Genomic DNA, 63,372 nt, shown 5'->3' with positions numbered 1-63,372 from the left:
CAGTAATAACATATTCTCCAGTTACTGACGCTAAAAGCATGGAACAGAGAAAGAAGAAAACCAGAAATACGTGAGTAGTGTCTATCAAAGAGGAATAAGTGAGTTATACTAATCACAATCAGGCTCATTTTAAAACATTAACCATAGCTCATGCCAGTATTGTTACCCGGACTACTATAAAACCATTAAAGTCATATGTTATAACCTTAAAATGATGCATGGTTTGATGCAGGTTTTTTTTTTTTTTTTTTTTTGCCAATACCAAGTTACTATTGTAGTAAATTCTTTTTTTCTTTAATCTCATTTGATGCATGCAAACGAATGAGGTAAGATTCTCCATAGATAAGTGTGGCATCATTTCAAAAGTTTTCTGCTTGGTGTCATGTAGATTGCAGAACTTAGTTTTATTAGAAATATAAAAAGGAATATAAATATACTAGGATATAGTAGGAATATAAATATTGATCAACTTGTCTATAATGTCAGACAGACATTTCCCCTCTCTCTGCTTGTTCCTGAGTTAAATCACCCTTATAGTTCTTCACTCAGCTCTAAACATTCTTTAATAAAAATATAAACTCCTGACCAGCAGAAATCTAAGGTGACTGTCTTTGTGCTAGACATTTATTTTCCAGGCCAAATAAGGTATGATAGTCTCTCTCTCTCTCTCACTCACACACACACACACACACACACACACACACACACACACACACACACACACACACACACACACACACACACACCCTTTCTGACCCAAGACATATGAAGATAATATGACAATGATATCGAATGATACCAAGTACTTAAGCATACAGCAGCATTCACTTTAGACTAAAGCTACAGATCATTAATCTTTACACTAGTGTTTGTGAGAAGATGTCTTCAGAAAGAGAACGTTTGCTTGTGGGAACATTTTTAAGCTGCTGCGTAACGTACACACAAGCGCATGTGTTTGGGTCAGGGGCCGGGGGACAGGAAATAGCACTGAAATTGACCAGTCTGTGGAGGGTGACCCAGACACGGACACAGCTGCAGAGAGACAGTCAGTCCAATCACACTTTAACTCCAGGATAATAAAGACTTCTTACAGCATGCAAGGCTCGAACCTTGAACTTTCATCCCAACAGTGTTTGCTTTTAGATACTGTTTTATACTGCAGACTGATGACAGACAGTAGTGTGACATTACTTTACACGAATATGCTCATAGTTTATATACTGTACACCTTGCTGAAGCTCTAAGATGTGTAGAATTTGTAAAAGTAGGACAGATCATAAACTTGAGTTTTGCTTCAGTACTGAAGGGGAAGATAACAATCGCAGGGTAGTTAACACATTAGATACCATAAACTAACAATGAACAGCAATTTTTACAGCATTTTTGGTAACACCTTAAGGGCCCATTAGTTCATGCATTAACTAACAATGAGCAATACATGTATTATAGCATTTTTATTAATACAGCTGTTCACTGTTAGTTAGTTAGTCAAGTCAAGTCACCTTTATTTATACAGCACTTTTAACAATAAAGCAACTTTACAGTATTAAGTAGGAAAATAGTGTGTCAATAATGAAAAATGACAATAGTAAACACTCAATTTTCAGTTAAAGGCAGTTCATCATTTAGTTAGTTCAGTTAGTTATAACTGCTGATTTTAATAATGTATTAATAAATGTTGAAATGGACATCAACTAAGATTAATCAATGCTGTGAAGCATTTTTCAATGTTAGTTCACGTAAACTAATAACTAATGTTAAAAAATGGAACCGTATTGTAAAGCATTACTTTAGGTTAATGTTAATTCATACATTTACTATCGTGCTACATAACCATAAACACTGTTATGTAACATATTATATAAACATTTTTAAATGATGCTTGTTCATAATACACTGTCTAATGTTAATTTATGCAATGCAGAAGACACAAATGCATGTAGAAATGAATATTAAGAACATTGCTCTTTTGTTGTTTTTGATTGCTTCCATTGTCCTCATTTCTAAGTCGCTTTGGATAAAAGCATCTGCTAAATAACTAAATGTAAATGTAAATATTAACCTAGAATAATAATTAGTGTAAGCTTGTTGTTTTAATTGTTACTTATTTGCAATTACTTAAGTCAGGTTGACGATACAATGTCTTCAGGGTAAGTGAACGCTGTAAAGGATCTTTTGTTTTTTTATGTAAATGTCAATATAAGCTTCTTCAGAGCAGTATGAAATAAAAATCCAGTTTTTATATATATATACGTCTTGCAGATTCTCCATTAGGTTGTAAACTGAACTCTGTGAATCTAACTCTTAGCGGTGCTGGATATTCAGGCAGACCTGCAGCTGCTAAACACAATTTTACAGTCTGCAAGCAGGAGGGCAGATATCAAACCACTTAACTTGAGTCTAATTTATGAGGTGAAAAGTTTGCAGGGATTTATAATGGGACTTGCTGGTCTGGGATTTACTGCAGACTCGTTACATCATCTTCACACAGTCGCTGCTGTACTGCCTGAGCAAACCTATGCAACGACAGCAGAGTGTTTTTCCACTTTCTCCAATCAGTGTACTTTCCCTTTACCCTTTATCTGTCCCGTTATCACAGCAGAGCTCTGATTACTAATGATCCACTCTCCTAGCTGTGCAACTCTGATATGATAGTTCTCGCAGTGCATAGGTGTTATCACATTAGAGAAAGCCTGGGGTGGGGGGGGGGGATTGCTGCTTAGTGAGAGGAAAAATGATTGTTCAGGTTTCACTTCCTCCCATATATATATATATTAGGGGTGTCGCGATATACCTGTATTGATATACCGTGATATTATCGATATCGTGTTCATTTAGTGTCTAACGATATACAGCTATATTTAAAATAAACAGTTCTCTTATGATAACACCACATGTAAATACTCCAGCACCTGTACCTGGTTGAGCGCCCAGGTGGCAGTATTGTGTGTTAACGCTGACACTGTCACACAAGAAGAAGACGCAGTGCTCAGCTACTTAAGGAGAGTTCGTCAGAGTAAGTTGTCATTATTTTACTAGTCATAGAACGGGAAACGTTATATTAACCTGTTAACAGCAGTTTTCTGTGTTCATATATTTAAGTAAAGGGTGATTATTTTAATAAGTACCACGTTTTCTTTACTCATCTTATTTTTGTTTTTGCAATCATTACGGGCTGTGCGTAGTAACACTATTTCTTTGTTCAAATCTATTAACAGTTACACGATTAAAACTGATCTTGAAAAACTGAGCTACCGCATTTCTACACTAAACTCTGTAAAATGTTCAGTTGGTCGCAGTGCCATGCACTTAATGCCTCATCTGCGGTCATTCTTCAATAAGTTTCATTAGTTAACATTAGTTAATTACATTAGTTAACATAAATAGGTAACATAAGTAATAATGAACAATATTTCCACAGCATTAATTAATCTTAGTTCATGTTAATTTTCAGCATTTACTAATGCATTATTAAAATCACGAGTTGTGTTTGTCAACATTAATGCACTGTGAACTAACATGAACAATGAACTTTTATTAACATGAACAAAGATTAATAAATTGTGTAATAAATCTATTGTTCATTGTTCATTCATGTTAGTAAATACATTAATATTAACAAATGACATCTAATTGTAAAGTGTCACCATTAATATTTATTCATCATACTGTTGACAGTATTTTCTCTCTTGTTATTTAATCGGAGCTTCAAAGAAGACGGAGAAAGCCAGAGTCTTGTGCCCTGCATTTATCAATATATATATATGTAAAATTATGTTGTATTTGTATTTTCAGTCATATTTGTCTAGTTTATTTGTGACAGTGTAATGAGATCACGAGCCCTGATGTGTTTGACCTCAGATAAATCTAAAATGTGCTGGTGACAAATCAAACACCAAATGCTGTGAGATAATTACCTCACTGTACAATAACTGATAGTGCAGACAGAGAGAAAGAGAACTTAAACACCAGTCAAATATATTTGGCACACAATTCTACACTGATATAGTGACACGTTTCAAGAAGAATCATGAATCAATCTTTATTTGTATTTTGGTAATGATAGTTAAAGTGGGTAATGATAACAATAAGCACATTGTATTCAGTTCATAATTGCTTTCAGACAAAGGCCTGCTGATGACAAGTGTGTACAGTTCATTGCTTTAATGCTGTAGAAATAGCTCCACCTTGTGGCCATTTATATAAAAAAAAAGAAAAATCAGACATGTTGAATATATTTTCTTTCGCTAGATTGATTGTGAAATCAGTTTCTACTAACTCATCTGTTTAAACTAACTCAGTTATCTTTGCCTTTGGGATAAAAAAAAAAAAGAATGTTTAAAAATGACCTGAAAAGCTTTTATTGTTGTATTCTCTGTAAATCTCAAGGTTTACTTTTAGTGGTTTGCCAAAAAGAGTCATGCAATCATCAAGCTTCTCTAAAAATCACCTCACAAAGCCATGTTATAAATATAAAATGCATTACAGATGTCTATATATCTGTATGGCGACAGAGCCTTTGTGTTTGTATTGTGACCCAAAACAAAGAGCAGTGTGGTTTACAAAGGCTGTTTTTTTTTTTTTTTTTTATATATAATTCATTTGCCATTTATTTAGTTGCATAAAAGCAGTAACCTTGATTTGTGGTAATGGATTAGATTGAAATCAGTGATTGATATACTTGGTGTTTCAATTCTAGATGCTTTGGATAAAAGCATCTGCTAAAAGAATAAATGTAAATGTGTGAATATCAGGATGAGGACATGCATGATTTTAACATTGTTCTCTGAGAGTGCTTGTATATAGCGGGAGTCACAGAAATCCTCCTATTCACTGTCCTGTGAAAACAAAGGAAAGTTATTTTTATGTGTGTATTTTCAGTATATTGTAGGCATATAAAGAACAAGCAAGCTGATTTCACTCACCGTGACAAAACCAAGGAAGCTGATGGAGACATTTCCATAAATGTTAATTGTATTTACTTCTTCCAGAGGGATGCGGTGCTTGAACATGCAGTGCTGCTGGCCTTTTATACGTACCTAACCAAACCAAAGCCATATTTAAAGTATACAGTTTAACAAATATTAGCTTAGCATCTTATGGTCACATCACCATTTGGCAGCTGCAAAAAAGCCTTTGAAATCTGATAATATTATAAATATTTTGTATTCACTACATATGATAAGAAATCATCTGCAAAAAGCTCATCAAGAAACAGATTCTTTTTAGAGCACTGTTAGAGTCGTGTCTCAAAACACATACCTGATATCCTTCAGATTTGACGACAAAGAACATCTCAAAAGCTTCTCCCTTTTTAAAGGGGCTGTCAGAGACACTTTCCTCGGCTCCCCATTTCCCATTCTTTAAGCTGTTCATGACCACCTTCGAGCCCATTCGAGGGTTGAAGTGGAAAGCAATGTCATTCTTGTCAGTTGGCCCAGTCTTGAAATTTATTTCAAATCTACATGGAAGTAGAGGCAATATGTTAAATGATCAAAATCAAAATAATTGCTCATCTCACCGACCTCATGAAGAATCGAGAAGTGAAATAAAAGTACTACAACAGATCATGCATTATTTAATATTTAGTCCAAGGCTGGGTCTCTCTTGCATGTTTGGTCCAGTATTAGTATAATAATAATATTGTGATGCATTAAGATATATTGTACCGTTTACTGCAACATGTATCTTATCATGTGGTAGTTCCTAAGCCTAATTCAGTTCATATTGGAGGATTGGTTTCTTACACATGATCAACGGAATTAGGGGTGGGCAATATGACCAAAATCACAACACGAGTCATTTTCATTTTAATGATATATATCAAAATATAATATAGTTATTTTTGATCCCATAGAAATTTCATAATTCTTGTCGGCCAGTGTTGATATCACAAAAAACAAAAAACAAAAAACACACACTCACTGAAGACAAGTTAGTGATTAAATAAGAAGAAACTAATTACAAGTAATGTGACCAAAAACTACAGTATAACAAATAAATAAGAAATGCTACATACAATGTATAAAGTAATTAGATGTATAAAAACACTGCACATTCTTCACTGTGTAAATTACATATATATTTCTTCTTATTCAAGTTACAAAAGTGATTTAGTCAATAGCAGTGAGAGATCCTCTCTTCAACAACTTGTTTGATTAGCATAAATAAAATACATCATCACAATAATACTTAAGACAAATAAAGACAATACCTTAAAATATATACCCTAAGCTGTAAGAGCAATAGAGACAATAGATGAAAATCTCTACTGGTTGACACATTTCTACCGATTAATCGTGTCTACCGGTATATTACCCACCCCTAAACGGAATTGTAACTTACCTTCCAGCATTAGTAGGGATGACTCCCTGAATGTACAAGGCCATGCCTTTTCTCAGTCCTCCTGGAATTGGGGTCACATAAGGAAGAGTCTGTAAAAAGTACAAGAAATCAGGCATCAGTTCTAATCTTGAGGCAGGGTTTGGATTCTTTAAAATGGAAATTTGAAATACAGTGATGGTCAAAGTGCTCATCAGAGAGTTTTCATGCGCCACTTTCAATAAATGAATACTTCACCTAAGAATGACAGTTCTGTCATCATTTACTCATCTTCATGTCATTCCAAATCTGTATGACTTTCTTTGTTTTTGTGAAAAAAAAAAAATAAAAAAAAATAACAGAAGATATTCTAAAGAGCTGATATGGCTTTGGAATGACATGAGGGAGAGTAAGAGACAGAATTTTGGACCATCTCTTTAAATGTTTGCATTTTATTGTGCAGTAAGAAGTCACTGTAAAGTTTGTGTATAGTGCATGTGATGCAAATTTCATCACCAGAATAGTATGCGTGTACTGTATGTGCATCATCCGATTTCTGTAATCGTGCACATGCACATTGACTTGGTTTTGCACTAATCAGTTGTTCCATAAGGTGGCAACACCACCCCGGGCCATTGTTTCACAGTACAAAACTAAAGAGACGGAACCCCATCAAAATAGTGGAGATTGCAACAACAACACATGCCTGCATCGAAGTGCTTGTGTGAGGGGGTTATGAGAGAGCCACAAATTAAGCGTTAGCATTAGTTCTGGCAAGGTCACGTGAGTCAAGCTTGCATCAGCTGATTCTCACCTGATCACATCTACCTATAGGAATATGACACCTATCGGGGCATTCCTATATAAGCTCTATTCAGTATTATTCAGCCGCTTTTTCAGCTTGCTCAGGAGCAAATTACCCTCCTCCATCCCCAACTCCTCCTTTCGCCACAGTCAGGACTTGGCTTTCTGATATTCCTCGCTGAATCAGACTCCTTTATCTTGGATGATGTGTTACACTTAAATATCATTAAGTACATTAATGATATCTGCCTTGTTCTGTTCTGTTTACCCTAGGGGGGTTATTTTGCTGCTCTCCCTGCTCATTCATGACAGTCTGCATGGATGGGCAGGGAGTTTTGGTCCAGAACAGAACCATACCGCCAAACCAAACTTTATGCTAAGTATCTATCACTTTGACGATAGTGGTCCTGACAGAACTTTAGTTTAAAACAGTACAAAGACATTTTAATGGCTCATAACTTCTGGAGAAAAATACAGCAGACGCTGGACAAAGATGAAGCTTTCTAGAGCTCATGTGGTGACCGCCTGCCTATCAAATGAAGTATTATTTGAAAGGCTTCGCATTCAACTGTACGCCTATATTAGCGTACATATTTACAAAAATGAAGTATACTTTGGGCTTAATGGATCAGTCACTCACAGGATTTTGAATGGGCTGTAAAACCTCTGACTTTATGGTGGAAAGTTCCCCACGTGGGCTGCCCAGATATGCAGTTCTTGACCTGACTGCAGTAACAAATGAAGATTTGCTCCAGTTCTAATGAGGGAACAAGAGAGTATATTAAGAAAGGTCTTTATTTTCCATGCCATTTTCAACAGATTCTGACACAGTATCATTCTTGCTGCAATTTTGCCACATCCTCAAAAAATGTAACTTACTTCTATGAAGCCAAAAAGGTTCACAGCAATATCTCCATTTATATTTAACGTCGTCACTTTTTCCAGTGGTATACGGTGCTTGAATGTGTACAGCTCTTTACCGTTCACATAAACCTGATGAATTGAAGCAACACAATACACATGAGAACAAGGTCCTAGCTTCCTTTTAAGAGTGCGGTGAGTCTCGTTCTCAAAACACATACCTGATATCCTTCAGATTTGATGACAAAGAACATCTCAAAGGCTTCTCCCTTTTTAAAGGGGTTGTCAGAGACACTTTCTCCAGTTTCCCATTTTCCAGTACTGAAGCTGTTCATGGCCACATTTGAGCCCATTCGAGGGTTGAAGTGGAAAGCAGTGTCATGCTTGTCAGTTGGCCCAGTCTTGAAATTTATCCTAAACCTATATGGAAGTTGAGACATCATGATCTAGATTCTCTACATTATGAAGAAATGAGATTGGAGATAATAATAATAAAAAAAAAACCTACAAAAAAATCAGGTATTATTTAATATTTAGTGTAGGGCTGTGTATCTCTTTCATGTTTGGTGTAGTATCAAAACTATTATAATATTGTGATACATGGAGATATATTGAATCATGAATTTATTGCAATATGTATCTTATCATGTGGTGGTTGGTAGGGGTGTGATGTGACACTTAGCTCACAAGACGAGAAGGGACACGAGATTGGGTTCACGAGAACAAGATGAGATTTTTGCACAGTATTTTTTAAAGAAATCCTCTATGATGAAAGACATGACTGGAAAAATAGCATGCAGGTGCATTTTGAAATGTTTGAACTAATCATCTTGTAATGAATGTCATTCCAGTTCTACTTTCTGAGTATGAATTATTATATGCAGTAAGCACTGTAAAAGGTTTTGCCACAAACTGACTGGCTTCTCTCCTGTATAATTTCACATGAGTCTCTTCAGAGCTTAGAACTGTGATGAATTGTGAGGTTCTAGAACTTCTGATGTCCTAAATGAACTCAAATTGAACACAGAAATAAAAACAGTATAAGTGACAAAAATAAATACCACAGATTTTTCTTAGTCTTTTTAAGGGCAAACAAAAAGTGCAACCATAATCAAAGTACTATCTCAATATTCAAAGTGCAAATAGAGACCACTTTTTTCTTCAAGCATGATACCGAGCTAAGAGATGATAACTTCACAGCCCAGCATAAGATAGCTTTGTTATTGGGAGATATTGTATGTAGCCTAATTTACAAGATGAGGCATTTGTCAGACACTTGGGAAGTAATATAAACACAATGGGTGTCATATTCTATCCTAATTTCACCCTCACACTCATCGTCATGACGATATCGCGAGACAGCTTTTTACCTCAACGAGAAATCTGTCACATTTTAATATTGCAAGATCTTGTGGCACAAGATCTCGTCACACCCCTAGTGGTTGGCATCACTTAACCATATGTCAGTGCAAATCAGAGAATGTAGTCTATTCCTCTCTGAACTATAGTATTGAATTAATTGTATATTTGGTTGCATAAACACAACCAAAGGAATACTAGCTTACCGGTCAGCATTAGCAGGAACGGCTCCCTGTAAGTACAGGGCCATGCCTTCTCTTAGTCCTCCTGAAATTGGGCCCATATAAGGAATAGTCTGTAGTAAAGAAATAAAATTGGATTCAGTCCTATATGAATCAGAATGTTGTGGCAAGGGACAAACTCAATAAAATGTAAATTTTAAATACTTTGTTGTTTAAAGTGAGCATCGCAAATTGAAAGTATGTCAAAGAAATTGCTTTTGGTTAATACCATTGTATTAAGTTTATGTATATGTTTCATTAAGGGATAGTTCAACCAAATATAATAGTTTCATCATCTTATACTCATACTCATGTTATTTTGAAACTGTATGACTTTCTTTTGTGGAAAACAACAGAATATATACTAAAGAATGTTTGGGTTGTTTTTATCATTATATTGAAAGTCAAAGGGATCCAAAATAACACTGGACCCTATTGATATATTGTTTGGAAAGACAAAACAAAAATTATATTCCACAGATAAAAGATGACTTTGTAATAATATGCACAAGGATGTCTGTGCACAGAGACGCAGCGGCACAGTGCAACCTGAAAGTTTGTGTATGTTTGTCACTTGTATGGATTTGTTTAGACGCATGCAAAACAAAGCCCATCTATAGTCACGAAGAGCTTCTAAATTCCTGTCTGAACTATAGGATTAAATTAATTTTATATTTGGTTTCATAAACACAACCAAAGGAATACTAGCTTCGCAGGAACTCTTCCGGCTTCGCCACTGTTTGGACGTACAGTACTTGCTTACTGCTCTGCGCTTTGCTCCCTATTTCTGTACTTTTCTCTGATTTTTCTAAGACTTTAACTTCAGCAGATCAGCACAGTACTCAAACAACACATTTTTGGCACAAAGACTAAAACTAAAAACTCTTTGGGACTGGAATACAGTAATACAAAGAAAAAGAAGACTCTTTGCCTCCCACTGCAAGCAGCTTACATTCCGGAGACGGTAAAACACAGCTGCCCACATTCAAACAGAAGAGAAAGAAAATGCCTCCTGTTGAATCTACCTGCTGCATGAACTGCTGCATGAACTGCTGCAAACTTCTGCAAAGGATTGCGGTTCTTGAAACAAAGTTACTTGCTGGACTTCCAAAACAGGCAGAACACTCAGCAGACCATCATCATGGACCCCCTGAGCATACAGCCGGTGAGTCCAATGAATCTCAACTGTTTATACTAAGTGTAGAGGAACAAGCCGAAACTGATTGTCACACTAATCAATGGCATAAACAGGGAGTGAGACCCAAAGGCACACAAGACATCAGATTGTCATGAGTTCCTTGTATTGCTGCCGTAGCATCCTGTACCCCAGATTCGGCTATGACAAGGCTTGTGAATACTGGTATTCTACCACCCCTATACGTCTTGTGAACAGATTTGAAGCATTAATGAATGCGGGAGAGGAATCCCCAAATGGGATTAAACATGGATCGGATCAGCCAGCAGCTAACATCGCTACTAACAGGTGCTCAAGGTCGAGCAGACAGCGACATTCAGCTCAGAGTGCAGCCGAGCCCAGGACTCTGATAGTGGGCGACTCCATTATCAGAGACATCAGTAGCAGAAATACAACAACATGCTGGCTTCCTCAAGCAACCGTCTTTGATGTGAAGAAGGAACTTCTGAAAATTCTAATGGACCACTCCCAGCAAGGGGAACTAATATGTTTTCACGTTTGCTTGGGCTAAACACATGGCTACAAAGAATCTGCAGTTTAAAAGGAGTCAATTTCATTGAGAACTTCAATCTTTTCTGGGGCCATAGACAACTATTTAAACTGGATGGCCTCCACCGAAACAAACTTGGTGCAAGAGTGCTAAAGGACACTCTACTTCTCCCTCCATCATCCTTCAGTAGTGTGTGCCAAACTACTCAACCTGTATGGCACACACACCTGGACAGAGTAGAAGTGATGACAGGACTTCATATCAGCTTCAGAGTTATCATGTGGTTGACACATCCCACAAGGACACTGAAAACACCACGCAGCCACAACAAGCACTGCTCATGGACACCATCCCAGCTGAGCCCTACCCACAGAGCTCATCAAAGACAGACTGTGACATATCAAAACAGCTCCAAGACTCAGCACCCAAGGACGACTTTCTGGAAAACAGCCAGGGAAGCCAGGACTATATGTTTCAGCCACCAGAAACACCAGAGCCACAGCCCAGCTCACCAGACACATTATCCCTCTCTCCAGCCTTTTCACTTCGTAGCTTCTCACAGAAAATGGAGGAACTGGTTTATGCTGGGACCAAACTCTCCCACTCTTTTGCTGCAAGCCTCCAGATATCAACTAAAAAGTGGCGGGCCCCACAACCACCAAAGCCTGTGTGCCCAGCTCTCCCTCCTCTTCCTATGAGAGCTCTCCGACCACTGCCACAAACGCAAGGGCCCAAACCCTCCATCTGCTGTAGGTGAACCAAAAGCAACTGATAGCAGCTCTCAGTGATATGTGTCGGGTCCCTGCTATGATAGCAGCAACATTCACAAATGTTTACAGAACAAGCGGGAACCCAGTGTGCCTGTAGCTTTCTCTATTTCTGTTTTATCACGTGATAGAAAGTCTAAGGCCGCCTCAAGCCGTACGGCTGACCCATCTATTCTAAGTATGCATCAAACTAATATTGCTGTTGAGACAAAATGTAATGCCATCAAGTTAGCATTTTTAAGCATTCACTCACTAAAAAATAAATAATTTCTAATCAATGACTTCATAACCACAAACAACCTGGATTTTATGGCTAGAAGACAGCTGCAGTGCAATGGTCCTCAGTGAAACAGTCCCTCCTAACTTTACTTTCATGAGTGTCTGCAGGACTGTAAGGAGAGGTGGAGGTGTAGCTGCTCTACTTAAAGATGTCTATCAATGCAAGCAAATGTCATTTGGTCAGTAATTGCCTTTTGAATATCTGGGGATTGTGTTGAAAGGTGCTCCACACATTCTGTTTATCATTATTTACAGGCCTCCAAAATACTCTCCGGCCTTTGTTGAAGAGTTCACAGAAATGCTATCAATGATTTCCTCAGAGTTTGACTGTTTTGCTATTTCAAGGGATTTTAATATTCACATAGATAATGCAGAAAATAAAACTACAAAAGAAATTATAACTGTTTTAAACTCTTTTGACCTGATTCAGCATGTGCATGGACCCATACATAATCGTGGACATACTCTAGACTTACTCATCAGTAGGGGTCTAAACATTTCATCAATTGTTATTAAGGACATAGCACTATCTGATCACTTCTGTATTTTCTTTGATATATTGATCTCTGCTACGACTGAATCTAGATCTGTCTCTGTCAGAAAGAGATGCATTAATGAAAACACTAGTGTGCGGTTTATGGAGGCTATATCTCTAACACCAAGAATTTCTGCAGACTCTGTTGATCTTCTCCTTGATTCCTTTAACTCAAAAGTTAAAATGTTATTAATGACATTGCTCCTATGAAAGTCAGCAAAAAGACTAGCAGACAAAAATCACCTTGGAGAAAATCAACAGCAGTACAGAGCGTGAAAAGACAATGCAGAAAAGCTGAGTGGATGTGGCAAAAGACGAAACTTGAAATTCACTATAGCATCTATAAAGACAGCCTTAATGCTTTTAATGTGAAACTAGCCACAGCTAGACAGACTTTCTTCTCATACTTTATAAACGGTAACTTATACAACACTCACACTCTTTTTGCTACTGTTGAGAGACTGACAAACCCCCCAAGTCAGATTGCCAGTGAAATGCTCTCTGACAGCCAATGCAATGAGTTTGATTCCTTCTTTTCTGAGAAGATAAATAATATCACTGATGATTGATGATGATTAGCACATCATCATGTTATGTCAGACAGATTCAACCGCAATATCAAAAAGAAAATACTATGTCTGATTTTGAAGAAATTGATAGTAAAATTTTGGAAGAAATAGTACAGCACCTTAAATCGTCAACCTGCTATCTTGACACACTTCCCACATATTTTTTTTCAAAAGGGTGCTTAACTGTTTAAAAGCAGATCTCTTAGAAGTGGTGAACACCTCACTTCTTTCTGGGACTTTTCCAAACTCCCTGAAAACTGCAGTTGTTAAACCCCTTCTGAAAAAGAGCAATCTTGATAACACCATATTGAGCAACTATAGACCAATATCAAATCTTCCTTTTATAGGCAAGATTATGGAAAAGGTAGTCTTTAATCAGCTGAATAAATACTTCAACTCAAAATTTCAATCTGGTTTCCGACTGCATCACAGCACAGAGACAGCGCTCATTAAGATAATTAATGATATTCACTTAAATTCTGATTCTGGCAAAAATATGAGTGCTGGCATTACTAGATTTCAGTGCTGCGTTTGACACTGTCGATCATAACATACTACTAGAGAGACTGGAAAACTGGGTCGGGCTTTCTGGGATGGTAATCAATCGGATCAGGTCATTCTTAGAAGGGAGAGGTTATTATGTGAGTATAGGAAAGCATAAGTCTAAGTGGACGTCCATGACATGCGGACTCCCACAAGGCTTAATTCTTGCACCGCTCTTGTTTTTGCCTGTATATGCATCTGCTAATTCAAATAATGAGAAAGAACCAAAAGCCTTATCGCCAAATGACTACAGCCCCATTGACTCCCTCTGCCAATGCATTGATGAAATTAACAGTTGGATGTGCCAGAACTTTCTTCAGTTAAACAGGGAAAAAGTTATTGCATTTGGAAACAAAGATGAAGACCTCAAGGTGAATGCATACCTTGACTCTAGGGGTCTAACAACTAAAAATCAAGTCAGGAATCTTGGTGTGATTCTGGAGACAGAGCTTAGTTTCAGTAGTCATGTCAAAGCAGTAACTAAATCAGCATACTATCATATCATCACTTAGAGAAACTTGTTCATGCTTTTATCACCAGCATGGTGGAATATTGTAATGGTCTCCTCACCGGCCTTCCCAAGAAGACCATTAGACAGCTGCAGCTCATCCAGAACGCTGCTGCCAGAATTCTGACTAGAACCAGAAAATATGAGCATATCACACCAGTCCTCAGGTCCTTACACTGGCTTCCAGTTACATTTAGGATTGATTTTAAAGTACTTTTACTTGTTTATAAATCACTCAATGGCCTAGTATGGAAATACATTGCAGATATGCCCATTTAATATTAACGCTCAATAACATCCAGATCATTAGGATCGAGTCAGTTAGAAATGCCAAGGGTTCACACAAAACAAGGGAAGTCCACATTTAGTTATTATACCGCTTTAGTTTAAAAGAGTACAAAGATATTTTTATGGTTCATAACTTCTGGAGTAAAATACAGCAGACGCTGGACAAAGAAGCTTTCTAGGTTGGAGTATACTTTGAAAAGCTTCATGTTCAACTGTAGGCATATGTTAGCATACGCATATACAAAAATGAAGTACAGTATACTTTGGGCTTAATGGATCAGTCACTCACAAGATTTTGAATGGGCTGTAAAACCTCTGACTTTATGGTGGAAAGTTCCCCACGTGGGCTGCCCAGATATGCAGTTTTTGACCTGACTGCAGTAACAAATGAAGATTTGCTCCAGTTCTAATGAGGGAACAAGAGAATATATTTAGAAAGGTCTTTATTTTCCATGTCATTCTAAACAGATTCTGACACAGTATCATTCTTGCTGCAATTTTGCCACATCCTCAAAAAATGTAACTTACTTCTATGAAGCCAAAAAGGTTCACACCAACATCTCCATTTATATTTAACATCGTCACTTTTTCCAGTGGTATACGGTGCTTGAATGTGTACAGCTCTTTACCGTTCACATAAACCTGATGAATTGAAGAAACACAGCCCATGTGAGGACAAGCTCCTAGCTTCCTTTTAAGAGTGTGGTGAGTCTTGTTCTCAAAACACGTACCTGATATCCTTCAGATTTGATGACAAAGAACATCTCAAAGGCTTCTCCCTTTTTAAAGGGGTTGTCAGAGACACTTTCTCCAGTTTCCCATTTTCCAGTACTGAAGCTGTTCATGGCCACATTTGAGCCCATTCGAGGGTTGAAGTGGAAAGCAGTGTCATGCTTGTCAGTTGGCCCAGTCTTGAAATTTATCCTAAACCTATATGGAAGTTGAGACATCATGATCTAGATTCTCTACGTTATGAAGAAATGAGATTGGAGATAGTAGTCCACAAAAAAAAAAAAAAAAAAAAAAAAAAAAAAAAAAAATCCAACAAATCAGGTATTATTTAATATTTAGTGTAGGGCTGTGTATCTCTTTCATGTTTGGTGTAGTATCAAAACTATTATAATATTGTGATACATGGAGATATATTGAATCATGACTATTTATTGCAATATGTATCTTATCATGTGGTGGTTGGTAGGGGTGTGATGTGACACTTAGCTCACAAGACGTGATGGGACACGAGATTGGGTTCACGAGAACAAGATGAAATTTTTGCACAGTATTTTTTAAAGAAATCCTCTATGATGAAATACATGACTGGAAAAATAGCATGCAGGTAAATTTTTGAAATGTTTGAACTAATCATCTTGTAATGAATGCCATTCCAGTTCTACTTTCTGACTATGAATTATTATATGCAGTAAGCACTGTAAAAGGTTTTGCCACAAACTGACTGGCTTCTCTCCTGTATAATTTCACATGAGTCTCTTCAGAGCTTAGAACTGTGATAAATTGTGAGGTTCTAGAACTTCTGATCTCCTAAATGAACTCAAATTGAACACAGAAATAAAAACAGTATAAGTGACAAAAATAAATGCCACAGATTTTTCTTAGTCTTTTTAAGGGCAAACAAAAAGTGCAACCATAATCAAAGTACTGTCTCAATATTCAAAGTGCAAATAGAGACCACTTTTTTCTTCAAACATGATACAGAGCTAAGAGATGATAACTTCACAGCCCAGCATAAGATAGCTTTGTTATTGGGAGATATTGTATGTAGCCTAATTTACAAGATGAGGCATTTGTCAGACACTTGGGGAGTCCTCCACCATGGTCTTGTCAGTCATCTTGCCTTACTCTCGCCGTGATCAGTAAACTTCCTCCTGAACTGCTTATGCTGGATGAGCAGAGCAGATGCTTTCATTGAAGAATTGACTGTTATCCAACTAAATTAAATGGTTTTTATTTCTACATAAACGCTAAATGACAGTGAAGTAATGTAAACACAATGGGTGTCATACTCTATCCTAATTTTACTCTCACACTCATCGCGAGACAGCTTTTCACTTCAACGAAAAATCTGTCACATTTTAATATTGCAAAATCTTGTGGCACGAGATCTCGTCACACCCCTAGTGGTTGGCATCTTTTAACCATATGTCAGTGCAAATCAGAGAATGTAGTCTATTCCTCTCTGAACTATAGTATTGAATTAATTGTATATTTGGTTACATAAACACAACCAAAGGAATACTAGCTTACCGTTCAGCATTAGCAGGAACGGCTCCCTGTAAGTACACGGCCATGCCTTCTCTTAGTCCTCCTGAAATTGGGCCCATATAAGGAATAGTCTGTAGTACACAAAAAAATTGAATTCAGTCCTATATGAATCGGAATGTTGTCGCAAGGAACAAACTCAATAAAATGGAAGTTTGAAATACGTTGTTGTTTAAAGTGAGCACTGCAAATTGAAAGTATGTCAAAGAAATTGCTTTTGGTTAATACCATTTTATTACGTTTATGTAATATGTTTCATTAAGGGATAGTTCAATCAAATATAATAGTTTCATCATCTTACAATCATACTCATGTTATTCTGAAACTATGACTTTCTTTTGTGGAAAACAACAAAATATATACTAAAGAATGTTTTGTTTGTTTTTATCATTACATTGAAAGTCAAAGGGACTATTGATATATTGTTTGGAAAGACAAAACAAAATATTTTATTCCACAGATAAAAGATGACTTTGTAATAATATGCACAAGATGGTGGCGGGTAGAAAAGCAGTGCCACAGTGCAACCTGAAAGTTTGTATGGATTTGTTTAGACATATACAAAAAAAAAAGCCCATCTATAGTCATGAAGAGCATCTAAATATTACTTTAAGGTGCCAAATACCAATAACAGGCACCATTCATAATTCACATCAGACCCCCCTGGATTAAACAGACCCCCGGACTCTCAGTGGATGACCCTACCAAGTAGCATATGTCGGAGGGGGAGAAGAGAACGGAAACAAAAGAGGGGATGTCGAGCCGGTCACTTGGCTAGGGTAAAGAGGACCCCAAGCAGACTACCACTACTTTTTTTTAGCAAATGCTAGGTCCCTGGGCAATAAAATGGATGGATTGAGACTGAATTTATCAACGCGAATAACAACTGGTGCACAAATGCTACCAAACATAACAAAAACCTCTCACCACACGGGAATCCTGGGCAGTGCTTTCGAGCTAGCAGGCCGCTCCATTCACCATGTCAACAGGACTCAAGACTCTGGTAAGAGCCGTGGTGGCGTTTTGTGTATTTATATAAATAACAACTGGTGCACAAATGCTACCATACTTGATCAATACTGCTCACCAGATTTGGAGTTCCTAGCAGTTAAATGTAGACCATACTACCTGCCAAGAGAGTTTTCTGTTGTTATTGTGCTAGCTGTCTATATACCACCATGCACTAATGCTAAGCTAGCATTTAGCTACCTGCTTGCTGCCATAAACAAACAACAGAATGCTTATCCTGAAGGTGTTTTCATAGCTGCTGGGGACTTTAATCATGTTAACCTGAAGAGAGTGCTTCCTAAATTTGATCAGCATGTTTAATGTGCCACAAGAGCGGCCAATACTTTGGACTGTGTTTACTCTAATATCACCAAAGGATATAAAGCCTATCCTCTTTCTCATCTTGGACAGTCTGACCACCTACCGTATCACTCTTTCTTATCCCAGCATACAGCTTCATTTTTAAAAAACTGAAGTCCGTCACGAAAAGGGTGGTAAACTGGCCTGTGGCCTCTATGTTACAACTGCAGGACTGCTTTGAAAGAACTAACTGGTGCATTTTTTATGACCCAGATGTAGAAACTTTCACAAACACTGTCCTCTGCTACATTAGGACGTGCATCGAAAGTGTAACTATTAATAAGCACATCTGTGTTTTCTCAAATAAGAAACCATGGATGATTAAAGAGATCCAGAATCTGTTGAAAGAACATAATTTAGATTTAGATCAGGCGACAGAGAACAGTACAGCATGGCCAGACACAACCTTAAAAAGGGCCGAACCATTTCTTCGCACGCTTGGAAACAACTAGGGAGGACACTGCTGCAACACTACTACTGGAGGCTATGGACCCCTTATGTTTCCGCAGCATAAATAGCTGCCCACTGCTCCGGGTGTGTGTTCACGGTCTGTGTGTGTTCACTGCTGTGTGTGTGCACTGTTCACTGCTGTATGTGTGCACTTTGGATGGGTTAAATGCAGAGCACGAATTCTGAGTATGGGTCACCATTCTTGGCTGTATGTCACGTCACTTATTTCTACAGTAAACACAAGAAAACAGGCATCAGCGTATATTAACCAGATTCTTATAACAGGTTTTCAACTCAGTGAAAAAAAAAAAATTGATGTTTAAAGTGGTGATGACAATTTTGCCACTGTGGTGAAACAATTGCTCTTGGGAAAAATAGTTCTGATGTACTGCTGTTTCATTAAGTGCTTGCACTTTGTTGTGCTTTCAGAAGTCACTGGTAAAGATCGGTCACTCACAGGGTTTCGGACTGGCTGCAAGATCTCTGACTGTACAGTGGAAACTCCCCCATGTGAGCTGCCCAGAGTGGAGATTTCTGTTATAACTTCTGTAGGAAATACAGATGCGCTCCAGTTCTAATGTGGGAACAGAGAAAAGTGACTTTAGAAAGCTCTTCACCCTCAAAGCCATTCTCACTGGATCCTGTGACAGTATCATCCATGCTGTCTCATTGCTTTAGCTGAAGAAAAAGTGACCTACTTGTAGGAAGCCAGAAAGGTTCACAGCAACATCACCACTGAAATTTAATGTTGACACTTTTTCCAGTGGTATACGGTGCTTGAATGTGTACAGCTCTTTACCATTCACATAAACCTGATGAATTGAAGAAACACAGCCCATGTGAGGACAAGCTCCTAGCTTCCTTTTAGGAGTGCAGTGAGTCTCGAAATAAAAACACTTACCTGATATCCTTCAGATTTGATGACAGAGAACATCTCAAATGCTTCTCCCTTTTTAAAGGGGTTTTCAGAGACACTTTCCTCAGTTCCCCAAATGCCATTTATTATACTGTTCATAGCCACCTTCTGGTCCATTCGAGGATTGAATTGGAAAGCCATGTCATCATTGCTGGACGGCCCAGTCTTGAAATTTATTTCAAATCTGCATGGAAGTTCAAGTATGTTGAAGCAACCAAATCCCAAAACCAGTGAATTCTTTGTGTCCAATTTCCCAAATTGTTCAATGAAGTGATTCCTTACTGGTCAGCATTAGTGGGAACAACTCCCTGTAAGTACAAGGCCATGCCTTCCCTCAGTCCTCCTGAAATTGGTGCCACATAAGGAAGGTTCTGCAGTAAACAAGAAAATAGGCATCAGTGTATATAAGCATATTCTTAAAGCAGGTTTTCAACTCACTGAAATGGGAATATGGAATTTCATCCACATTTAAATTGGCCATCAGAATCTTCCAGCTGTGGTAAGACAATTCCTCTTGGGTAAAATAGTTCTGATGTACTGCTGTTTCATTAAGTGCTTGCACTTTGTTGTGCTTTCAGAAGTCACTGGTAAAGATCGGTCACTCACAGGGTTTTGGACTGGCTGCAAGATCTCTGATTGTACGGTGGAATGTACCCCATGTGAGCTACCCAGAGTGGTGATTTTTGTTATAACTTCTGTAGGAAATACAGATGCACTCCAGTTCTAAAGTGAGAACAGAGAAAAGTGACTTTTCGAAAGCTCTTCACCCTCAAAGCCATTCTCACTGGATTCTGTGACAGTATCATTCATGCTGCCTCATTGCTTTAGCTGAAGAAAAAGTGACCTACTTGTAGGAAGCCAGAAAGGTTCACAGCAACATCACCACTGATATTTAATGTTGATACTTTTTCCAGTGGTATACGGTGCTTGAATGTGTACAGCTCTTTACCATTCACATAAACCTGATGAATTGAAGAAACACAGCCCATGTGAGGACAAGCTCCTAGCTTCCTTTTAGGAGTGCAGTGAGTCTCGAAATAAAAGCACGTACCTGATATCCTTCAGATTTGATGACAGTGAACATCTCAAAGGCTTCTCCCTTTTTAAAGGGGTTGTCAGAGACACTTTCCTCAGTTCCCCAACTGCCATTTATTATACTGTTCATGGCCAACTTCTGGTCCATTCGAGGTTTGAACTGGAAAGCCATGTCATCATTGCTGGACGGCCCAGTCTTGAAATTTATTTCAAATCTGCATGGAAGTTCAAATATGTTGAAGCAACCAAATCCCATAAACAGTGAATTCTTTGTGTCCAATTTCCCAAATTGTTCAATGAAGTGATTCCTTACTGGTCAGCATTTGTGGGAACAACTCCCTGTAAGTACAAGGCCATGCCTTCCCTCAGTCCTCCTAAAATTGGTGCCACGTAAGGAAGGTTCTGCAGTAAACACAAGAAAATAGGCATCAGCGTATATAAGCATATTCTTAAAGCAGGTTTTCAACTCACTGAAATGGGAATATGGAATTTCATCCACATTTAAAATGGCCATCAGAATCTTTAAGCTGTGTTAAGAAAATTGCTTATGGGTAAAATAGTTCTGATGTACTGCTGTTTCATTAAGTGCTTGCACTTTGTTGTGCTTTCAGAAGTCACTGGTAAAGATCGGTCACTCACAGGGTTTTGGACTGGCTGCAAGATCTCTGATTGTACGGTGGAAACTCCCCCATGTGAGCTGCCCAGAGTGGTGATTTTTGTTATAACTTCTGTAGGAAATACAGATGCGCTCCAGTTCTAACGTGGGAAAAGAGAAAAGTGACTTTAGAAAGCTGTTCACCCTCAAAGCCATTCTCACTGGATTCTGTGACAGTATCATCCATGCTGCCAAATTGCTTTAGCTGAAGAAAAAGTGACCTACTTGCAGGAAGCCAGAAAGGTTCACAGCAACATCACCATTGATATTTAATGTTGACACTTTTTCCAGTGGTATACGGTGCTTGAATGTGTACAGCTCTTTACCATTCACATAAACCTGATGAATTGAAGAAACACAGCCCATGTGAGGACAAGCTCCTAGCTTCCTTTTAGGAGTGCAGTGAGTCTCGATCTTAAAACACTTACCTGATATCCTTCAGATTTGATGACAGTGAACATCTCAAAGGCTTCTCCCTTTTTAAAGGGGTTGTCAGAGACACTTTCCTCAGTTCCCCAACTGCCATTTATTATACTGTTCATGGCCAACTTCTGGTCCATTCGAGGATGGAATTGGAAAGCCATGTCATCATTGCTGGACGGCCCAGTCTTGAAATTTATTTCAAATCTGCATGGAAGTTCAAATATGTTGAAGCAACCAAATCCCAAAAACAGTGAATGTCTTTGTGTCCAATTTCCCAAATTGTTCAATGAAGTGATTCCTTACTGGTCAGCATTAGTGGGAACAACTCCCTTTAAGTACAAGGCCATGCCTTCCCTCAGTCCTCCTGAAATTGGTGCCACATAAGGAAGGTTCTGCAGTAAACACAAGAAAATAGGCATCAGCGTATATAATCAGATTCTTAAAGCAGGTTTTCAACTCACTGAAATGGGAATATGGAATTTCATCCACATTTAAATTAGCCATCAGAATCTTCCAGCTGTGGTAAGACAATTCCTCTTGGGTAAAATAGTATTGATGTACTGCTGTTTCATTAAGTGTTTGCACTTTGTTGTGCTTTCAGAAGTCACTGGTAAAGATCGGTCACTCACAGGGTTTTGGACTGGCTGCAAGATCTCTGATTGTACGGTGGAATGTACCCCATGTGAGCTACCCAGAGTGGTGATTTTTGTTATAACTTCTGTAGGAGATACAGATGCACTCCAGTTCTAAAGTGAGAACAGAGAAAAGTGACTTTAGAAAGCTGTTCACCCTCAAAGCCATTCTCACTGGATTCTGTGACAGTATCATTCATGCTGCCTCATTGCTTTAGCTGAAGAAAAAGTGACCTACTTGTATGAAGCCAGAAAGTTTCACAGCAACATCACCACTGATATTTAACGTTGACACTTTTTCCAGTGGTATACGGTGCTTAAATGTGTACATCTCTTTACCATTCACATAAACCTGATGAATTGAAGCAACACAGCCCATGTGAGGACAAGGTCCTAGCTTCCTTTTAGTAGTGTGTTGAGTCTCGAAATACAAGCACGTACCTGAAATCCTTCAGATTTGATGACAGAGAGCATCTCAAAGGCTTCTCCCTTATTAAAGGGGTTTTCAGAGACACTTTCCTCAGTTCCCCAAATGCCATTTATTACACTGTTCATAGCCACCTTCTTGTCCATTCGAGGATTAAAGTGGAAAGCCTTGTCTTCATTGCTGGACGGCCCAGTCTTGAAATTTATTTCAAATCTGCATGGAAGTTCAAATATGTTGAAGCAACCAAATCCCAAAAACTGTGAATTCTTTGTGTCCAATTTCCCAAATTGTTCAATGAAGTGTTTCCTTACTGGTCAGCATTTGTGGGAACAACTCCCTGTAAGTACAAGGCCATGCCTTCCCTCAGTCCTCCTGAAATTGGTGCCACATAAGGAAGGTTCTGCAGTAAACACAAGAAAATAGGCATCAGCGTATATAATCAGATTCTTAAAGCAGGTTTTTTCAACTCACTGAAATGGAAATATGGAATTTCAACCACATTTAAAATGGCCATCAGAATCTTCAAACTGTGGTAAGACAATTCGACTTGGGTAAATAGTTCTGATGTACTGCTGTTTCATTAAGTGCTTGCACTTTGTTGTGCTTTCAGAAGTCACTGGTAAAGATCGGTAACTCACAGGGTTTTGGACTGGCTGCAAGATCTCTGATTGTACAGTGGAATGTGCCCCATGTGAGCTGCACATAGTGGTGATTTTTGTTATAACTTCTGTAGGAGATACAGATGCACTCCAGTTCTAATGTGGGAACAGAGAAAAGTGAATTTAGAAAGCTGTTCACCCTCAAAGGCATTCTCACTGGATTCTGTGACAGTATCATCCATGCTGCCAAATTGCTTTAGCTGAAGAAAAAGTGACCTACTTGTAGGAAGCCAGAAAGGTCCACAGCAACATCACCACTGATATTTAATGTTGACACTTTTTCCAGTGGTATACGGTGCTTGAATGTGTACAGCTCTTTACCATTCACATAAACCTGATGAATTGAAGCAACACAGCCCATGTGAGGACAAGGTCCTAGCTTCCTTTTAGTAGTGTGTTGAGTCTCGAAATAAAAGCACGTACCTGAAATCCTTCAGATTTGATGACAGAGAACATCTCAAAGGCTCCTCCTTTTTAAAGGGGTTGTCAGAGAGACACTTTCCTCAGTTCCCCAACTGCCATTTATTACACTGTTCATGGCCACCTTCTGGTCCATTCGAGGATTGAACTGGAAAGCCATGTCATCATTGCTGGACGGCCCAGTCTTGAAATTTATTTCAAATCTGCATGGAAGTTCAAATATGTTGAAGCAACCAAATCCCAAAAACTGTGAATTCTTTGTGTCCAATTTCCCAAATTGTTCAATGAAGTGTTTCCTTACTGGTCAGCATTAGTGGGAACAACTCCCTGTAAGTACAAGGCCATGCCTTCCCTCAGTCCTCCTGAAATTGGTGCCACGTAAGGAAGGTTCTGCAGTAAACACAAGAAAATAGGCATCAGCGTATATAAGCATATTCTTAAAGCAGGTTTTCAACTCACTGAAATGGGAATATGGAATTTCAACCACATTTAAAATGGCCATCAGAATCTTTAAACTGTGGTAAGACAATTCCACTTGGGTAAATAGTTCTGATGAACTGCTGTTTCGTTAAGTGCTTGCACTTTGTTGTGCTTTCAGAAGTCACTGGTAAAGATCGGTCACTCACAGGGTTTTGGACTGGCTGCAAGATCTCTGATTGTACGGTGGAATGTGCCCCATGTGAGCTGCCCAGAGTGGTGATTTTTGTTATAACTTCTGTAGGAAATACAGATGCGCTCCAGTTCTAAAGTGAGAACAGAGAAAAGTGACTTTTCGAAAGCTCTTCACCCTCAAAGCCATTCTCACTGGATTCTGTGACAGTATCATCCATGCTGTCACATTGCTTTAGCTGAAGAAAAAGTGACCTACTTGTAGGAAGCCAGAAAGGTTCACAGCAACATCACCATTGATATTTAATGTTGACACTTTTTCCAGTGGTATACGGTGCTTGAATGTGTACATCTCTTTACCATTCACATAAACCTGATGAATTGAAGCAACACAGCCCATGTGAGGACAAGATCCTAGCTTCCTTTTAGGAGTGCGGTGAGTCTCGAAATAAAAGCACGTACCTGATATCCTTCAGATTTGATGACAGAGAACATCTCAAATGCTTCTCCCTTTTTAAAGGGGTTTTCAGAGACACTTTCCTCAGTTCCCCAACTGCCATTTATTACACTGTTCATGGCCACCTTCTGGTCCATTCGAGGATTGAACTGGAAAGCCATGTCATCATTGCTGGACGGCCCAGTCTTGAAATTTATTTCAAATCTGCATGGAAGTTCAAATATATTGAAGCAACCAAATCCCAAAAACAGTGAATTCTTTGTGTCCAATTTCCCAAATTGTTCAATGAAGTGTTTCCTTACTGGTCAGCATTAGTGGGAACAACTCCCTGTAAGTACAAGGCCATGCCTTCCCTCAGTCCTCCTGAAATTGGTGCCACATAAGGAAGGTTCTGCAGTAAACACAAGAAAATAGGCATCAGCGTATATATATATATTTTTAAAGCAGGTTTTCAACTCACTGAAATGGGAATATGGAATTTCAACCACATTTAAAATGGCCATCAGAATCTTCCAGCTGTGGTAAGACAATTGGTTTTTGGTAAAATAGTTCTGATGTACTGCTGTTTCATTAAGTGCTTGCACTTTGTTGTGCTTTCAGAAGTCACTGGTAAAGATCGGTAACTCACAGGGTTTTGGACTGGCTGCAAGATCTCTGATTGTACAGTGGAATGTGCCCCATGTGAGCTGCCCAGAGTGGTGATTTTTGTTATAACTTCTGTAGGAAATACAGATGTTCTCCAGTTCTAAAGTGAGAACAAAGAAAAGTGAATTTAGAAAGCTGTTCACCCTCAAAGCCATTCTCACTGGATTCTGTGACAGTATCATCCATGCTGCCAAATTGCTTTAGCTGAAGAAAAAGTGACCTACTTGTAGGAAGCCAGAAAGGTTCACAGCAACATCACCATTGATATTTAATGTTGACACTTTTTCCAGTGGTATACGGTGCTTGAATGTGTACAGCTCTTTACCATTCACATAAACCTGATGAATTGAAGCAACACAGCCCATGTGAGGACAAGGTCCTAGCTTCCTTTTAATAGTGCGTTGAGTCTCGAAATAAAAGCACGTACCTGAAATCCTTCAGATTTGATGACAGAGAACATCTCAAAGGCTTCTCCCTTTTTAAAGGGGTTGTCAGAGACACTTTCCTCAGTTCCCCAACTGCCATTTATTACACTGTTCATGGCCACCTTCTGGTCCATTCGAGGATTGAACTGGAAAGCCATGTCATCATTGCTGGACGGCCCAGTCTTGAAATTTATTTCAAATCTGCATGGAAGTTCAAATATATTGAAGCAACCAAATCCCAAAAACAGTGAATTCTTTGTGTCCAATTTCCCAAATTGTTCAATGAAGTGATTCCTTACTGGTCAGCATTAGTGGGAACAACTCCCTGTAAGTACAAGGCCATGCCTTCCCTCAGTCCTCCTGAAATTGGTGCCACATAAGGAAGGTTCTACAGTAAACACAAGAAAATAGGCATCAGCGTATATAATCAGATTCTTAAAGCTTGTTTTCAACTCACTGAAATGGAAATATGGAATTTCAACCACATTTAAAATGGCCATCAGAATCTTTAAACTGTGGTAAGACAATTCCACTTGGGTAAATAGTTCTGATGTACTGCTGTTTCATTAAGTGCTTGCACTTTGTTGTGCTTTCAGAAGTCACTGGTAAAGATCGGTAACTCACAGGGTTTTGGACTGGCTGCAAGATCTCTGATTGTACGGTGGAATGTGCCCCATGTGAGCTACCCAGAGTGGAGATTTTTGTTGTAACTTCTGTAGGAAATACAGATGCGCTCCAGTTCTAATGTGGGAACAGAGAAAAGTGAATTTAGAAAGCTGTTCACCCTCAAAGCCATTCTCACTGGATTCTGTGACAGTATCATCCATGCTGTCACATTGCTTTAGCTGAAGAAAAAGTGACCTACTTGTAGGAAGCCAGAAAGGTTCACAGCAACATCACCATTGATATTTAATGTTGACACTTTTTCCAGTGGTATACGGTGCTTGAATGTGTACAGCTCTTTACCATTCACATAAACCTGATGAATTGAAGCAACACAGCCCATGTGAGGACAAGGTCTTAGCTTCCTTTTAGTAGTGCGTTGAGTCTTGAAATAAAAGCACGCACCTGAAATCCTTCAGATTTGATGACAGAGAACATCTCAAAGGCTTCTCCCTTTTTAAAGGGGTTGTCAGAGACACTTTCCTCAGTTCCCCAACTGCCATTTATTACACTGTTCATGGCCACCTTCTGGTCCATTCGAGGATTGAACTGGAAAGCCATGTCATCATTGCTGGACGGCCCAGTCTTGAAATTTATTTCAAATCTGCATGGAAGTTCAAATATGTTGAAGCAACCAAATCCCAAAAACAGTGAATTCTTTGTGTCCAATTTCCCAAATTGTTCAATGAAGTGATTCCTTACTGGTCAGCATTAGTGGGAACAACTCCCTGTAAGTACAAGGCCATGCCTTCCCTCAGTCCTCCTGAAATTGGTGCCACATAAGGAAGGTTCTGCAGTAAACACAAGAAAATAGGCATCAGCGTATATATGCATATTTTTAAAGCAGGTTTTCAACTCACTGAAATGGGAATATGGAATTTCAACCACATTTAAAATGGCCATCAGAATCTTCCAGCTGTGGTAAGACAATTGGTTTTTGGTAAAATAGTTCTGATGAACTGCTGTTTCATTAAGTGCTTGCACTTTGTTGTGCTTTTAGAAGTCACTGGTAAAGATCGGTCACTCACAGGGTTTTTGACTGGCTGCAAGATCTACGATTGAACACTCCAATGTGCCCCATGTGAGCTGCCCAGAGTGGTGATTTTTGTTATAACTTCTGTAGGAAATACAGATGTTCTCCAGTTCTAAAGTGGGAACAGAGAAAACCCACCACATAAAGCTGTTCACACTCAAAGCCATTCTCACTGGATTTTGTGACAATATCATCCATGCTGCCAAATTGCTTTAGCTGAAGAAAAAGTGACCTACTTGTAGGAAGCCAGAAAGGTTCACAGCAACATCACCACTGATATTTAATGTTGACACTTTTTTCAGTGGTATACGGTGCTTGAATGTATACAGCTCTTTACCATTCACATAAACCTGATGAATTGAAGCAACACAGCCCATGTGAGGACAAGCTCCTAGCTTCCTTTTAGGAGTGCAGTGAGTATCGATCTTAAAACACTCACCTGATATCCTTCAGATTTGATGACAGTGAACATCTCAAATGCTTCTCCCTTTTTAAAGGGGTTGTCAGAGACACTTTCCTCAGTTCCCCAACTGCCATTTATTACACTGTTCATGGCCACCTTCTGGTCCATTCGAGGATTAAAGTGGAAAGCCTTGTCTTCATTGCTGGACTGACCAGTCTTGAAATTTATCACAAATCTGCATGGAAGTTCAAATATGTTAAAGCAACTAAATTCTATTAACAGTGAATTGTTTGTGTCAAATTTCCCAGATTTTTCAATGAAGTGATTCCTTACTGGTCAGCATTAGTGGGAACAACTCCCTGTAAGTACAAGGCCATGCCTTCCCTCAGTCCTCCTGAAATTGGTGCCACATAAGGAAGGTTCTACAGTAAACACAAGAAAATAGGCATCAGCGTATATAATCAGATTCTTAAAGCTTGTTTTCAACTCACTGAAATGGAAATTTGGAATTTCAACCACATTTAAAATGGCCATCAGAATCTTTAAACTGTGGTAAGAGAATTCCACTTGGGTAAATAGTAGATCTGATGTACTGCTCTTTCATTAAGTGCTTGCACTTTGTTGTGCTTTCAGAAGTCACTGGTAAAGATCGGTCACTCACAGGGTTTCGGACTGGCTGCAAGATCTCTGATTGTACAGTGGAAAGTCCCCCATGTGAGCTGCCCAGAGTGGTGATTTTTGTTATAACTTTTGTAGGAAATACAGATGCACTCCAGTTCTAATTTGGGAACAGAGAAAAATGACTTTAGGAAGCTGTTCACCCTCAAAGCCATTCTCACTGGATTCTGTGACAGTATCATCCATGCTGCCAAAATGCTTTAGCTGAAGAAAAAGTGACCTACTTTTAGGAAGCCAGAAAGGTTCACAGCAACATCACCATTGATATTTAATGTTGACACTTTTTTCAGTGGTATACGGTGCTTAAATGTGTACATCTCTTTACCATTCACGTAAACCTGATAAACCAAAGCAACACAACCCGTGTGAGGACAAGCTCCTAGCTTCCTTTTAGGGTCATGTAGTGACTACTTTAACACATACCTGATATCCTTCAGATTTGATGACAGTGAACATCTCAAAAGTTTCTCCCTTTTTAAAGGGGTTGTCAGAGACACTTTCCTTGGCTTCCCATTCTGTGTTCCTGAAGCTATTCATGACCACTTTCTGGTGCAGTCGAGGGTTGAAGTGGAAAGCAGTGTCATCACTGTCAGACTGCCCAGTCTTGAAATTAATTTCAAATCTGCAGGGAAGATTAAACTTTTTAAAACAACCAAATCCAAACAACAATTGTTAAATAAAAATAACAATTGTTTTTGTCCAAATTGGCAAACAAAAAATTTCCTTACTGGTCAGCATTAGTTGGAATAACTCCCTTTAAGTAAAAGGCCATGCCTTCTCTCAGTCCTCCTGAAATTGGTGCCACATAAGGAAGGTTCTGCAGTAAACACAAGAAAATAGGCATCAGCTTATATAACCAGATTCTTAAAGCACGTTTTCAACTCAGTGAAATAAAAAATGTGGGATTTCATTGATGTTTCAATTGGTCATCACAGTCTGCTCTTGGGTGAGAGCGGACCGTGGGTTCCCATGCACTGCTATTTCATTACGTCAGAAATCACATTTGACGATCGGTTACTCACAGGGTTTTGGACTGGCTGTAAGATCTCTGACTGTCTGGTGGAAAGTTCCCCATGTGATCTGCTCAGACTGGTGAATGTTGTAGGAAATGAAGATGCACTCCAGTTCTAATCAGTAAATAGAGAGAGTTAATTTAGAAAGCTTTTAAATCTTCATGTCTTTCTCCTGGATTCTTACAAAGTATCATGCATGCTGCAATATTTCAACAGCTGTAGAAAATGTAACTTACTTGCATGAAGCCAAAAAGACTCACAACAACATGTCCACTGATATTTAATGTTGACACTTTTTCCAGTGTAATACGGTGCTTGAATGTGTACAGCTCTTTACCATTCACATAAACCTGATAAACCAAAGCAACACAACCCGTGTGAGGACAAGCTCCTAGCTTCCTTTTAGGGTCATGTAGTGACTTTAACACATACCTGATATCCTTCAGATTTGATGACAGTGAACATCTCAAACGTTTCTCCCTTTTTAAAGGGGTTGTCAGAGACACTTTCCTTGGCTTCCCATTTTCTGTTCCTGAAGCTGTTCATGACCACTTTCTGGTGCAGTCGAGGGTTGAAGTGGAAAGCAGTGTCATCACTGTCAGACTGCCCAGTCTTGAAATTAATTTCAAATCTGCAGGGAAGATGAAACGTTTTAAAACAACCAAATCCAAACAACAATTGTTAAATAAAAATAAAAATAGTTTTTGTCCAAATTGTCCAACAAAACAATTCCTTACTGGTCAGCATTAGTGGGAATAACTCCCTTTAAGTACAAGGCCATTCCTTCTCTCAGTCCTCCTGAAATTGGGGCCACATAAGGAAGGTTCTGCAGTAAACACAAGAAAATAAGCATCAGCTTATATAACCAGATTCTTAAAGCACGTTTTCAACTCAGTGAAATAAAAAATATTGCATTTCAAATATGTCACAACAGTCCACCACAGTCTGATATCGGACTATAGCTTACCATGCACTCCCATATGCACTGCTATTTCATTACAGTACATCAAAAATCACATTTGACTATCGGTTACTCACAGGGTTTTGGACTGGCTGTAAGATCTCTGACTGTCTGGTGGAAAGTTCCCCATGTGATCTGCTCAGACTGGTGAATGTTGTAGGAAATGAAGATGCACTCCAGTTCTAATCAGTAAATAGAGAGAGTTAATTTAGAAAGCTTTTAAATCTTCATGTCTTTCTCCTGGATTCTTACAAAGTATCATGCATGCTGCAATATTTCAACAGCTGTAGAAAATGTAACTTACTTGCATGAAGCCAAAAAGACTCACAACAACATGTCCACTGATATTTAATGTTGACACTTTTTCCAGTGGAATACGGTGTTTGAATGTGTACAGCTCTTTACCATTCACGTAAACCTGATAAACCAAAGCAACACAACCCGTGTGAGGACAAGCTCCTAGCTTCCTTTTAGGGTCATGTAGTGACTTTAAAAACATACCTGATATCCTTCAGATTTGATGACAGTGAACATCTCAAAAGTTTCTCCCTTTTTAAAGGGGTTGTCAGAGACACTTTCCTTGGCTTCCCATTTTCTGTTCCTGAAGCTATTCATGACCACTTTCTGGTGCAGTCGAGGGTTGAAGTGGAAAGCAGTGTCATCACTGTCAGACTGCCCAGTCTTGAAATTAATTTCAAATCTGCAGGGAAGATTAAACTTTTTAAAACAACCAAATCCAAACAACAATTGTTAAATAAAAATAACAATTGTTTTTGTCCAAATTGGCCAACAAAAAAATTCCTTACTGGTCAGCATTAGTGGGAATAACTCCCTTTAAGTACAAGGCCATGCCTTCTCTCAGTCCTCCTGAAATTGGTGCCACATAAGGAAGGTTCTGCAGTAAACACAAGAAAATAGGCATCAGCGTATATATGCATATTCTTAAAGCAGGTTTTCAACTCAGTGAAATAAAAAATGTGGGATTTCATTGCTGTTTGTTTTAAATTTGGTTGTTTTAAAATTTGGTTAATGTGTACCTCGATGGCGCCGCAGACGGCTGCTTCAGTGCTTGGCTCTCCAGTGTTTGTACTGTTTTTGTTCGTTTTTCCTGTTTTTTGTTTGTCAAACACGATCAGTTTCACCAGGGATGAACTGCTGAACATTCGGCAGAACACACCAGAAAATCTTTTACCAGATTTCAGTTATTCAGAGGTTTTACTAAACGTTGTTGTCGGTGGAGCAGCTGCGCTGATCAAACGCTCCAAAAAGCGCAAACGGGGAAAGCGAGCTGGTGCGCTCGTTAGACTCTGGAAGCGCGGATTTCGAACGCCGTTGCCTAGCATCCATCTGGCAAATCTCCGCTCTCTACCCAACAAAACGGACGAAATCCTTCTGCTTTCCCGGACAAATAAGGATTTATCACACTCTGCTGCTCTGTGTTTCACGGAAACCTGGCTCAATGACGCCATACCGGATAGCGCGCTCCATCTGCCGGGCTTTCAGATGTTCAGAGCGGACCGCAGCGCAGAATCAACGGGGAAATCGCGCGGCGGCAGTACATGCTTTTATGTCAATGAACGGTGGTGCACAGATGTACCTGTGTTAAAGAAGATGTGCTGGTCAGATCTAGAAGTGCTTTTTGTCAACTGCAAGCCGTTCTATTCGCCGCGGGAGTTTCACTCGTTCATTCTGGTGAGCGTTTACATCCCTCCGCAAGCGCACGTAAGTCTGGCTTTACAGAAACTCGCTGATCAGATCACAGAGACAGAACAACAACACCCGGACTCTGTTTTAACCATTCTTGGGGACTTTAATAAAGCCAATCTCTCCCGTGAACTGCCAAAATACAGACAGCATGTTACATGTTCCTAAAGAGACAGTAATATATTGGATCACTGTTACACCACAATAAAGGATGCATATCACTCTGTTCCACGAGCAGCTTTGGGACTGTCTGATCACTGTCTGGTTCATCTTATACCAACCTACAGGCAGAAACTTAAATCTGCTAAACCTGTAGTAAAGACTGTAAAGAGATGGACCAACGAAACAGAGCAGGATTTACAAGCTTGTTTTGACCTCACTGATTGGAGTGTTTTTGAAGCTGCTACCACCGATCTGGACGAACTCACAGAGACCGTAACATCCTATATTAGTTTTTGTGAGGATATATGTTTTCCTACCAGGACTTATTTAACATTCAACAACGATAAGCCATGGTTTACAGCAAAACTCAGACATCTTCGTCAGGCCAAAGAGGATGCCTACAGAAATGGGGACAGAGTCTTGTATAATCAGGCCAGGAACACACTGAACAAAGAGATTAGAGCGGCTAAAATGACCTACTCTAAAAAGTTGGAAGACCAGTTTACTTCCAACGACTCAACTTCAGTATGGAAAGGACTGAGAGCCATTACCAACTACAAGACACCATCCCCCTGCAGTGAGGCTAATCAACGACTTGCTAACGACCTGAATGAGTTTTATTGTAGATTTGAAACACCCCACATCCATTCTGATCATCTCTCTACACAACCGTTAACACCTCCATCAATACCCACCCCCTGCTCTTCAAATCAGTGAAAACGATGTGCGCCAGGTCTTCAGGAAGAACAAAAGAAGAAAAGCACCAGGTCCAGATGGTGTTACACCAGCCTGTCTGAGAACCTGTGCTGACCAATTGGCCCCCATCTTTTCACAGGTCTTCAACAGATCTCTGGAGTTGTGTGAAGTGCTGTCCTGCTTCAAACGCTCCACCATCATCCCCGTTCCAAAGAAACCCAAGATAACAGGACTTAACAACTACAGACCTGTGGCTCTAACGTCTGTCATCATGAAGTCATTTGAAAAACTGGTTCTGGCTTATCTGAAGGACATCACTGGACCCTTACTGGACCCCCTGCAGTCTGCTTACCGAGCAAACAGGTCCGTGGATAATGCAATCAACATGGGATTGCACTTCATCCTGCAACATCTGGACAAAACAGGGACGTATGTGAGGATCCTGTTTGTGGACTTTAGTTCGGCTTTCAACACCATCATCCCAACAGCCCTCCAGACCAAACTGACCCAGCTCTCTGTTCCTAGCTCTATCTGTCAGTGGATCACCAGCTTTCTGACAGATAGGCAACAGCTAGTGAGACTGGGGAAATTCATGTCGAACAGCTGCTCCACCAACACTGGTGCCCCTCAGGGATGTGTTCTCTCCCCACTGCTCTTCTCCCTCTACACCAACGACTGCACCTCCAAAGACCCCTCTGTCAAGCTCCTGAAGTTTGCAGACGACACTACAGTCATCGGCCTCATTCAGGATGGTGATGAGTCTGCTTACAGACAAGAGGTTGAGCAGCTGGCTGTCTGTTGCAGTCTTAACAATCTGGAGCTGAACACTCTCAAAACAGTGGAGATGATTGTGGACTTCAGGAGAAACCCCCCCTGCACTCCCCCCACTCACCATCATGAACAGCACTGTGGCTGTTGTGGAGTCATTCAGATTCCTGGGAACCACCATCTCTCAGGACCTGAAGTGGGACAATCACATTGACTCCATTGTTAAAAAGGCTCAACAAAGGTTGTACTTCCTTCGCCAGCTGAGGAAGTTTAACCTGCCACAGGAGCTGCTGAAACAGTTCTACTCAGCCGTCATTGAGTCTGTCCTGTGCACTTCAATAACTGTCTGGTTTGGTTCAGCTACAAAATCAAACATCAGAAGACTACAGAGAACAGTTCGGACTGCTGAAAGAATTATTGGTGCTCCCCTGCCCACCCTTCAAGAACTGTATACATCCAGAGTGAGGAAAAGGACTCAGAAAATCACTCTGGATCCCTCACATCCAAGTTACCCCATATTTGAACTTTTGCCATCTGGCCGGCGCTTCAGAGCTGCAAATACCAGGACAGTCAGGCACAAGAACAGTTTCTTCCCCCAGGCAATCTACCTCATGAACAGTTAAATGTTCACCACTTATGCAAAAAATGTGCAATATTCTTATATTTATTTGTTACCCCTCCATCCAAGTACATCTCTGCATCTTACTCTATTCTAGCACAACTGTTCATACAATTTATTTATTTGCAATTTGTTTTTTGTTTTTTGTTGTTGTTGTTGTCTCTGTGTACTGGAAGCTTATGTCACTAAAACAAATTCCTTGAATGCGTAAGCATACTTGGCAATAAAGCTCTTTCTGATTCTGATTCTGTTTCAATTGGTCATCACATCACTCTTGGGTGAGAGCAGACCGTGGGTTCCCATGCACTGCTATTTCATTACGTCAGAAATCACATTTGACGATTGGTTACTCACAGGGTTTTGGACTGGCTGTAAGATCTCTGACTGTCTCGTGGAAAGTTCCCCATGTGATCTGCTCAGACTGGTGAATGTTGTAGGAAATGAAGATGCACTCCAGTTCTAATCAGCAAATAGAGAGAGTTAATTTAGAAAGCTTTTAAATCTTCATGTCTTTCTCCTGGATTCTTACAAAGTATCATGCATGCTGCAATATTTCAACAGCTGTAGAAAATGTAACTTACTTGCATGAAGCCAAAAAGACTCACAACAACATGTCCACTGATATTTAATGTTGACACTTTTTCCAGTGGAATACGGTGTTTGAATGTGTACAGTTCTTTACCATTCACATAAACCTGATAAACCAAAGCAACACAACCCGTGTGAGGACAAGCTCCTAGCTTCCCTAAATGGTCATGTAGTGACTTTAAAAACATACCTGATATCCTTCAGATTTGATGACAGTGAACATCTCAAAAGTTTCTCCCTTTTTAAAGGGGTTGTCAGAGACACTTTCCTTGGCTTCCCATTTTCTGTTCCTGAAGCTGTTCATGACCACTTTCTGGTGCAGTCGAGGGTTGAAGTGGAAAGCAGTGTCATCACTGTCAGACTGCCCAGTCTTGAAATTAATTTCAAACCTGCAGGAAGATGAAACTTTTTAAAACAACCAAATCCAAACAACAATTGTTAAATAAAAATAACAATTGTTTTTGTCCAAATTGGCCAACAAAACAATTCCTTACCATTCTGCATTAGTGGGAATAACTCCCTTTAAGTACAAGGCCATGCCTTCTCTCAGTCCTCCTGAAATTGGGGCCACATAAGGAAGGTTCTGCAGTAAACACAAGAAAATAGGCATCAGCGTATATTAACTAGATTCTTATGGCAGGCTTTGAACTTCTGATTTTGTTTTTTAAGGTATGTAAAAATCATGCAAATTTTTCATGCACTGCTGTTTCTTTTAGTGCTTGCCCTTTGTTGTGTTCTGAATCCTTGGTAAGTGTCTGTTACTCACAGGATTTTGAACCGTGTTGCTCAGTGAAAGTCCCATCTGTGGATGAATAGTTGGCAAATTATGTTCAGAGCCAGTCAACGACCAGCTTTCATCCAGCGTAGATGAATGCTCTCCAAAAGTCATACTTGCACTCCGCCCAAAGACAGAAGATCCCGTCCAGCTCTGTAAAAGCAAGATGGTAGGAGCTGAATAACACAAGTATGTTTATCATTTCTACCAGACATTTACTTTTTCTTTTACTTAGTCAAGTGGTCCTGGTCTGCCTTTCCAATTGTAAGCATGTCTTGCACATTACAAATCAAAGAATCAGATGTAGGACATGATGAACATACTGAAGCATTTATCTGTGTGTTATCATAGCCTAATGCCAAAATAACAGGAGTGCCTGTGCCTGAGTAATGAAAACTAAATACAATTAATGTAATCTGAAAATATTTGTAAAAGAGGAGGATCACTCACCTCGGTGAATACCACGTTTGTCAACGAAACTTCTCCTCCAACGCTTAAAGCAATGACACGATCCAGAGGTATACGATGCTGAAATTGGCCAACTTCGCTTCCATTCAAATACACCCAGATTGAAAATTACTAATTTTAGATATCTTTTCTGATCTTTTTGCCTTCACACGATGCACTCAATGAACAGGACAAAACATCAAAACACACCTGATAATTTTCAGAATTTACGGCAATGATCAGATCAAAGCTGCTGCCCTGTTTTAAAGGTAATTCCAGTTTCTCCTTTTTTCCCCATGCCCCATGTTGGCGGCTGTTTAGGACCATGTAGTTGCTGCTGAACTGGGTTCTAATTTGAAAGGCGATGTCATTTCCTTTAGATTCCCCACACTTCAGATTCACCACAAAGCTGTAAAGATCAAAGACAACGTAAAAGAGTGAACTAGTTACTCAAACAAACTTGCATTTCTAGTTATAACTGTCTAGTCATGAACAGTAAGATTCACCTCTCACATCCAGAGGGAACAGAGCCCTGAATGAAGATGGCTTTCCCAGCTTTCAGTCCTCCAGAGATACGACTCACATAAGGGACGCTCTGCATAATAAATATAGTATTCTGTATGTTACAAGTTTTACAGCTGACTTAAATACAACTTCCCCAACCTCTGAGAATGCACAAGTTAATTTAGAAAGCTATACTATATGTCAGGAGTTTAAGAAAGACAGAGAAATCACTCACGAAGCCAGAGATGGTCTGGAAGCTGGACTGGAATGCTGACTTGAACGTAAAGCTCATATTGTCGGTCTGACGGGCTGATGCACAGGTGGATTTTAGATTTCAGGATGAGCATTGCAGATGGTGGTCTTGGTTTTATAATTTTGGTGGGTAGGAGTGGTCTAGCCTTCAGGCAGGCTTTAGCCATGAGGCATTTCAAAATAATGCAAAATGACTTCATTTTGGCTTAGCAACCCAAAGGCGAAATTTGAAGCTATGATGGATGGGATCATTTGCAATTTCACAACAGTTTTGCCCAAAGCCATATTGTGCATCAGTGCTCAAAGCTAAGAGGCATTTTACAGTTAATACAGTTTCTGTAGTTTATTGAACTTCTTAACAATTAATCTCATAGTCACCTGCTGTCAGAGTTTTACTTATAAGCATGCCTATAATTACATTGAGCTGTAGTTTCTTTATTATTATTATTTCTTTTGGTGTAACTTTTCTGTAAAGCTGTAAAATACATATTTATATAACAAGCATAAAAAATCAGTTACATTCAATTCAAGTTTATTTGTATAGCACTTTTTACGATACAAATCATTGCAAAGCAACTTTACAGAAAATTACGTTTCTACAATATTTAGTAGTAGCTTATCAGTGGTGAAAAATATAAAAACAATCATGATGCATGCACGTTCCTTCATCTCGGCCTTTGCAGTATTCCATATCAACATTGTATTATGCATCAACTATCCAATGTTTCAAAATAAAAGAATATCCATCATTTCCTTTTTTTTTACATTTGGCAGAAACAATGGTATTATTAAATTTTTTTTTCAAGTTTGTTAATAAGGAGAACAATGTGTGTTAATGTAATGTTAATGTAACTTGATTGTGTGACAGTAGTAAGCAGTGTGACAGTCATGTAATTTATAATACGTTGTGAAATTTGAACTAAACCTGTTCCAGCCAGAGGGCAGACCTCTGAATTTGATTATCAAATGCTTTGCTCAGTTAGCAGAATTCTCACAAGGTCATAAAGTGAAAAGCACGAAAGGCAACATGCAGGATCAGAACATAACACTATTCGTAGGACTCTTCATGCACGTACACTTCATCACAGCATCTCTGAATGGACAGAATGCCAATAAATGCCACTTGAACAATGTCTCTGAGTGGCAACTGACTGTAACTTTTGCTCATGTTTTACAACTTCCAACACTAACGATTACCGACTAGAAAAATCATTGTCAACTATTCACTACAGTTCAGTGTGTGTCTGTCTAAGAACCTTATTAAGAATCAAGCAATAAATTTGGCTAATTCTAAAGTCGTAGAATAAAAAATAATAAAGGGTTCAATCAAATTAGAGACTTTTTATGCAAATATACAGTCCAGTTAAACTTGTTCATGTCACAAACAGTTGATCTTCATTTAAGTCTTTTTTTTTTAAACTAAATTACATATAAGACTTGCTTATCCAGCTGGAAAGGTTACATTAATTTGTTGCTAAGTATATGACCACTTAAATGATATGTTATATTATTATATGTTGCGGCAATATGCAAAATTATGTTCTGCGGTTTTGTTCACGTTATAACTTTTGTTATGCTTGTGCATGAGCATAACAATTCAATTGCATAACATTCAATTGCATAACAGCATAAGATGTTTGTGACAAATGGGGTGGGGCCGAGAGCCGTGGGAACGGGTCGAGGCTGGTGGAGTCATTGGAAATGAGCGACACCTGGACCATTCACTGGCCTTGAGACCCACGGAGGAGCTCCGGAAGGATAAAAAGAGGAGTTGAAGGACGAGAGAGGACCAGGCCTGGATTTTATTTTGTGTTTTGGTTCTGTTTGTGCGTGGCAGTCGTCCGCGAGGGGCTATCGCGCTATTTTGTGTTTATTTTAGTCTTAAAGTTTTATTTGAATGTTCGCTGGTTCCGCCTCCTTCTTCCCGTGACTATGAACGTTTTTTACATTGTTACACTGGTGGCAAACCTGGGATAGGAAGAAGAACGCCACCGCCGTCATGCAGTCCCCGCCAGGATCGCCATTTGCGGAGGTCATCCAATCGCTCTCAGGAACAACATCAGGCACTGCTGGGCATTAGGGACGATCAGGAATGGCGTTTCCGAGTGCTCATCCAAGCCCAGTAGGAAGACCGCGAGCTGTTCCGGAGCTGGATTGACTGGGAGGTTCGGGCTACCGGAACTCCATCTGCCCCAGCCCTGCCCACTCACGTGCCTCTCAAAAGACATGTGGCATGTGGGTGGCCCCAAGAGGACTGGCCAGTGCGGCTCACAACTGCCAGTCCAGAACCTCCTGGTCTACAACGACCTCAAGCACACCATCCTTTAGCGGGTCGGCCGGAGTACAGAACAGCTGTCGCAGATGTCTGATGGCCAAGAAAAGTGACATCAAGGAAATCATCGACAAAGTGGTACTGGAGCAGTTTGTGGCTCAGCTGCCAAGGAAGACTGCCCAGTGGGTCCAGTGCCACCGCCCGACATCACTGAACCAGGCAATCCAACTGGCGGAGGACCAAATGGTAGCGTGCCCTGGGGTCGGCGAACCCCTGCCATCTGTCTCTCTTTCTCTCCCTTCCCCTGTGGTTTCTCTCCCCAAACCTGTCCTTTTTTTCCCAGGCCCAGAGGGAATCTCCCTCCACGAGCCCCACCCCGGTGGAGAAGTGGTCCAGGGGCGGAACCCACAGCTGCCCCGAAGGCACTGCCCGGGGGGTGGGATCGACCAGCATCTGCCCTGCCGCAGCTCCCGTTCCTCCACTCTCTCCACACCAATTCCTTGACTAGGGTGGTGGGGAGGCCTTGGCCAGCCTGTTGACATTGCGGGGACCCAGGTCATTTTATTGATCGGTATCCAGTGATGGAGGTGGGGACAATGATCTGGGTCCTGGACACCCCACAGGCTGCCCCTGATCAAGCTGGCCTGTACCAAATACCTGTGAGTATTAAGGGGGGTACGTATCAGGATTTGATGGATAACCAGACCTCAATTCATCAAAGCCTGATTCAGCCGGAGGCACTGGATAAGAGCCGTGTGGTTAAGGTTCGTTGCGTGCACGGGGATGTGGTGAACTACCCCTTAATGTCGGTGGCTATTCAATTTTGGGGACAAAACATAGAGTAGAGGTTGCAGTTAGCCCGCACCTCAGACATCTGCTAATTTTGGGATCAAATTGGCCAGATTTTAGTGTATTATTAGGGCATTTATGTGCGGATGTCTCCTGGGGGAAAGAAGAGTGGGGAAGGGGGGCGGTCGCACAGGTGGGAGAAGCTGAGCCGGGACCAATGGGAACTGAGACAAGAGAACGAAGCACTGTTGAGAGGAGAAACCTCACAGAATGTGATGATTTTCCCCTGGAAAAGTATCAGGATGAAACGCTCAAAAAGGCCTTTGAACAGGTCCATGCCATCGACGGGCAGCTTCTCCAACTGACTTGACCACTCTCCTATCCTTATTTTGCTATTTTAAAAGATATGTTGTATCGAGTGACCCAGGACACTCAGTCAAAACAAGATACAACTCAGTTGTTAGGACTAAAAAGGCATCGGGATATTTTTTTTCCAGGCGGCTCACTGTAATCCGACGGCCGGACATTTGGGACAAGCAGCAACACCTAATCGTGTAATGACCCGATTTTTCTGGCCAGGCATTCATGAGAACGTGCGCAGGTGGTGCGCGTCTTGTCGTGAATGTCAGCTGGTGAATCCACCGGCCACCCCAAAAGCACCTTTGTGCCCTCTTCCTCTTATGCAGGTCCCCTTCGAAAGAATTGGCATGGACCTCATCGGGCCATTAGAACGATCAGCAGGTGGGCATCACTTTGCATTACTCCTAGTGGATTATGAAACACGATATCCAGAGGCAGTGGCGCACTGCAACATTTCCACAAAAAGTGTAGCAGACGCACTGTTTCATCTAATCTCCTGGGTGGGAATCCCAAAAGAGATTCTCACCGATCAAGGTACAGCGTTTATGTCACGGACTCTCCGCGAACTTTATGAACTATTGGGCATTAAATCGAAAAGAAACAAAAAATATCAACCAAAAACAGAAACCCTCCTTGTTCGACTAACGCGAATACTAAAAACCATGATTCGAAAGTTTGTTCATAAAGACACCAAAAATTGGGACCGATGGCTGGAACCCCTCTTGTTTGCCGTGTGTGAGGTCCCCCAAGCCTCCATGGGGTTTTCCCCCTTCGTGCTTCTCTATGGACGTCACCCCCGTGGGGTGTTAGACTTTCTGATCTTCGATCAGTAAAAATTTAATTCAGTATGTACTGGACCTAAGAACAAAACTCCACACTTTAGGGCGGCTCTCTATGGAGAATTTGTTACAGGCTCAGGACAGACAAAGCCAGTTATATAACTGGGGAACCAGATTACGTGAATTTGCACTGGGAGAAAAAGTACTTGTATTGCTTCCAACTTCTAGTTCCAAATTACTCGCCAAGTGGCAAGGACCCTTTGAGGTCACATGACGAGTTGGAGATCAGTGCAATCAGGTAGATACCATCTCAATCCCCTTAAAAAATGGAGTGAGTTGGAGTCAGTGATGTTGGCGATGGTGGTGAATGGAGAGGAAGATCTGAGTCCAGAAGTGAACAATAAAAATCAATCTATCACTCTGGTCCCAGGAGGAGATCACCTCTCGCCCTCCCTGCTCACTGATGTGGCCAAGTTGCAAGCTGAATTTGCAGATGTGTTCTCGCCCCTACCTGATCGCATGAACCTTATTCAGCACCACGTTAAGACTGAGCCAGGCATGGACTGAGCCAGTGCGCAGCCGGCCGTATCGTTTGCCTAAACACAAAAAAAAAGTAGTTCAGATGGAATTAGAGGCGATGCTAGATATGGGAGTAATAGAGGAATCCAACAGTGATTGGGCGAGCCCGATAGTTTTAATGCCTAAAACGGACGGATCTGTCCGGTTCTGTGTGATTTATCGCAAGGTGAATGCTGTGTTGAAATTCGACTAATATCCAATGCCATGGGTTGACGAATTGCTTGATCGGCTGGGTTCTGCTCGATTTTACTCGACACTAGATTTAACAAAAGTATATTGGCAGATCCCCTTATCACCTATATCCAAAGAAAAGACAGCTTTCACAATGCCGTTTGGATTACACCAATTTGTTACACTTCCTTTCGGGTTGTTCGGGGCTCCGGCCACCTTTTAGCGGCTTATGGACCGGATACTCTGACCGCACGCTGCGTATGCCACTGCCTATTTGGATGACATTATCATCTATAGTAATGACTGGCAGCATCATATGCAGCATCTGCGGGCTGTTCTGAGGTCGCTGAGAGGGGCCGAACCTAATGGCTAACTCTAAAAAGTGTGCGGTTGGGTGTGTGGTAAGTCAGGTATCTGGGTTTCCCACTTGGGTCATGGACAAGTGCGTCCTCAAATTGATAAGACGGCAGCAGTTGCAACCTGTCCGAGACCCAAGACCAAAAAGGAGGTGAAGCAGTTCCTGGGGCTGGCGGGATATTATAGAAGGTTTGTACCTAATTATTCGGACCTCACCAGCCCGCTGACTGACCTAACTATAAAGGAAGCACCAGATCCAGTCCAGTGGACGGAGCAGTGCCAGCAGGCTTTCACCCAAATAAAGGCTGCTTTGTGTGGCGGGCCGCTCCCCGGCCTGAGTCAAGTGGTGGGGGTATGTGGCAAGGGGGGCGTGGTTCAGCGAGGTCTGCAGCAGGAGAGAGAGGCAGAAGACGAGCAGTGAGTAAGTATGTCAACTGCAAATGATAAACACCTGTGTCTCATTGCAGTAATTGGTGTGGAGAGACTGGATAAAAGCCACCAGGAATCGGGAAGTGAGAGAGAGAGACTGACTGGGAACTCGAGCCACACGGGAGACTGTTTTTTTGCATTATTCAATTCAATTCAAGTTTATTTGTATAGCACTTTTTACGATACAAATCATTGCAAAGCAACTTTACAGAAAATTAAGTTTCTACAATATTTAGTAGTAGCTTATCAGTGATGACTGTCAGTTTATGTGCATACGGCAGAAATGTTCAGAAAAAATCAATAAAAGACATAAACAAACAGACGATTAACACTATTAACAGCAATTATGCAATCAAACTTATACCAAAATGTGTTAGTTCTGTATGTTGTCTCTGGATTAGCATCATCTGAGGTCCTCTGAGGGGTTGCCATCATCTCTTCTCAGGTGTTCTGGATCCAGACTGGAGCTTGTGTAAATCCTAGTTACCACGGGATGTAAATCCTGTGCCAAAACAGAGAAACAAATAGAGACATAATTAGCGTAGCTGCTGTTCCAGCCAAGAATAATAATGCGCATTTGATCAGATATAACTGCAGGCCCAAATTATGAGATGCATTATGTGAATGCTTGGCCAAAGAGGTGTGTTTTTAACCTAGATTTAAACAGAGGAAGTGTTTTTGAACCCCGAACATTATCAGGAAGGCTATTCCAGAGTTTGGGAGCCAAATGCGAAAAAGCTCTACCTCCTTTAGTGGACTTTCCTATCCTAGGTACTATCAAATATCCAGCGTTTTGTGACCTTAGGGAGCGTGATGGGTTGTAGCGTGGTAGAAGACTAGTTAGGTACGCAGGAGCTAAGCCATTAAGTTCCTTATAAGTAAGTAATAATATTTTGTAAGTGATACGGAACTTAATAGGTAGCCAGTGCAGAGACTGTAAAATTGGGGTAATATCATCATATTTTCTTGACCTGGTAAGGACTCTAGCCGCTGCATTTTGGACTACCTGTAGCTTGTTTATTGAGGATGCAGGACAACCACCTAGCAGTGCATTACAATAGTCCAGTCTAGAGGTCATGAACGCATGAACTAGCTTTTCTGCATCAGAAACAGGTAACATGTTTAATAGCTTGGCAATGTTTCTAAGATGGAAGAATGCTATTTTTGTAACATGGGAAATATGACTTTCAAAAGACAAGTTACTTTCTAATATAACACCCAGATTTTTGACAGTAGAGGAAGTAACAGTACATCAAACTAATTGCAAATTGTAATCTACGAGATTCTGTGTAATGTTTTTTTGGTCCAATAAGTAATATCTCGGTCTTATCTGAATTTAATAGGAGAAAATTATCGGTCATCCAATCTTTTCAATTTTTAACACACTCTGTTACCTTAGATAATTTAGAAGTTTCATCTGGTCTCGTTGAGATATATAGTTGAGTATCATCAGCATAACAGTGGAAACTAATCCCGTATTTTCTAATGATATTACCAAGGGGCAACATGTATATTGAAAATAGCAGAGGACCTAGGACAGATCCTTGTGGCACTCCATATTTTACTGGTGATAAATGAGATGACTCCCCATTTAAATAAACAAAGTGGTAGCGATCGGACAGGTAGGATCTAAACCATCTTAAAGCCTGCCCTTGGATACCTGTATAGTTTTTTAATCTATCTATGAGTATGTCGTGATCTATGGTGTCTAACGCAGCATTAAGATCAAGTAAAACTAGCAATGAGATGCAGCCTTGGTCTGATGCAAGTAGCAAGTCACTTGTAATTTTAACAAGTGCAGTTTCTGTGCTATGATGGGGCCTGAAACCCGACTGAAATTCTTCATAGAGATAATTTTTTTGCAGGTATGAGCACAATTGAGCAGACACAACTTTTTCTAAAATTTTAAACATAAATGGAAGATTTGAAATGGGTCTGTAATTTGCCAGTTCACTAGGATCTAGTGGTTTCTTAATAAGAGGCTTAATAACCGCCATCTTGAATGGTTTTGGGACATGACCTAAAGATAACGACGAGTTAATAATATTGAGAAGTGTTTTTTCTGCTACAGGTAACAACTCTTACAGTAATTTAGTGGGTACAGGATCTAATAAACATGTTGTTGGTTTAGATGCAGTGATAAGTTTATTTAGCACTTCCTGTCCTATAGTTGTAAAGCACTGCAGTTTATCTTTGGGTGAGATAGATAAAACTAAAGTATTAGACGCTGTAGAATCTACATTTGTTATTGTATTTCTGATTGTGATAATGTTCTTTTGTGGGAGAAGGAAGGAGACCAGGGTCGGCGTTTCTGAGGCTCGTGGGAATTTATTCATATACACAGAAATAAAACAAACTCACGCCACCTGCGCACACGTTCAATTCAAACCACTGCTGGGTAATTCTCAGTCTTGCTTTTCGCCCGCTTGCTTGTTTGAGTCCCCACGAGTCCTCAGCTCTCTCACTCCTCGCTGGATTACAGCTGGCTTAAATACCGCTTCCCCATGCCAATCACTGCAGTGAGAACCAGGTGTTACTCGTTTTTCACTTGACCCACTTACCACCGCTCGTCTCTTCACTCTCTCTCCCGTCACAGACCTCGCTGAACCACGCCTCCCCTGCCACATACCCCCACCAGGAAGTAGTAGCGAAAGGTGAAGACCACCCACCTGATGGCCAAACACTCCTTCTCTATGGTTCTGTACCTAGTCTCTCTCTTCGAGAGCTTCCGACTAATGTACAGCACCGGGCGGTCCTCCCTCCCTACCTCCTGGGACAGGACTGCGCCCAGCCCCCTGTCCGACCCGTCGGTCTGTAACAAAAAAGGCTCCGTGGAGGAGCGGTCCGCCACACAGGGCAGCCTTAACTCGGGTAAAGGCCTGTTGGCACTGCTCCGTCCATTGGACCGTATCTGGTACCTCCTTTTTAGTGAGGTCAGTCAGCGGGCTGGTGAGGTCCGAATAACCAGGAATAAACCTCCTATAATATCCCGCCAGCCCCAGGAACTGCCTCACCTCCTTTTTGGTCTTGGGTCTGGGGCAGGTCGCAATCGCTGCCGTCTTGTCAATTTGGGGACGCACCTGCCCGTGACCCAAGTGGAAGCCCAGATACCTTACCTCCACCCGCCCAACCGCGCACTTCTTCGGGTTGGCCGTTAGCCTCGCCCATCTCAGCGCCCCGAGGACAGCCCTCACATGCCCCATATGCTGCTGCCAGTCCCCACTATAGATGATGATATCATCCAGGTAGGCTGCGGCATATGCAGCATGGGGTCGCAGCACTCGATCCATGAGACGCTGAAACGTAGTGGGGGCCCCGAACAAGCCGAAAGGAAGCGTCACAAATTGGTGTAATCCAAACGGCGTGGTGAAGGCTGTTTTTTCTTTGGACATGGGAGATAAGGGGATCTGCCAATATCCTTTTGTTAAGTCCAATGTCGAATAAAAACGAGCCGTACCTAACCGATCAAGCAACTCGTCAATCCGCGGCATTGGATAAGCATCAAATTTTGACACTGCATTCACCCTGCGATAGTCCACACAAAACCGCACTGAGCCGTCCGTTTTAGGCACCAAAACTATCGGGCTCGCCCAATCACTGTGGGACTCCTCGATTACTCCCAACCCCAGCATCGTCTCTAATTCTGTCTGAACTACTTTTTTCTTGTGTTCAGGTAGTCTATATGGCCGGCTGCGAACCACCACGCCTGGCTCTGTCTCAATATGGTGCTGAATCAGATTAGTACAACCAGGTAGGGGTGAAAACACATCTGCAAATTCGGACTGTAAATGCCCAATGTCAGTGAGCTGCGAGGGCGAGAGGTGATCCCCTCCCGGGGCCAGGGTGAGGGATTTTTCTTTAATGACCGCCTCTGGCCCGAGATCTTCCTCTCCGCCATCGCTAGCAACACTGACTCCTCTTCGCTCCATTTTTTTAGGAGGTTGAGGTGGTAAATTTGCCGCGAGTCGCCTCTATCTGTTTCTTACTACTTCATAATTGAGATCTCCTACTCGCTGTGTGACCTCAAAGTCACACTTGGGTCCTTGCCACTTGGCTAATAATTTGGAGCTGGAGGTTGGCAGTAATACGAGCACTTTATCTCCCGGTGCAAATTCTCGGAGCTTAGTTCCCCTGTTATACAGCTGGCTTTGTCTGCCCTGGGCCTGAAGCAAATTCTCCATAGAGAGCCACCCCAGTGTATGGAGTTTCGCTCTCAGGTCCATGACATATTGAATTTCGTTCTTGCTATCCGAACGTCCGTCTGCCCAAGTTTCTTTTAGGATGTCCAGCACCCCGCGGGGCTGGCATCCGTAAAGAAGCTCGAAGGGGGAAAACCCCGTGGAGGCTTGGGGGACCTCGCACACAGCGAATAAGAGGGGTTCTAGCCATCTGTCCCAATTTTTCGCGTCTTCTTGTACGAATTTACGAATCATTATTTTCAACGTGCGATTAAAGCGTTCGACCAGTCCGTCCAGGGCGTCCGCCACACTCTTTGCTGAGATGTTGCGGAGCGCCACTGCCTCTGGATATCGTGTTGTGTAATCTACTATGACTAACGCAAAACGATGTCCCTCTGCTGATCGGTCTAATGGCCCGATGAGGTCCATACCAATTCGTTCGAAGGGGACCTGCACTAGAGGAAGAGGGTGCAATGGCGCTTTTGGGGTGGCTGGTGGGTTCACCAACTGACATTCCCGACAAGACGCGCACCATCTGCGCACGTTCTCGTGAATGCCCGGCCAAAAAAAAAAAATCGGGTCATTAGACGATTTAATGTCGCTGTCATACCTAAATGCCCTGCCATTGGATTACAATGCGCCGTCTGGAAAAGCATTTCCCGACGGCTCCGAGGTACTAATAATTGGGTTGTATCTTCCTTTGTCTGAGCGTCATGGGTCACTCAATACAACCGGTCCTTTATAACGGCAAAATATGGATAAGAGAGCGCGCCGCGGTCAGGATGGAGGACCTGCCCATCGATGGAACGGACCTGCTCGAATGCGTGTTTGAGGGTCTCATCCTGGGACTGCTCCAGGGGAAAGTCATCGTGACTGGAAAGGTTTAGCCTTGCCAAGTCGCTAGGTTCCCCTGAAACCTCCCCACTGGGTCCTGGCACAGATTCTCCCACCTGAGCGCTCGCCCCACCCTCCAGCCATCTCTTCTTCCCAGAGGCATCCACTGTTAAACATCCCAATAATTGTTCAAATGCTGGCCAATTGGTTCCCAAGATTAGCGGATGCCGGAGGCGTGGACTAACAGCCACCTCCACATAATGCCTTTGTCCCCTAAATTTGATGGCTATGGCTTTTACACATCTCACCTTAACCATGCGGCCCGTATCCAATGCCCCAGATTGTATCAGGCTTTGATGGATGGAGGTCTGGTTACACCCTGAATCCACCAAAGCCTGATAGGTACCCCCCTTAATACTCACGGGTATTTGGTACAACCCGGCTTGATCGGGGGCAGCCTGCGGGTTGTCTGGGATCCGGACCAACGTCCTCACCTCCATGACCGGGCACCGATCCACGAAATGGCCCGGATCCCCGCAACGCCAGTAGGCCGGCCCAGGCCTCCCCACTGCCCTAGTGGCCGGAAGCGGGTCAGGTGATTGACGTGGGGAAGCGGCAGGTGGCTCGTCAAGTCCCTCCCGGTGCGGCGACGCCATTCCCCTGGCAGGGCCTCGCGACACGGTAGCTGGCTCTGTCCCCGTCCTCCAGCAGGGGGCGGCCCTCAGTGGCCCCGCGAATCAGGTCCTGGGATAAGGGACAGGTTTTGAGGAAGGGGAAGAGAGAGAGGGGGGGAAGAGAGAGAGAGAGAGAGATAGAGATAGATGGAAGGGGTTCGCCGACCCCGGAACACACCGCCAGCTGATCCTCCGCCAGTTGGATGGCCAGATCCAGCGACGCCGGCTGGTGGCACTGGACCCACTGGGTGGTTCTCTTTGGGAGTCGCGAGATGAACTGCTCCAGTACCACTTTGTTGATGATGGTCTCGGCGTCGCTTCCTCCGGCACGAGGAATTTGCGGCACGAGTCCCAGAGCTGCTGGGCTAAGACAAAGGGCCGGCCCGCTTCAGTCAGTTCCAATGACCGGAAGCGCTGACGGTGTTGCTCGGGGCTGAGGCCGACCCTTTGGAGCACTGCTCTTTTTAAGTCTGCATATACCAGGAGGTCCTGGATGGGCAGTTGTTGAGCAGCCTTTTGGGCCTCCCCCGACAGCAGCGGGATCACCCGCACCGGCCAGCTGTCTGTCGGCCACCCACATGCCTCGGCCGTCCTCTCAAACAGGTCGAGAAATACTTCTGGATCGTCTGTTGGCCCCATCTTCGTAAGAGGCATGTGAGCGGTGGGGCTGGAACTGGGGGAAGCCGAAGCCGACCTCATCCGAACCTCCCGGTCCAGCAAGCTCCGGAACAGCTCGCGGTCCTCATGCTGGACCTGCATCATTGCCTGAAACCGATGTTCGTGGTCAGCCCGAGCGATGTGATGATCTCCGCAAACGGCGTTCCCGATGTTCCTGACGGAGTTTGCATGGCGGTGTCGTTCTCCTTTCTTCCCAGGTTTCGGCACCAGTGTGATAATGTTCTTTTGTGGGAGAAGGAAGGAGACCAGGGTCGGCGTTTCTGAGGCTCGTGGGAATTTATTAATCAACACAAAAAGAAAACAAAGTCGCGCCACCTGTGCACACGTTCAATTCAAACCACTGCTGGGTAATTCTCAGTCTTGCTTTTCGCTCGCTTGCTTGCTTGCTTGCTTGCTTGCTTGCTTGCTTGAGTCCCCACGAGTCCTCAGCTCTCTCACTCCTCGCTGGTTTACAGCTGGCTTAAATACCGCTTCCCCATGCCAATCACTGCAATGAGAACCAGGTGTTACTCGTTTTTCACTTGACCCACTTACCACCACTCGTCTCTTCACTCTCTCTCCCGTCACAGACCTCGCTGAACCACACCTCCCCTGCCACACTGATGTTATCTATTTTATCAGTGAAGAAATTCATAAAGTCATTACTATTTAACTGTGAGGGAATATTTAGATGGGGTGACGTCTGGTTATTTGTTAATCTAGCCACTGTGCTAAATAAAAACCTTGGATTATTTTGGTTGTTTTCTATGAGTTTGTGGATATGCTCAGCCCTGGCATTTTTTAGAGCCTGTCTATAGCTAGACATACTGTTTTTCCACGCAATTCTAAAAACTTCCAAGTTAGTTTTTCTTCATTTGCCTTTAAGACTACGAGTTTCTTTTTCTTGAGAGAGTGGGTATTACTGTTGTACCATGGCACAGTATGTTTTTCTCTAACCTTTTTCAATTTGATGGGGGCAACAGCTTCAAATGTATTAGAGAAGATAGTGCCCATGTTGCCAGTCATTTTTCTAGTTCATGTGTATTTATGGGTACACAGAGAAGTTGAGATAAATCAGGCAGGTTATTTGCGAATCTGTCTTTGGTGGCTAAAACAATAGTTCTGCCTGGACGATAACGCAAAGCTATATAGTTATCATCATCAATACGCAGAATGGATACAAGGAAATGGACGATGGAGTCTCCGACGATCACAGCGTCGCGTTCTGTCTTACGGAGGGGAGCGAAGCGGTTCCGTGTGGAGATCTCGAAGACCAGAGGGGGAGAGGTCGTCGCCCGGGGCCTGGCTCGCGTCCTCCGCTGCGGATGCACCCAGGGTACATGGTATCCCGGCGCCGGAGTGAAGGACATATATTCACACATTATAGAAATGAAAATGATGGTGTATAAAATAGATTTCAATAATAAAAAATAGATGATAGAGTTTTTTTTTTAATCCTATTTAAAAATAAGAATACGGCAGCAACAAACAGGAAGTGACGTATGACACACTGTTTTCCTAATTAATGTTGTTCAGTTGCTGTGATGCAATCTTTTTTGTTAAAAGCGCTATATAAATAAAGGTGACTTGACTTGACTGTTGGTGCAACAAGAGTTGTGTGCAGATTGATAATCTGAGTTGTTTAATGAGTGATTGAGAGCGCAGTGGGCGCCGCTTTTATTTTTTTGTTTAAATAAAACTGGAGTTCCAGTCACGCCGACCCTGTCTTCTTCCTTCCACCCTTTGAACCACATCACACTGTTATACTTCAGTGCTTAAGTATATTTGATGTGACTTAGTTAAAGCCCGGATGGTTTTTCCCATAGTGCTCTTCATAAACTAAAGAAGTAAAATGTTGTCAACATGCCAGTTCAAGTTTAATAAAATGAGTAATCTGATGGTGCGTTTCATCACCTGACAATGAAAATAAAAAGAGACCCATTTACTGAAGGGAAAAAAAACAGTTGGATCTGGTGGAAAGAGGTTCATAGGAATCAGTTGTTTTATTTAATTCTTCATTGCACTGAACATTTTCATTTAGTGTGAAAGAGCCTTAAGGAAGATCCTAAAATTTGAAAGCCTTGGATTAAGAGCTTTCTGCTTGGTGGGGATGTACAGTACAAATGAAGATGCAATTGAATACAACACAGTGTTGCTATTATTAATAAGTTGCTAATAGTTTTCAATATGTTCATTCATTTTTGGTTCTAAGTTTGCTTCATATCTAGTCTAAATGTCCATGACAGGGACACTTGATTTGGTTTATTGCCTTTACATTTAGTCATTGCAGATGCTTTTATTCAAAGCGACTTACAATAGGGGGATACATAAAGTGATTCTTCTTAAACAGTGTTGTGGGTAACGCGTTACAAAGTAACGCGTTAGAGTACTCTAATTACTTTTTTCCTGAAATGTGTAACTTAACGCGTTAGTTTCGTGCGTAAGTAATCAGTAACTTCGTTATTTTTTAAAAAAAGTAATCCGGTATTTTAAGGAAAGGAAAATCCCGACTGCAGCCTTTAATTCGGTTTGTTATCATTTTTGTTTGACAGGCAGCTGTTAATTTCTGTTAGATTGTTGGATGGCTGGTTGTTCATCATTTCTAAATGGATTTAAATCTGCAAGCCTGTTTAAGGTTGTGTTTACAAGTAAGCATACTTGTACTTTGATAACTGCATTATTTAAAGTTAAAGAAAAATCAGGAGTTATCTTGTGGTGCTCATAATATACAGTAGCCTAGGCTACCCGGGCTGGGTAGGTGCGAATTTTGATTAATAATATGTTCTGTGATAATAAATAAATAAAACGCCATGTGGAATAGCCTATTGCTGACTGTCTTTCCTGTTATTGTTATCCTGCAGTGTTAATTTAGTCGGATGACTGACGTTATTCATTGTCGGGAGTCACGACTTCTAGGTGCATTTAAAGGGGCCGGGAGCTGTGTCTGTCATGTGTGAGCCGCTGCAAACGGCTTTTAATTTTTGGTAACGCATGAGTACTCTAACGCGTTACTTTTATGAATAGGTAACGCTGTATCATAACTGATTACTTTTAATTGATGGTAACGTTGTAACCTAACTAACTACTTTCCAAAGTAACTATACCCAACACTGTTCTTAAAGAGGCAAACAGACACAGGAAATGATTGTAATACCAAGGCAATGTTCAAATAAGCACAAGCTAGAAAGAGAAGGAATAAATAAAGAGAAATATTTTTTTTTTTAGGATGAAGTCAGGTATCTTCGAAAGAGATGAGTTTTCAGCTGTAGCTTGAAAATTGTCAGGGATTCAGCATTCCAGTGTTATATGGATTTGTTCTACACTGTCAGATTTTGCTACCTCCCATTAGAACAGTGGGTAGTACACCCTTACAGAAGTCTCATAGATTGAAATATATTTTAAATAAATAGTTTGATATATTTAAATATCTTAAATATTTTATTTTGGCCTCTTTTTAATATTTTTCACATATATTAAATATATTTTTATCGGAAATGTTTACATATATTTACTTCTTTTATATTTAAATACATTAAGATATCAGACTATGTAAATATATTAATTTGCAATACATGTCCATATATTAATTTCTAATATTTGTTAACATATTACATTTCTGTACATGAAAATATATTGTATACAATATATGTAAACATAATTTGAAATATATTAAAAATATATTTAAATATTTGACTTTGGCCGCTTTAATATTTTCCACATATTAAATATGTAAATATATTTTCATCTGAAATATTTACATTTATTTACTTTATATATACACATTTAGATATGACTATGTAAATATATTAATTTTCAATATATGTCCATATATTAATTTCTAATATTTGTTAACATAACATTTCTGTACATGTAAATATATTAGATTTCTATAAATCCAAATATATTTTAAAACATTAAAATATTCAATTAAATAAGCTTAAACATGTTTCATCGAATATATTCCTGTTTACTCAAACTTTATGTAAATAAATTAAATCTCCACACGTTAATGTTTTCTTTATCAAGATTATAATTTGCCCCTTCATAATAAATATAATACAAACAAAATTTTTTGACCCTGAAAAACTCCCCAGACAATGCAACTTAAAAACAGTCACAATATAAAATGTACTTATTAATATAAAGCCATTTCAGCATGAACCAACAAAATTATGAATGCTTGTCATGTTTCTGGCACATAAATTAGAGATTAACCTTCTGTAAGCATCCAGGGTCAAAACATTATACACAAATATGCAAGTCTTAGTAGGCATTAGAGGTCTGCACAGGCTTTAAACCGAAGCCCGAACCCGGCCCGTACCCTAGACCATCTGACCCGACCTGAGCGCCAACATTATGGTCATTTCCGTCAGTTAAGGCTCATTAGCATTAGGCCTGCTTTAAATCAGACACATAAATGTAGTGCGGTAAGATCACATTTATTTGTATTAATTATATAATTTAATTGAATTAGAGCGAGAGAGAGGGATAAAGTTGCATGTGTGAACCTCCGTCTGCGTGTCTCTCTACAAGCAATGAAGCTTAGTTAAAACTGATTTTACCCAATCATTGTTTGTATATAATAATAAAATTTGCAAAAAACGATAAACACCATGTAACAACGTAAAAAGCATTCATAGTCATGGGAAGGAGGCAGGAACCAGTGAACATTCAAATAAAACTTTAATACTAAAATAAACAAAATAGCGTGACAGCCCCTCATGAACGACTGCCGTGCACAAACAGAACCAAAACACAAAATAAAATCCAGGCCTGGTCCTCTCTCATACCTTCACTGTCATAACTCTACTTTTTATTCTTCCGGAGCTCCTCCGTGGGACTCGAGACCGGTGAGTGGTCCAGGTGTCAATAATTTCCAATTACTCCACCAGCCTCGGCCCATTCCCACGGCTTTCGGACCCGCCCCACTCATCATATACCCCCATCGCCCCTCACAGGCCGGGGGTACTCCCATGACTGCACTCTACCCACCTCCCTCCCCCCTCTGGGGGAACCGATCATGGTGGCTGTGGGTACAAACAGACTGACGAGGCGAGAGGAGAAAAACTTTTTTAAAAAATTGTTCTGGTTCTGAGACAGTGGACGGCAAAAAATTGTTCTGGTTCCCAGACACACTGCCGCTCAGCCTCCACCATCTGGGTGAACTCTTCCGCGGTGCCCAGTGGACGGCAACGGCTCCTCCGGATTCGGGCAGTCCCCCGTTCCCTGCTCCTCCCCATCATGGCAGACAGCAGCAGGCTCCAGCCTCCAGGCGATTGGTGGTGACTTCTCCACTCCATCACAGACGGCAGCCGTCCCTCCACATCTCGGGCGGCCGGCAGCGAGCTCTTCATCCCCCCAACAATTCAATCCAGCCCACCACCTCGAGCATCCATGGCAGCAGACTGCTCCGCCATGCTCGATGGCACCACGGATTCACCACAGCAGCGAGGAATCTTCGGCAGCATGTCCTTCCTTCCTCCCGGGTTTCGGCACCAGTGTGACATGGTTCAAATGGTGGAAGAAGACAGGGTCAGCGTGACTGGAACTCCAGTTTTATTTAAACAAAAAAAGAAGCAGCACCCACTGCACTCTCAATCACTTATTAAACAACTCAAATTCACACAACTCTTATTGCAGTCTCCCATGTGGCTCAAGTTCCCAGTCAGTCTCTCTCTCTCTCACTTCCCGATTCCTGGTGGCTTTTATCCAGTCTCTCCACACCAATTACTGCAACGAGACACAGGTGTTTATCATTTGCACTTGACCTACTTACTCACCACTCGTCTCCTGCCTCTCTCTCCTGCTCCAAAACCCAAATAACAACCCAAAAAAAAAATTGCATTATTCTCCACGTATAGCGTAATCTGAACCCTAAATATGTTTGGTCAAAAAATCCAGTATTGTCCACTTTCAAGGTATTGCGAGTTCATGTTTTACTGCAGAAGCTGACAAGTGCCCTTGTTGTTTTTGAACAGAAGCTGATAAGTCCGTTTTAGTGAATCAGCATGGCGTATTCAGGTCAGATGACAAGGCTACTTTCACTTTAAAAAGACGTGCTAGCTGAGAGGAGTTTTGTCAAAGCTGACTAAAAGTGATCGAGGATGGATAATTTCAACGAACTTGATGAACCTGCGATATCTTCTTCAGGAACCTTGCACAGGTAGCGCGGTACAATGGTGAGGGAAAAGCTCTGTGTATTGCGTGTAATCACATACATACAATCTATGATCACAACAACAACAACCTTTGTCAGGCATCTACATTGTCATCTGAGAAGATTACAAAGAATACAAGAGTGTTTTTTTAAAAAACAAAAAAACAAAAAATTAGTAATCATCTTCTTCCAAAAAAAAAAAATTACAGTTCTATTCCTTTGCTATAAATTTTTTTTTTTTTAATATGTAATAAACATCAAATTTTCAATTCACTTTTATTTTGTAAATTACCTGCATTTGTTTATTATTGTTATTATTAATCAAAAAAAACAAACCAAATTCAGATTGATATAAATTACTTACTTACTTACTAATTCTCAAAAAAAACAACGTGATTTCTGAAAAAAAAAAAAAAAAAAAAAAAAAAAAGTTATCGGTTTTTGCAAATGAACTATAAACATATAGTTTTCATTTTATCTAAAATCAAGTAACATCTGCATGCACCTAACTCTGAAGAGAACACATAATATGCTAGTAGACAGCAGTCCTTGTGAGTGAGAAGTCTGGTGTTGAGGGTGGATCTGGAGCTGAATTCTGTCCAGGTTATCACAACATTTCGTCTTCACGAACAGCCCTGAAGTACAATTCAAATATTAACAATGGTGGTTATAAATGTAATGGGAAGCTTTTACATTCACAATGCTCATTTTGATCTTGGTGGTGAAGTGTGCAGAAAATTCTGCTGGACTGAAATTTAGTCTTTGGTGAACAGTTTTCAAGAGTGCAAATAAGATTTTAAGTTTTAAGCACCTTTCAGGCTTGTGTGAGGTTTCCTCAAGCAACAAAGTCTACTTGAACAAACACTTTACTACATTTAAAATTTAGAAAATCTTACTTATAATTCCCACCTTCACCATCGATCTGGCATGGCAGAAGACCATTACAGACTGTTTCACTTTGAAGTGAGGCACAGTCACAGTACTCGGTTCTTTCTTACCATTATTAGTTTTAATTTCAAAGCACTTTTTTATTATCATCTGTGTCTCATTTTGAATTATGTTGTACCTCTCTGGTTGTAGTGTCCTCAATGCAGTGTTAAACAGGATGGCCTTGTAAGACAAACAGGACTAGTACATTTACAATTACAATTAGAAACTTGTCCTGAAACTTCATAACATATTAAGTTGATAGTAGGCATAAATTGAATGAGAAGATAGGATCTATATAATATAATATAATATAATATAATATAATATAATATAATATAATAAATATAATATAATACTGTAGCTTTAAAAATGGTAAACATAGTGTAGAAACAAAATGCTTTGCTGCATTGCAAAAACACATTGATTAAATTATTAGCCTATGTGTCACAGACACGCCAGGCTCCAATAAACACACACATGCAACGTATGTATTTTTAAAATAGATTTTCAAAATATATTTCAATATATTTAACAGTGCTTCACATATATGTGAATATATAACCTTTCTGTATGGGCAATTCGACAACGAAAAATGCTACCTGTAAAATTATGGTTTATTAATGTCTACACCTACCACAACCCTAAACCTACCCTTACAGTAATGCAAATGCAGTAATTATGTGTTATATTTGTGATTGTAGCTTGAAGGGATACAGCTACAGGAAACCAACAATAATTATTTTTTCTACCTATTAGATTATTTTAGACTGTTGTATCGTTTTATTGAAATCTACACCTTCCCCAACCCTAAACCTACCCTGACAGTAATGCAGATACATTAAATATTATTGTTCAGCATGAGAAATAGAACACAATATTGATGTGCACATGCGCAGTAAACCCTGGTAGGACAATCTGACAGGAAGGATAAAATGTCAGGACACTGGATAGGGGAGGGAAGATCACTCCACCAGCCAGGAATGGTGAAGGAGAATGTTCTGGAAAGTGATTTTGAGCCTCTCTGTGATGGTACCACGAGGCGTCGCTCACTAGCGGATCATAGACTTCTGGAGGGGATGTAGATTCGTAGTAGTGAGTTAAATTAGAGCTGAGCCTATCCAATTTCTATACTAAAGCATCAAATCATTCTCTTGAACTTGATTGGAGCTGCAACCGGTAGCCAGTGCAAGGATCATCTGGTTGAAATGAAAGATAGAGCTGTGTGTCATCAGTATAGCAATGGTAGGAGAAGCCGTGTGCCTGTATGATGGGACCCAGTGATGTAGTGTATATGGAGAAGAGGAGAGGTCCAAGAACTGATCCCTGAGGAACCCCAGTGACAAGCTGATGTGCTTTAGATACCTCCCCTCCACAAGCCACCCTGAAATTACCAGTGAGATAGGATTCAAACCAGTGAAGTGGAATCCCTGTGATGCCCAGTGATGAGAGCAGACAGGAGGATCTGATGACCGACAGTGTCAAAAGCAGCAGATAGATCCAGCAGAATAAGAACTGATGATTTGGAATCAGCTTTTGCAATCCGCAGGGCTTCCGTGACTGACAGTAGCGCAGTCTAATATACTTTATGCAAGCTATGTTAACTTCCATTATTACACGGCTCTGTGGAATACTTCCACTACTACTTATAATTCTGATTGGTCAGTCACGACATTCCGAGGTATGTTATCCCTCGATAACAACCGGTAAATGCTAATAACTCAGGCTCATCCGGGTAACAGCAGTCGGTGCTGTACTCTTGCTTGAACTATTTTTTCTTGGTGGAAGCTTTGCATTTATTTAGCTATAAAATATTAAAACTCAATTCAAAATGGTGTACAATTATTTAATTATGTCATCCGGGTATCGTGGATTGCTCTCGTTTCATACAAACGCAGCTGCTGCCATTTTGCTACGATTGTTGCTGTAATGGATTATAAGAGAACTAACAAACTGGTAAAGTTTTTTAAAAAAAAAAAATCTTTTTTTTATTGCCTTATTTATTTTTGTGTTGAATTGTTGTGTAATAAGTGGTTTGATTGCTCCGTTTCCCTTAAATGTCCGTATATTTTGAATTTGCTGCTTGCTCACAATTGCTGTCTTCACGGAAGCTTTGCGTTCAAATATTTCAACTCAAATCAATACTTTGTGTCTAATTATTTACTTATGTGGCAAGTAGCTTTGTAATAAGCGGGATAATGTACATCCAGCCAGTTCTCTTCAGGCTGATACAAGAGTCAAGACCCCGACGTGAACCTGATAGGGTTTATTCTGAGATAACCGGGTGGCTGTGCATAATCCCTTGCACTTTAAACAAAACAGATTGTCAAACCAACTGAACAACATTAATTAGGAAAAAAGTGTGTCAATAATGCAAAATGACAGTTAAAGGCGGTTTATCATTGAATTCATCATTCAGCTCCGTTCAGTTTAAATAGTATCTGTGTAATCACATGATGCATGATATCATGACAGTGTAAATGACAGTAATTTACAGTGTGTTATAAAAACGCTACTGTCTATGATAGATGTCAATGCAGCCTAGGGCAGATTTGTAGCTTTGACACTGAAATTCTCACAAAACTGAAGATAAATAATTTTCAGCCAGCCAACTTTGGTGACAGTAGAACAGAAGACCTTCATAGTTCTCAGTCTTTCTTTATTCGCATGATTCCTCAGAAAGCTGAAAATGTGCACCAAGGTTTTACATCATATATTTAGAACATCTGAACATGTACAGAGAGCGGACACCCATTACATGTTTGAAAAAAGTATTTTGACTGTTTTAGAGACAAATTACTGAACTACAGAGAGTCATCCAGTCTTTTTACCAGGGACTTGCTCAAAGTATCCACTAGGTGGTGCTTTTTACATGAACGTATACAACACTCACACAAGGAGATTGTGACTTTGCCCAAGTGATATTTTTAAAAAGATGCCTGACAAGTGTTTTTTGATAGATTTTTTTTTTTTTATGTAAAAAAATTATCATATGTGACAATAAACAGCAGCCATATCTCGTGAAGGAATGTGTGAGTTTACAGACAGTCAGATTTGAAGGGATAATCCATTCTAAAATCAAGACTCCATCATCGTTTGCTCACCCTCATGTCATTCTGAACCTGCATGCTGATATTATTTTCCTGGAACACAAAAGTAGAACTTTTGAAGAATCTTCATGCAACTCTTTTCATTACAAGGACTTGAATGGACCATGCAATTCTTTCATGAACTGAACCGATTCATTCATGAGTTACACAGCTGACTAGAGGGCAAGATTAGCAAAGAGCAACTGTAATTTGAGCCTGTTTACCATCAGATAAAAAAAAAAAGCACACAAGTTTGTACAGACTAATTTTATGGTACCTTTTTGGTAATTTTGGAGCTTACTGTGAACTGTAAAACACAGAAAAAACCTGTGTGATCGTTCTTAAAAAAAAAAACAAAAAAACAACTCAAGGGTGAATAAATGTCCTTTTTTTTGGTGAACTGTTCCTTTAAGACAACAGGCCAAATATTCCATCCAGTCATCGCCCAAATGTTTTTTAGCCTTATATAATACAGCCGGGTTGCATGACTTTGATGGAAATAGGAATTGACAGAGGAGGACAGTAAGCGTCGGGTGGGTACTTAGCAATCTTCTTGAAAGTCGACAATGATCCTCATTTAAGTTGCTCCATTTGATCTCTTAAAAGTCCCAGAGTCAACCAACCTGTAAACCGATGTCTTTTAATTCTGCTCTAAAATGAAACATAATAATAAAAAAAAAACCTAAAAAAAACCCCGTCAAAATGCTGAGTTAAGGTTGCTGAAAATTAGGTTCTGACTATGAAAATGTTCAAATGTAAAGTCTGTGCTTGTGAAGGCATCACATGTCCTCGGCCATCAGCAGCGGCTGCAGGAAGAGTCCAGCCGTACCCAGAATACACACGAGGACAAACACCCACAGAAAGATCCTGTCAATCACCATCGCCACATACTTCCAGTCGTCCTGGACCTTTAAAGACAAGGGTTGAAAGAGCAAGACATAAACTCTGGATCATATTTGATGTGCAAATTTCTAAGGCTTTAAATGTTTAAACTCTACTGTTTCACACAAAATCTCCTCCATGCCTTCTATCATGAGTTTTTTATCCAGTCAAAGCTCTTTCAGTGTAATTGTACAAAGGTCCAGCTTCAGCTGCTGCTTCTGGTGTCAGATCTTGAGTGATTCTGATCAAGTAAAGGTCAGTATAACTGCAGTAATATCTCCAGATGAACTCTTACTGGACTGAAGCAGCTCAGCTTTACTTGATTCTCCATCAATCATGTTTTAGAGTCTCAAATCTGATCCTCAGGATCTTTTGAGGAGCGTTTGTTTCCAGAAGCTTTACTTTCACTGTTCCTCAGCGGAGGAATGATCTTCACAAGCCTCCAGAACATCTCACATCTTCTTTATTTCTTCATCTCTCAATCACTGCATTATATGTTTGGATCATTTCAGTCTCATCTTACTGAGACACATTACTGGAGATATAGAGTGACAACTGATATTTAGATAATTTTATATCAGTATCTGCTCTACTGTTATAAAAATCTCACTGATTTACATTACAAGCATCAGAATTTCATCATATAAATATCAGCAAACTGCATATTTTTGCTCAGTTTGAGTCTCTGAATAAAATTAAGCTGCTTTATATCTCTTATGAGATAAATGAAGCCTGATGGAGCAAATATGACACTCAAGGAAAACCACATACACAAACTAATTTTTTAGATTTTGTCCAAAGGTTCTAGAAACTGTTCCATTTCATAAAATTAGATTTTTTCTGACTATTATTTCCTAAGTCAGGCTTTACAGAGGTAAATTATGTAGTTGATAGAGTTCAGCGCTCCAGAAGCAGAAACATGCTTGATATTTCTCCTTACAGGGTCCCCTGCTTGTTAAACACTAAATACTGAAGACCTACAGTAGGAATGAAAAGTCATCGATAACAATGAATCATAAATTGAAGTCAGGTCTCTCACCTCCTTGGCCTCGTTCTGTAGCCTCATGTTCTCAGCGATGTACTTGACGCTCTCTATGGCGTCTCTGACCTGTGGAGACATGCACAGAACGCCTGCGTCCAGAGACTCAGAGCTGGAGCACGGACTCCCTCCTCCTCCGTCCTCTGCTCCTTCGCTGGAGACGTAGGTGCCGTATTGCTTCCAGCAGCACGTACATCGGCTGTCTCGACACAGAAAGCTGGGCGCCGTCTTGGATGCCGTTTTGGACGCCTCGCTCAGTTTGTTGAGCTCAGTGGTGCACAGGAGCAGAGGAGCCCGGCGCGACAGATTCGTGGAAACCAGACCTGGAGCGTGAAGAGCGCAGGACCTGGTCTTCCTCTCCGGGTCTTTCTCAGGCCGCTTCATGAACATGACCCGAGGGAGCAGACTGAGGAAGACGTGCCGCACCCAGCCGGGCATGGTGTGTGTCTTAGGCGTGCGGTAATGCACATTGAGCACAAACACAGTGATCACGATGGACAGAGTCACAAATATCATGGTGAAAAGCAGGTACTCTCCGATCAGAGGGATGACGAGAGACGTGGACGGGATGGTTTCGGTGATGACCAGGAGGAACACCGTGAGCGAGAGGAGAACGGAAATGCACAAGGTCACCTTCTCTCCAGAGTCGGACGGGAGATAAAACACCAGAACGGTCAGGAAGGAGATGAGCAGACAGGGAATGATCATGTTGATGGTGTAGAAGAGCGGCAGCCGGCGGATGTAGATCGAGTACGTGATGTCCGTGTAGATCTCCTCGCAGCAGTTGTACTTGATGTCGTGCTTGTATCCGGGAGCGTCGATGATGCTCCACTCGCCGCTTTCCCAGAAATCCTTCAGGTTGATGGTGGAGCCGATCAGCACCAGGTCGATCTTGGCTTTGTCGTAGGTCCACGAGCCGAACTTCATGGTGCAGTTCTGATAGTCGAACGGGAAGAAGGTGACGTCGATCTTGCAGGAGCTCTTGAAGATGGCCGGAGGGATCCAGGTGACGTCTCCGTTATAGCGTAGAAGGGCTTTCGTTTTGTCATCCACCTGGAAATCTCCGACTGCACTGCGGTTTGGAAACAGAAACAGATCATGAAAGACTGACGAGGTCTATATCCAAACAAGGATCGGACCAGATCACTTACTTGTTGTACAACACAATGTCTGGTTTCCAAATCTTCTTGGAAGGCACACGGATGAACTCAACACCTCCAAAATCCTTGGGATCCCACCTGAGCTTATAATCATTCCAAATCTACGAAAAGTAGAAACACACAGAAAACAATGAGTTTTCCCTTTCCGCCACTGAATAAAAATAAAAAAGGTAATTGCGACTTTTTAATCGAACAATCTGACTTTTTTTTCGTCGATACCTCGCAATTCTGACTTTATAACATGCAATTGCAAGTTTATATCATGCAGATCTGAGAAAAAAGTCAAAAAGCTGCAATTACTCTGTTTTATTTTTTATTCAGTGGCAGAAATGTGCTTACATAGTTTTCAAAGATTACTGGAGTACGTTTTGCAAAAAAAAAAACAGTTTCAGTTTTTCTACTTCAAAATTTCATGTTCAAAGTTCAATGTGTCACTTTGTGAAATTCACTGGCAATTATTTATTTTGACAATTTACTTAAAGCCTTTATGCTTAATGCATTATAAAGATATTCAGAATGTGCTGTAATATTGCCTAGAATGCCTTGTTTCCTACAGTACATTATGTCACAATCTCGGTGGGGTCTGCCCAGGCTTTGTTGTCCTGGAGCACATGGCCTTTTGTTTTGACGGCTCG

The 63,372-nt window shown here is 40.8% G+C and overlaps 3 protein-coding genes across 20 annotated transcripts in view; all 3 read right to left on the bottom strand.

Annotated features, from left to right (window-relative positions):
* Positions 1–4,026: 4,026 nt before the first annotated feature.
* lgals4 (galectin 4) lies at positions 4,027–36,760 on the bottom strand. 18 transcript variants are annotated; one of them, XM_042774781.1, is made up of 58 exons: positions 36,652–36,760; positions 36,193–36,354; positions 35,921–36,009; positions 35,617–35,815; positions 35,420–35,533; positions 35,193–35,297; positions 31,696–31,784; positions 31,391–31,589; positions 31,194–31,307; positions 30,967–31,071; positions 30,666–30,754; positions 30,361–30,559; positions 30,165–30,278; positions 29,938–30,042; positions 29,644–29,732; positions 29,339–29,537; positions 29,140–29,253; positions 28,899–29,015; positions 28,571–28,659; positions 28,274–28,472; positions 28,071–28,184; positions 26,763–26,879; positions 26,438–26,526; positions 26,141–26,339; positions 25,938–26,051; positions 25,697–25,813; positions 25,371–25,459; positions 25,074–25,272; positions 24,871–24,984; positions 24,629–24,745; positions 23,235–23,323; positions 22,938–23,136; positions 22,735–22,848; positions 22,494–22,610; positions 22,168–22,256; positions 21,870–22,068; positions 21,667–21,780; positions 21,426–21,542; positions 21,100–21,188; positions 20,803–21,001; positions 20,600–20,713; positions 20,358–20,474; positions 20,034–20,122; positions 19,737–19,935; positions 19,534–19,647; positions 19,293–19,409; positions 17,003–17,091; positions 15,472–15,670; positions 15,269–15,382; positions 15,030–15,146; positions 9,552–9,640; positions 8,208–8,406; positions 8,005–8,118; positions 7,766–7,882; positions 6,346–6,434; positions 5,263–5,461; positions 4,926–5,039; positions 4,027–4,838 (listed from the first exon to the last, which is right to left on the bottom strand). In XM_042774781.1, the coding sequence occupies exons 2-58, from the start codon at positions 36,313–36,315 to the stop codon at positions 4,827–4,829; spliced, it is 7,248 nt and encodes a 2,415-aa protein (XP_042630715.1). In that variant the 5' UTR covers positions 36,316–36,354; positions 36,652–36,760; the 3' UTR covers positions 4,027–4,826. The 18 variants fall into 18 exon arrangements, with proteins under 18 accessions (XP_042630715.1, XP_042630713.1, XP_042630714.1 ...); XM_042774779.1 differs by lacking the exon at positions 24,629–24,745 and adding an exon at positions 23,562–23,678; XM_042774780.1 differs by lacking the exons at positions 24,629–24,745; positions 24,871–24,984 and adding exons at positions 23,562–23,678; positions 23,803–23,916.
* A 26-nt stretch (positions 36,761–36,786) lies between these two features.
* LOC122148519 (galectin-4-like) lies at positions 36,787–37,475 on the bottom strand. Its single transcript, XM_042774707.1, has 3 exons — positions 37,388–37,475; positions 37,155–37,243; positions 36,787–37,057 (listed from the first exon to the last, which is right to left on the bottom strand). Exons 1-3 carry the CDS (start codon positions 37,442–37,444, stop codon positions 36,787–36,789), a joined length of 417 nt encoding a protein of 138 aa, XP_042630641.1. The 5' UTR covers positions 37,445–37,475.
* A 21,730-nt stretch (positions 37,476–59,205) lies between these two features.
* Positions 59,206–63,372, bottom strand: part of LOC109080040 (neuronal acetylcholine receptor subunit alpha-3-like) — a 9,075-nt gene continuing 4,908 nt past the window's right edge. Inside the window, exons 4-6 of the mRNA XM_042774778.1 lie at positions 62,729–62,838; positions 61,578–62,649; positions 59,206–60,564 (exon numbers count right to left, since the gene is read on the bottom strand). Coding sequence (XP_042630712.1) covers positions 60,436–60,564; positions 61,578–62,649; positions 62,729–62,838 — 1,311 coding nt within the window. The 3' untranslated portion in view covers positions 59,206–60,435. The remainder of the gene's footprint in view (positions 60,565–61,577; positions 62,650–62,728; positions 62,839–63,372) is intronic.

This window comes from Cyprinus carpio, chromosome A18 (assembly GCF_018340385.1).
Source record: "Cyprinus carpio isolate SPL01 chromosome A18, ASM1834038v1, whole genome shotgun sequence".
Lineage (NCBI taxonomy): Eukaryota > Metazoa > Chordata > Actinopteri > Cypriniformes > Cyprinidae > Cyprinus > Cyprinus carpio.
This window is presented reverse-complemented; position numbering and strand designations above follow the sequence as displayed.

Coding starts and splice junctions, on each gene's coding strand:
- lgals4 (XM_042774781.1), bottom strand. CDS start 36,315: ATGACTTTTGGAGAGCATTCATCTACGCTGGATGAAAGCTGGTCGTTG. Junction 20,123..20,357: donor TGCAGCCAGTCCAAAACCCT/GTGAGTGACCGA, acceptor TGTTTACTGCAG/AACCTTCCTTATGTGGCACC. Junction 9,641..15,029: donor TACAGCCCATTCAAAATCTT/GTGAGTGACTGA, acceptor TCTTTACTACAG/ACTATTCCTTATATGGGCCC.
- LOC122148519 (XM_042774707.1), bottom strand. CDS start 37,444: ATGAGCTTTACGTTCAAGTCAGCATTCCAGTCCAGCTTCCAGACCATC. Junction 37,244..37,387: donor TCCAGACCATCTCTGGCTTC/GTGAGTGATTTC, acceptor TTTATTATGCAG/AGCGTCCCTTATGTGAGTCG. Junction 37,058..37,154: donor GTTCCCTCTGGATGTGAGAG/GTGAATCTTACT, acceptor TGATCTTTACAG/CTTTGTGGTGAATCTGAAGT.